This window comes from Nicotiana sylvestris, chromosome 3 (assembly GCF_000393655.2).
Source record: "Nicotiana sylvestris chromosome 3, ASM39365v2, whole genome shotgun sequence".
NCBI classification, from domain to species: domain Eukaryota; kingdom Viridiplantae; phylum Streptophyta; class Magnoliopsida; order Solanales; family Solanaceae; genus Nicotiana; species Nicotiana sylvestris.
The window spans coordinates 205169013-205241101 of record NC_091059.1 but is presented as its reverse complement, the minus strand read 5'-3'; the positions used below and the strand labels follow the sequence as shown (position 1 = coordinate 205241101).

The following is a 72089-nucleotide window of genomic DNA, read 5'->3' as shown; positions in this document are numbered from 1 at the left end:
ACACTGATTTCAGAGACTTTGCAAGCATGGTGACCAATGAAAGAAAACATGTAACACTTGTTATAACAGAAGCTGGATTAAGTTATATCCTATAGGTATGGCATCTATGTGTGAAACTGATTTTCAGACCTATAGGCATGATTTCTAACATGGTGAGGCAAACATAGTAAAACCCTATAGATATGATTTCTAACATGGTAAGGCAAACATAGCAAAATGTAAAGTCCTATAGGCATGGTTTCTACCCGCCTTACCCCAAAACATGTAAATACCTGCCATTTTCACTAGTTACCCCGATATTCGTTTACAAATTAATACAGACCATGTGAATGAATTACATGAGAAAAGTAAAAATTACACTATAGAGAGCCTGAAATAGGCCCAGACTTTTCAGCACCTGATTAGGACATCCTTCATGAGTTATGTAATAAACTACCTCAAGTGCCAAGATTGTTCCATAGCCTTTTTCATATATGTGTGTGTCAGAGTTCCCTAAGGACCTCAAGGGATCCCGGGCAGTGCTCACACCCAGATTGCATAACCAAGACAGAGTAAGTGCAGTGTGGAAAGGCCAGATTTCATGTGTCCAAGTTTAGAGGGAGCTCAAGGGTCCCAAGGCAAGCTCACGCGAAAGGGCAGAACCTAGTGGTCTAAGAGTATATGTGAGAGTTCTTGACATAGATTTAAAAAGGTTGAATTGGAAAGCAGTTTTGAAACAGCATGTTTGAAATAAGTTTGCAAAACAACAGAAGAGTTGCTTAGGGGAAAACCATTTTGAAAGGATGAGGGGATAGGGGAAACAACAACTTGGAACAAGCCAGCACACACAGAACAAACTCAAAGAATAGTATCATTGACAAGCAGGAAAGTAAGGGGTTAGGGACCTAGAGAGACCAAATCAGAAACACATAAACATGGATGAGAAGAGAAGCATATAGACCAGCAAGTACAAAGAACAAGTAGCAATTAATTGGCCTCCAAAATATAAACTACTTCAAAGTGTTAACACGGGAATCATGCTCGAAATTAGAATAGTAATAAGACATAGAAACAGGGTATGGGAGTAGTCATGTTGAGAACAGGGGTTTATTACACATAATTAGTCATGCCACTTAGTGTCAATCAAATACATTAAGAGTCTATGATACTAACATGGCATACTAGTTGAGGGAAATAAACAAGAACTCAAGTAGACATGTTGATTACACTTGAACAAGAGAGGGCAAAACTTAAGCATGCTGAATAAAGCAGTAGACAAGAAGGGCACTTAAACACATGAGCCATTAAGTCAGTGCAGAAGGAGACATGGATTAACAGACATGGAGCACATAGAGTTGAGTTTCAGAATTGATCTAGGAACATACCAGTTAAGTGCAAAAAAGTAAAGCAAGTAAAGTTCCACAGTCTAGCATTGGCTTTCAGCCGGCTAGACAAGCAGTTAGCACAAGTAGCAGAGAAAGAAGAGAGAGTTTGAGTGTGTGTGTGTGTTTATTCTGAACTGTGTTCGTTGTGTTAAGAGGTAAAATAAAAGTGTATATATAGCACTTTAGGAGTAGAACCAATAAGGTAAAGAATCAGAAGCTAGTCAATTAGGGACAATCACAGAATTACATAATCAAATCACCTAAAGGGGTTCGGAATAAACCCCCCTTAATTAGGGGTAATTGATTAACAGTAACAATCGGGTTTAATTAAGGCAATGAGTCCAAATCATGCCAAAATAAGGAGTCAGTAAGAATCCTAACATTATACAGGCAATCAATTAAGGCAGAGATGACCAATTAAATTCATAAACAAGGAAATAAATATAATCTATGCACACAAATCTTAATAGAGTAAAGTAATCAGCAAAACCTTCAAAAGAATAGTGATTTCCGGAAAGAATTACTCAAATCCCATAAAATAGAGATTAAAATAAGTAAGACCTTAAAGAAAATATAGTATTAAGCCAAAAAGCGGGTTCGAGCTCTAATAAAGATTAATTAGGGCAAAACCACACAAATACTGCATTTAACAAGGAAAATATTTAAGTCCAAAAGATGGAGTAAACTAATACAACTGGTACCACAAAGATACCCCAAATCGAAGCACAGATTGAAGGAACCACATAGAATCAACTAGGGTTTCATATTCTTGCACAAATCAGTCACGAAAACGAAAGGGTAATTAATCAAACACTTAGAAGTCAGAAAAACCCTTGAGAAACAACTTGGGATGAACCCTAGTTTAGGAGGAGTGATTAAAAATTTAAAATATTTAGTTAAAACAGGAGGTTTTTAAAGAAAAACGCTTAATAATACTTAAATCATCTCAAATCTAGAAAGATCTGAGAAGAATCGAACAATAGTGAATCCAGGGTTTTTAGAAAATAGTAGAGATGAAGAAAAACCGGTTAAAAACGCATGGATATAGCTAGATCTAAGATATATCTAAAGAAAAGTGGAAAATCTCAAGAGTTAGGGTTTCATAGAACCCAAAGAAGATGAGAGGACCTTAAAATGTCACCGATTTTAGCCGAAAAAGTCATAGATCTTACTCGAACAGCCGTGGATGGTCGGAAAATGGCATGAAAGACCATGAATAAGAGTTGAACCGCTCCAGGTTCGCCTGAGGACCTCAGAGTAGTGTAAAACCAGCGTGGGGTGAAACAGAGGCCAGGAGATGATGAGAGGCCATGGTTTTCGGCGAGAGAGGTGGCCGGAGAAGGTGGACAGTGATTAGGGTTTGAGGGTGTCTGAGAGAGAAGATAGGAGGAGAGGATTCAGAGGCAGCTCAAATGAAAGAATGGGGTAGGGTTTGAGGGGTTGTTTGATTAAAAAGGAAAGAAATGACGTGGACCGTTGATCTGAGAGATCAACGGTCGAGATTAATTAGGGTAGGTGGGTTCCGGGTTTGGGTATGGGTTAGTAGGGTGTGGGTCGGGTTTTTAATTATAAAATTGGGCTGGGAATTTGGCGTCCGATTTGGCTATAATTGAAAGCCAATTTGGCTATAATTTAAATAGCCAGTTTTTACCTATTTTATTTATAAAAAATAATAGATAGTTTCTGGAAAAAATTTAAAAATCTAAAATGATTTATAATACATAATTAGAAATTTAAAATACATGATTCAATTTTATGCATATAAAACATAATTAAATCTTAAAAAGAGCTAATATTACAATTATGTGCAATTAGGCTTTTAAAATACTAAATGTAATTGTAAAAATTACCTTAGCCATATTTTGGCATAAATATAGAAATCCAATAGATGACATATCAAAACAAAATTTTAGAAATAATTATTGGGGGATTTTATGGGTAAAAAGGGAGAAAATAAATCAACTAAAAACCATGCAATTATGGAAAAAATAATAAAACTTTGGACATGCTTATATATGCATATATATGCCATTTTGAAGGTAGTTTGCATATTGAAAATATATAGAAAAAAATTGGGTATCAACATGCACAAGAGCCGAGTTACATTGCGAAAAGATTTAATGTGTTCGATGTAAATAATGGGTATCGGTTTCGAACGAAGAAAAGTGAAGAATTTAAGGTGACACAAAATAGTGGTGTCATGGTCATTTTAAAGATTGAAAGTTATGCAAGTACAAGTGACAATGCTCCAAAGTCTGCAAATATCACATATTATGGCAGATTGAACGATATTATGGAGTTAAACTACTATGAAGAATTTAAGGTTGTCTTATTTAAGTGTGATTGATTTGATGTAACCAAATGCAAAGGAGTTAAGGAAGATGGCTTGGGTTTCACACTTGTGAATTTCTCACACCTAACCGACTCTGGCGATCGAGAACGTCATGAGCCCTTTATTTTTGCAGAACAAGCTCAACAAATAATATTTGTACAAGATCCTCAAGATCATGAATGATTTGTCCCTAGGTTAATTAAACCTCGAGATATTTTTAATATGGGAGAGGAAAATAGTTTGCAATTTGAGTCATCAATGCAGAGTGATGCCACTGACTTGGCACTCTTAGAAAATGCTCGTGTTCCAGAGGATGAGTATAATGATTGGGTAAGACGTGGTATCGATGGGATAGTAATTGATACAAACGTACATTCTCAAGCTTCTCTAAATGATGGCGAAGCTAATGTTGAGAGAGAAAATGACATTGAAAATGAATGTGATTCTGAATAAGAGAGGTAGAACTTATAGAGTATTTTACTTGCAAGTGTTATTTAAGAACTTCTAGGGATTTTTTTAATTCAGAAATTTGAATAAATATACATTTTGCTTTCAATTTGAGCCATTTAATAGAAGATGTGTGTCAATCAGCTATGGATTTTCCATGTTTGTTTTGGTTGATTTTTGGTTGAATTGAGTGAATATCTTCGTCTACCTTAACATTAATATGCTGCAAAAGATTTTTAATGTTATATTTGTTGTCTGTAAGAAAATTTAACTGTTCATGTTTAGTCTATAGTCTCAGAAAGTATTTAAACTCAGAGGAATCCACTGTATTTTTCATGTTTGATTGAGGTATATTACCTTTTCTCAAGATTTAAAGACTAGTCTTTTCATCAATGCAAAAGATAATTCAATTGATGGCTTAGTCATCTATGGCAGAATTTTGTAATGCTTGTGTTAACTATCTTGTATTAGTTGAAGTTGTTATCAAGGCGTCTGATATGATGCTTGATTCAGAAAGTCAACCTGGAATTGGGAATTTGTTTATGTGTATTTGGTGATCGGGGATTGTAATTACCGATGGTATTTGTATGTGGCACTTTTTCTTCATGATAAGACAATAACCTGGGTTGTATCTACTTCCTTCTTGAGCTTTGGAATTTACTTTCTGTTGTTACTTCATAAAATCCTTCATTTTGGCTATACACATTTCATTCTGGCTTATACAAACACGAAATTTTATGCAGTTGTGTGTTGATTGTGATACATACTTGATGGAACAATTAGTAGTAAACCTTTTCATTTATTTGTCTTATCTTTTGTTTCTGTGCTGTTATTAGGAGGATGGGCTTCTCATTAAGATATTCTGGAAAATAAACCAATACAAACATATACTAAGGTGCTATTACAATTGGACAATAGTTTTTGCTGGTGCATCAATTTCTTTTATCTCTTTAACTATCTTGTCGCAAGCCTTTGTTTGTATGCACGAATTACTATTCATTTATTTTTCACAACTTGAGATGAGGATGATGATTCCTCCTATTTTGTGTGTGAGTTGTTGATTGGTTGGAGTTAATCTGGTACTAGTATAACTTAATACAGCTAGATAGTTTCTTTATTTTGAAAAAAGAAGTATGTAAACTATAGGTCGCAATCGACTGGCAGTTGAACAAGATGAAGATGAAAATGTGAGACCTTATATTGAGCACTTGATGGATGGTCAAAACTACTCTAGAGCCCAGCCATATATTGAGCAGTTGATGGATAGTCAGAACTACTTTGATGCCCAAGCACGTGATGGTCAATCTAATGTGTTGAATAGTTCTGATGGTGGCACTGAGATTCAATATGATGAAGATTAAGGTAATGCTTCTATAATATTGCAATCTGATTATGTATAACATTAGATGATAGCTTTCATTTGCTAGTATGTGTGAATTATAATATTTCATTTTCTGTTAGTTAAGAGCTCTGTTAGTTGTGGACTACTTTGTTGGGTAAAAGGGCCAACTCTCATGCAAAGGATAGACTCACACACTACATGTAAAGGAGTAAGGTTTTGTTAGTTGTGTCTGCAACTTCTGGTTGTGTTGCAAATTGTCAACTTCATTATTAGGATCAGGTGCTTGCTTCCTTTTATGTGATGATTTTTGATTTCCAACGGCCTTAACTTCAGATCCAATATGAGAAATTTATTGTAATTCCTCGACATTGTTGTGATATTTATAGTAATACTCCTGCTTTAGTAGTCTCTTTCAACAGAGTAATGTTAAAGTATCTGGAGTTAGAATTCTTGAAGTTACCACATTATTCGAATTTTTTTCATTCTAGGTAATTCAGAAGCAAAAAAGGTTTGTAGGCCTACTTTACTAAAAGATATTTGGAAACTTTCACCGGGGAAGACAGTTGATGTGCCATTTAATAATCGTAACCAAGCTATTGGGAAAGAGGGTTGAAAGCTGGCTAGCTTTCTAGGAATTATTTCCAGAACTCCAAAGCTAACACCTCTACATGTAGATGATGGATCAATTTTGACAACGAGGAAAAGAAAAAGTTAGTGGATTTTGTGAGGGTATGTAATTATTATTATTATTATTATTATTATTATTATTATTATTATTATTATTATTATTATTATTATTATTATTATTATTATTTTGTGAACATGTTATTGATACATGATGTTATCTTCTAAATGTTGGCTTTTATTTTTTCAGAAGAAGTTCTCTTTCCCAAAACGTGGAGAAGCGTGGGTCTTAAAGTTACTAGGAAAGAAATGGAAAGATTACAAGTGCGATTTTGAAGGGTGAGTATACGCCAAAATATAAGACTAAAGACGCATTACTAAAAAATAGAGCAAGTCGCATACTGAGGGATTAATGGAGTGGTCTTGTTTCTTATTGGCTTTCTGATAAATCTAAGGTATGAACCTTGAAAATTCTCCTAGTCTGCTCATTTTCATAGCATTTTTATTTTAGTTGTGCTCAATTTTTATTTATGATTTATAAGATATAGTTTTATTATTTCAATGACAGAGACGTACCCAAGCAAATAAAAACAATAGGGCCAAGAAAACGATGCTTCACACAGGAGGATCTAAAAGTATTGCTACTTTGATGAATAAGCAGGTAAACTTGTGAAAATTACAAACTATAATATTTTAAACCTTTTTTGTCACGCATATCTGATACCATTTTTATTGTATTAGGCTGTAAATGGGATTGAGCCTACACGAGCAGAAATTTTCTTATTAACTCATAAAAAACGTAAGGATGGTAAGCCACTCGATGATGATTCTGTCAAGACAATCGTAAGATTTATTCTTTATTTTATTTTGTTGGTTTGATGACTCCGTCAAACAATGTGCATTTTTCCTGCTCATAAATTCCAAAATTGATTTATTGTGTATTATATGGTGAGGAAATGATAAATGAAAGGATGAGCAATAGTGAGAGATCTACTAAACAACCTCCTCGTAGTGTTGCTTGGGAAGGCGATGTGTATTCTCAGGTGTTGGAAAATGAAAAAAGTGGGTATGTTTGTGGTTTAGGACTTGGTCCAAATCCTTCTGTTCTATAGGGTAGTAGGTCTTCCTTAGGAAATATCATTGCAGATGATTCTTCTAATGAGGTTATACAAAGGTTAGAACAGAAGATAATCGAGTTAAAGGAGAAACAAAATAAAGAAATGAATACGATGAAACAAAATCAGGAGATGATGCAATCAGAATTACTCCAAATGAGACAACTCATGCGCAAATATGCTCCTGATGCATCTATACCTCAAAGTAGCAATGGCACCTCAGATGAACAGGTAACTTCATTTCATAAGCTTTAGACATTTTTAATGAAATTCTAATCATATAAAAGTATTGTTATCTAATATGTTAATATTTATTAGATCTCTGATGCCAATAGTGGACATGAACGAGTACCACAAACATCAAGGATGCCTAGTGTTGCTGAAAATGCTCAACCTTCTCATGGTACAACTCATCTTTCTCCTTTCGTCTCTATTATTTGAATTTTCCTCCTTCGATTTTTATTAATTTGTTGTTGGATTTAGGCTTACCTTGGATGCTTCTTGCTTTTTATATTTCCCTCACTGTTGTTGATGTCGCAAAGGTTGTGAGAAACTACCATTTTCCCAACTATACCTTCTGGTCTACTTAATCGTTTTTCACGTATTTTTCTTGCCAACTTGACTTACTACTTAATTTCTTCCTACTTGAACTATAGAGCATTATTTTGCGAATTTGTTTTGGTTATGATTTGATTTACATGTTTGATTTCAATAAATTAGATAATATTTTCGTAGGACAACTCCCAAGACAATTATTTTGAAGCTCTTTACAGTACTTTGATTTTTTCAATATGTGATGACGTGACAGTAAATCGGCTTATATAACATGTGTTCTGGTTCCGCTAGTTTGAACTAGATTGCCTTATGGAAATAATTACTACAATTATCAATTATAATATCTGGAATTAGAAAATCTTATTAGTACATTACTGGAATTAGGAATTTGCCCAACACCTTCAACACTTGATGTAATAACTACAACAACATCTAAATGAGCTGCTTGCACAGCTGATTCAAATACCTTGGTGTCAAATACCTAGTAGCAACCCCTTTATTCACTTTGCCAATAGGTTTAATTATGGAACCTTGAAATTGGGAATTTGAAATATTGTTCTTACCTGATAATTCCAGCACTTGTGCATTCATCTTTGATTCATCTAAGTATGCAATTTTATGCGGTGTTGGACTATCCAAAGCATCCAAAAGTTCCCTATCATGGTCTGAAATCATAGCCTTGCTTGAAGGCACAAAATCAGGCGCCAACGAGCTCAACTTCTTCTTAGGAGAAGTTGAAACATTGTTGTTGTTTAGATCCTTTGGTGAGATACTTGAAGGTAGGTTGTCTCCTTCATCCTCATGCTCTTCACTATCTTCTACATAATCGTCCTCATCTTTCTTTACTTGTCCAGTCCATGTTTTGGTTCTTAACAACACAACACGAACTAGATCATGGTCATGTTGTCCACGACCATCACTGTCCTCCATCATTGAAGCTTGACTTCTCATGACATAATTGTCATTCCCTATGGACAGTAGTAGCTGCCCAGATTCACCTCCATTATCACCAAATGACTCCACCGATTGAGACGGGATCTCATGCGTCGATGTGTTCAAGGTGACCAATGTGTGCTTGACCATATGATTGGCATTCAATATCATTTCAATCCGACATTCATTGATGATTTTCTCTACTTGTAGACTGGAAAATTGTTGCCTAGGAGTGCTGGAAATAGGTACATAATCACCCTTTAACACCTCTGCCAAGATGATTATTGATGCAACTTGTCGAACACCCAAATTTTTACTCGAAGCATCACTGTGTTGGGCATGCTCCTCACTGCTAGGATGAGGCAGAATAGCTACTGTATGTTATCATCTCCAAAGGTTGGTAAGTTAATTCCAACATCATCCTCATGTGTAAGCGCATAAAAACATTTTGAGTTATGATAGCTTTTGCGACATTCTGTCGCACAACTGGAAAAGTTAACTGTTGTTGCGTATTTTCCACAACTAGAGAGTTACCTTGCCTACTTGAAGATTGCACCACTTCTTTCCAGTCATCCCTAGTTGTGTTCTTTTTTTCCGAGCATCAGCAGTAATAGCATCAACAACAACAATTGTTTCTGCACCAACTTCAACAGTAACAATAGTTATTTTTGCACCCTTGGTCGCTTGGTTCTGGTTATTAGAGAATTGCTCAGCAGTAGTAGTACCAACCTCTATCAACCTCACCGCACCATCAAGTGAGCAAATACTAGGAGACTTAGTCTGCTCAAGTACAATTTTTTGAGAGTTCTTAGCTTCTGTAAATGTTGCCTTAAAACCTGCAATCTGCTTCTCAGTCACACGATCAGCTCCATTAGAATTATATGAAACTTCAACAGCGTTAATTAGAACGGTAGCATGCGTAGAAACAGTTGTTGTATTTTGTGGCTTAATGACTTCCAAGCCTTTTCCAAAAGCACGATCTGCAACTGCTCGATCCATCACAGAAACATTTGCATCCTTCAGCTCTTGAGAAACCTGAATAAGAGTTGCTTATTGACCTATATTCTGATCTTGCTTCCTTAATTTGATGAGAGACTACATAGTGGATAAAATCTGATAAATAACCTTGCTGACAGTTGCTTTAAGTTTACTTTATTTTTCCTTTTTCCCTGTCTGTTCTAATCAATTTGATTAAAATGCTCGTATTTTAGTTTAGTTGTTTTTGCTTATAGATGTTAGGTGAGGGAGTTGGTGTAATGACCCGACCGGTCGTTTTGAGCTCTAGCACGTCGTTCAATAGTTTGAGGCCATGAGCAGCTTGACTTCAGGTATTATTACTTGTGCGCACAGTCGGAATTGAATTTCGGGAAGTTCGGAGTTGTTTGGAAAGAGAATTCTTATTTCGGAAGCTTTAAGTTGAAAGAATTGACTAAGTTAGGATTTTTGAGTAAACGAACTCGAAATCAGGATTCGAATGTTCCAGCAGGTTCGTATGATGATTTCAGACTTGGGCATATGTCCGGATCGGGTTTTGGAAGACCCGGGAATATTTCGGCGCATATTGTGGAAGTTAGCATTTTGGAAAAAATTTCATAAGTTTGGGTTGAAGTGCATTTCAGTGCTATCGATGTTCGTTTGGGATTCCGAGTTTGGTAATAGCTCTATATGGTGATTCTGGTACTGGGAGTGCGATCGGAAGTAAATTCGGAGGTCCATAAGTTATTTTGGAGTCATTTGGCTAAAGATAGAAATTTGAAGGTTTTTGCGAAGTTTGACTGAGAGTTGACTTTTTGATATCAGGGTGAAATTTCGATTCTGAAAATTGGAGTAGGTCCATAATGGCAAATATGACTTGTGTGCAAAATTTGAGGTCAATCGGACGTGATTTGATATGTTTAAACACCGAAAGTAGAAGTTTGAAGTTCTAAAGTTCGTAAAGCTTGGATTGGAGGTCGATTCGTGATTTTAGCGTTGTTTGATATGATTTGAGGCCTCAAGCAAGTTTTTAATGTATTTTGGGACTAGTTGGTATGATTGGTTGGGGTCATGGGGGCCTTGGGTGGATTCTGGGTGGTTAACAGATCGAAAATAGAATTTTGGAGAAGGCTGAAGTTGTTGGTTGTTGGTGTAACCGCACCTGCGAGGCTAGGGCTATAGATGTGGAGTCGCAGGAGAGGTCATCGTGCTGCAGAAGCGGTTAGAAGTGAAGGGCTCAAAGGCCGCAGGTGCAAAGGAAATCCCGCACCTGCGAGATCGCAGATGCGGCCGGTACGGTGCGGAAAGGGCTAGAGGCAGTGAGTGTTTTAAAAATCGGGATTTGGCCATTTTCTCTCATATTTTCTTGGCTTGGGCGATTCTTGGAGGGTTTCAAGAGGGAATTTTCATCATCAACGATAAGGTAAGCTATCCCCACCTATCTTGAGTTAAATACATTGATTATGTATGGATTTGAGCATGAAATTGGTAGAAACTTGGGGTTTGAGGGAAAACATAGAAAATTGATATTCTTAGATTTTGGCAACAATTTTGGGTATGAAATTTAGAGAAAATCATATATTTGAGTTCGTGAGTTCATGGGTAAACTTTATCTTCGAAAAATTTCGGAATCCGGGCACGTGGGTCGAGGGCAATTTTGTCAACTTTTCGATTGGGGTTAGGAATTTTTATAAATTGGATTGTAATGAGTAATTGAAAATATATTAATGGATATGCATAATTATTGGTTAGTTTTAGAGCATTGTGCATCGATTTGAGTCCTCGGAAGAGCGTGGAATGCCGGTTATGGATCTTCGGAGCGAAGTGAATCTCCTTTCTAACCTTGTAAGAGGGAATTGTCCCCATAGGTGAAATAATTGGTTATGTGCTCCTATTTGTTGGGGATATGTACGCACGAGGTGACGAGAGTCCGTGCGTAGCTACTATTATGTGTAAGTCCGGGTAGTCTAAGACCCAAAAGCATGCTATACCTGGAATATCTGTAATCTTGTTGGTAGTTGAATTGCTTAAATTTTATCGAATTGGTAAATGAATTTCTAAAAGGGATTAAACTTCATTTCCTTAAATCGCTAAAGGAGAATTGGCTTTTATTTGGATGGACGTTCCCCGATAAATTCTTAATTTGCTGTTTGAGCATGTATTTCTATGTGTACCTGCGTCGCATGTATGATTCACAAGCAGGGTGTTTGTTTATTTATGTTGACCGCGTCGCATGTATGATTCACGAGCGGGGTAATAGATGCATCTATGGTTCACGTCGTTCGACCCTCGGCAGTGCACATTTTATATTTATGTTGGATTGGGCCGTACGACCTCGGCATGATATGCGCATGCTTGTATTGCTTGCTTGAGAATTTTAAATGTTGATAATTGCCCCTTCCTGGCCAGAGATAAATTGATAAAGATAATGAAAAGTAAATCTTTGAAAATCCTTTATTATTTGAGAAGTTGTTTACCTACTTTCCGGCGTTATGAATTAAATTTTGGCTTTATAAAATCCATGAATTTCTCACACTTTTACTATATCATCATTGGACCATCAGTAAGTGTCGAAGTCGACCTCTCGTCTCTACTTCTTCGAGATTAGACGAGATACTCATTGGGTACACATTGTCTTCGTACTCATACTACACTTGTTGTGCATTTTTGTTGCACAGGTTCATATGTGGCTAGTGACTTAGTGGCATAGCGGCATGATTGATATAGAGACTTAGGTGAGTCGCATTTATCGAGATGACCCGCAGCCATCAAAGTCCCCTTTAGAGTATTTTACTATGATTTTCATTTCTGTCCACTTTGTATTCCAGACAGTTACTGTATCTTATTTCATTCCCTAGTAAATGCTCATGCACTTGTGACATCGGGTTCTGGGATGATTATGGGGTATCTTGTATTTACTTCTTAAAATTCATATTTGATTCGAAACGATTATCTTTTCCTGGTAAAAATGAAGGAAAATCATAGTTTTTAAAATTATTAAAACGAGAATTTAATTGAGTATTTTGGTTGGATTGCCTGACAGTAGTGTCCGGCGTCATCACAGCCCTTAGTGGATTTTGGGTCGTGACAACATGGTATCAAGGCACTAGGTTCCCTTAGGTCTCACGAGTCATGAGCGAGTCTAGTAGAGTCTTGAGGATCGGTACGGAGACGTCTGTACTTATCTTCGAGAGGCTACAGGGCTGATAGGAGCACTTCCCTTCTTGATTCCTCATCGTGCAGTTTGATTCCTTGAGGCTTATGCCCTTGTTTCCATCCTACTTAATCTTACGCGACGCAACGCTTGCTATAAATCTAGAAGTGAAGAATTGTATTGGCACTACAGATGTGGTGCGGAATGTTTCTTCTGGTATTGTTGATTGGGCTATTGTTGTTGTCTTACGGGAAGATATCTTGTCATTTCAGCTCAGTAATAGTATTCTTGAGAGTTTTGAGACTATGCACAGATCACTATGATTGCTCATGATTGGTTATCGCACAGTATTGACTTGATGGTAGGATACTAGCCTACGTGTTGGGACGATGAATAATTTGAAAGTAAGTCTACTCAGTGCACATTTCAGAGATATAATATTTCATTTCCGGTGGAGGAAAAGCAATTGGCCTATGAATGTCCAGATTTGGGGTGATGGAGTAACGAGACTTGATATTTTTTAGCGTGGTGGAATTTTCATCTACGATGTAGTGTCGTTGTCATCGATTGTATGTGTTAAGTTCAACGATGTTATAGTCTTCTGCAATTCGCCTTTGGGGTAAGATATTATGAAATAATATTGGAGAAACGACCGTTAGATATTGCGGGGTGCGGTGGTTCAGGATTGAATCGGTGTTTCTAATGTTGACGGATCGAGAAAAATGATCTTCGGAAAGGTTTAAGGTTAGTAGCGATTTGTGGGTTCAAGTTCTACGAAGACAGATTTTATTAAGGCAACAACTGAGCAGCAAAGGATGAGGAAGGACATGTGGGGATTGTCAGGCGGTGTTTAGAGTTTCTAGAAGGCCAGGTATAAGAAGAAAAGGTCGAGTAGTCGATAAAGGGGGAGTTCCGCCAAAGTGGGAGAGTGGCGGAGTTGCATATGGGCTTTGTGGTAGGATGACTACGCTCTTTTAGGAGAGTTTGGAATGATTTGAGAATTTTAGGGATTACTGGTTGGGGTCTACGGATTTAATTTGAAGTTGGGCTATTACGTGGCAGGAGATTTGATATTACGGAAAAGGAGCTGCTTGAAATGAAGAAGAATACAACCTAACTTTGAATTGGAAAGATGTTGTCGCACATTTAATTGATGTCCACGAGGGGTGAATGGACTTGTGCAGCTAGAGAGTGAGCTCGGACTCAGGATGGGTTGTTATATCGTAGTGATTGTACCTTGTGCAGCAGTGTTGGAAGATGTCGGTACGTAAATTCCATAGGTGGGTTATCTCCAGTGAGCAGATCGGCGGTTGTGTGGTTGGCGAGGCTTCTGCGAAGAATTCTATTGGTTGTACACCAAAGAGATCGGTCGTGCGAATGTGGTTGATGATTCAGAGTATAAAAGGGGTTTTACAGGAAGATTCCGAGAATTTTGGCGGTTGATTGCACAAGGTTATGTCAATAAGTGATAAAGAATACTAGTGAATTCTAGAGTTGAGTAATAGTGGCTTCGAGCTAAGTGGGAGAGTCCCACCGCCTATGATTGGGTTGCATGGTTAACTACTTGCGAGTTTTCTGGTTATTAGCATATTGATGGGTTATTTCAGCTACGGGAAAAGAACATAAGTGGTAATTTGAGCAAAATAATTGTTAAAGGTATGCTATGGTTAGCCTTATTGGCTCATGCTCAAACTTGGGGAAGGATTCAGGATTTATGCCTTGTATAGATGCGGGTTTCAAGGGAAGTGATTCTGCCCGGTCCTTCGCTGAGAGGGTATTAATGTGCTAGAAGATTCGTGGAGTCAATTATATTCGGGGCCAAGTCAGAGTGGGTGGCTCTCAAAAACAGTCCTAGTGGATTCAAAGGTAAAGTGTGGTATCTAATGATTTTGAGCCTATAGGTACGATTAAGAATCAAGCTTTTGCAGCGGCTTATTAGAAGAGGCTCAGAATGTTCTATGATGTTTTGACTTGCAGTGTAGCATTTGGGAGGTATGAAATGGTTCGTGGGATTTGAGACAGCATGGTTTCGTGATTCAAGGTCACTCGGGATGAGTGCGGATGGAGTGTGTTATTTGTTGAATGGAGTTATTATTATTTCTAATGCAATCAAGGATAAATTGGAAGAAGATAGGTTGGTTAGACATAGTTGAGTTGGCGTATTGGTGGTAGTGATCAGTTACTTCAGCGTGATCAAGTTATGCAAGTGATTGTGACGGAATGTGTGAGGCTTGTCGGCCGCCGTAATTGATGTTATTCAGAAGTATTCTACTATTACGGAATGTGTGAGGCTTGGCATGATGGTTACAATGAGTGATATGGAATTTGAATTTAGGATCAAGGTTGCAGTTCGATGTTGATAAGGATGTCACGAGCTCGGATGAGCAGGAAAGGAGTTTCGATGTTTAAAGTAAGTGGGTATTGCCTTCAGCGTCACCTGAGATCGGTGTTTTCTAAAAAAAAGGCTTTGCATCCTGGTCAAGGATTCTTGATCGCTTTTCAGCTTTAGTGCGGCCGGTGGTTTGGATGTTCAGACCTGTTATCTGTCACGGAAGGTTGTGGGAGTGAGCCCCATGGGAAGGTTGTATAAGTGTGGCATGTAGTCACTTGATTGATTAAAGAGTTAAACCAAGTATGAAGATTGTGGTGATGATGTTAAATTGAGAATTCATGCCTGGAGGGCACTCGGTCTATTGGGTTGTGGACTGTGGAGGATTACTCCGGTTATAATGGTTGTTCTTGTGTGTTATGAGAAAATGGGAGTTATTATGGACCTTTGAAAGGTTATTAGACTAGTTCAGAGTGATCAGAATCAGCTTGAGGTATGTGGATGGATCTAAATGTGAATATGGGCTCTATATCAAGCTAGATGTGTTCATTTCAAATGTGCTCCTTATGGAAGAGTAGTCGGGGTACTATTTCGTCGGTAGCTATTTCATGTAATGATATATTGCGCCATATGAGTTGCGAGACGGCTTGGTGAATTTCTTATGTGTTGAGGCTCCGCGCAGAGATGATATTATACGAGCAAGATGGCTCTCGAGATTCAGATCGTATATCGCACCTCAGTTGTGCTTGAGTTTTGTAGCCTATGGCGCTATATGTCTTCCCGGGGATGGTATTATGCACTTAGTGTGCTTGTGACTGATATTTGGTATTTTGTTGTAATGAGCAATCTGGCTCGGTGTGTAACTCCTTTGTGAATTTTATGTATGGATCAGATGGCACGCCACCATGGGTATGTTGTTTGGATCGGGTTGCGCGTCGCAACAGTGTGATGTTGAGTACAGATTCCTATATCTGTTTTTATGTGTTTTGTTTCCTATCTTTATGAGGAAAACTCATATTAGCTATGTGCCCGTGTCGCATGTATGATTCGCGAGTGGGGTATTTGTTTAATTATGTTGACTGCGTCGCATGTGTGATTCGCGAGCGGGGCAACTGGATTTCCTTTTCAGAGTTCGTTTTCCTTTGTATCACATTCGAATTGGTAGCCTATTGGCACATTGTGGCATCATATGAGACTTTTGATCATGTCCGGGGTGGCTCATTTCCTGAGCAGTTCGTACTAGGTGAGACGAGATCACTGGATTTAGGATCAGTGCAATCTGATTATTATATTAAGGAGCTAAGACCATTATTTGGTTCAGAATGAGGTGATGGTTCTTGTCAGGAGTATAGACCCAATGAATTATTGATTCAGCAGTTGGTTATGAATTTCTACACATCTCTTCCATCGTGGAGGTATTGTAAGAGTTAGAGCAAGACCTTTGTATGTCATGAGGTGCAATGGGAGCATCAGATTCATGGAATTTAGACTAAATTGATCAGAGAATGTTATTGTGGTCCTATGAGTAAAGTGGTGCAAGGTGTGAATTCAGCTAAGGTGTGCAGTCATGTTTTGGTGTCACGTGTAGTTATCGATTCGGTGAGCGTATGTTGGAACAGGCCTGGCAGAAAATTCCGGATGTTGGAATTGGCCTCTAAGGTTTATTTGCCTAAGTGAAAAATGGTATCTTCAGATTGATCGAGCTAGGGTGCACAGCTTAGTTGTGGTAGCACGGGTAGGTGCTTGAGGTGTTAAACAGTGATTTCGGACAACTCCAGCGGAGTTCTTAGCACGTTCGAGGACGAACATATGTTTAAGTGGGAGAGAATGTAACGACCCGACCGGTAGTTTTGAGCTCTAGCACATCGTTCAGCAGTTTGAGGCCATGAGCAGCTTCACTTTAGGTATTATGACTTGTGCGCACGATCGGAATTGAATTCCGGGAAGTTCGGAGTTGATTTGGAAAGAGAATTCTCATTTCGGAAGCTTTAAGTTGAAAGAATTGACTAAGGTTGGATTTTTTAGTAAACGACCTCGAAATCGAGATTTGAAGGTTCCAACAGGTTTGTATGATGATTTCGGACTTGGGCGTATGGCCGGATCAGGTTTTGGAAAACTCGTGAATGTTTCGGCGCCTATTGTGGAAGTTAGCATTTTGGAAGAAATTTCATAAGTTTTGGTTGAAGTGCATTTAAGTGCTATCGATGTCTATTTGGGATTTCGAGTCAGGGAATAGCTCTGTATGGTGATTCTGGTACTAGGAGCGCGATCGGAAGTAAATTCGGAGGTCCGTAAGTCATTTTGGAGTCATTTAGCTAAAGATAGAAATTTGAAGGTTTTTGGAAAGTGTTGATACCCAATTTTTCCCTATATATTTTTTAATATGCAAAATAACTTCAAAATGGCATATATATATATATATATATGCATATGTGAGCATATCCAAGTGTTTTATTATTTTTTCATAATTTTTAAAGGTTTTTAAAATCAATTTATTTCCCTCTATTATTCATAAAAACCTAATAATTATTTTCAAAATTATTATTTTGGTAATTCATTTATTAGACTTTCATATTTATGTTAGAATATAGTTAAGGTAATTTTTGCATATTTTTACAAATTTATTTAGTATTTTTAAGCTAAATTGCACGTAATTGCAATATTAGCCTCTTTTAAGATTTAATTGTGTTTATATTCATAAAATCAAGTCCTATATTTTAAAATTGTTAATTATATGTTATAAATCATTTTATTTCTTTTAATTTGTTTTTAGAAATTAATTTACTATTTTTTTAAAAATAAATAGTGAAAATGGCTATTTAAAATCTAGCTAGATTGGCTTTCAATTTCAGCCTAAAATTGAGCCAGACCCAATTTTCCAGCCCAATTGCAACTCAAACCCGACCCCTAACCCATTTAAACGACCCAACCTGGATTCCCCACCTAACCCCTTTAATCCTAGTCGTTGATCATTTAGATCAACGGCCACCGTCATCCCTTTCCTTTTTTAACCCTGAACGACCCCTAAACCTAAATCATTTCTCTACACTCGCTGCCTTTGAATCCCCTTTCTCTATCAAATCTCTCTGAAACCTTTCAAGAACCCTAGCCGACGCCATCTAACGCCACCCTAATCTACCATAACCCCTGCCTAATCCATGGGCTCTCATGGTCATTTGAGATATGTATCAACCTCTTACGGCTCCTGGGTGCTTGTTTCTATGGTTTCATGGCCAAACCTCGAGGGAATCTAGTCCAACCCTTGCTCGACTTCTATTCATGGCTTTTCTCCTGCCAGCTATGACCTTTCTCCGGCCATTCATGGCCTTTCAAGGTAGATCCTTGACTTTCCTGGTTAGATCGGAAACTTTCAAGGTGTTTCTCACCTTTTCAGGGTTTTCCGAAACCGTAATCTTTAAGATCTTTTGATTTTTCTTTCAGATCTACTTTACATCTGTACTTGCTATGAATGTTTTAAGTGTTTTCTCGAAAGTTCTTCAACTTTTCTTTCAAACGACCCTTCATTTTCTCCGATTAGGGTTTCTCTTAACCTCTCTTTTAAAAGATCTCTTCTCTGATTCTTGATGTTGTTTTATGGTTTTACTATGTTCAAACTGCTTGTTATGATTTCCTTCTACTTGAGTCAGCATGTTAAAACCCTAGTTCCTTTTTGTCTCATCCGAGTTCTGAAACTGCATGTTTGAATGTGTACTTGCTCGATTAAGTTCTTCGTTCTTGTTTGACTTATTTGATTCTGAGTTTTACCATCTTTTCAACTCGATTATTGTGGAAAACCCCAGGCCTTTTGGTCTGAGACTGCTTGTTTGAAAGTATACTACTCGATTAAAGGTGCCTTGTTTCAGACTCTCTTTTCTTTTATGTGACCTATCTGATTCTGAGTTTCACTATATTTTTAACTCGACTATTGTTGAAATCCTAATTTCTTAAAAGGTTTTCCTCACTTGTTACTGTGAGATCTTTACTTGTTTTGACTCTCGTCTTCACTTTGTCTATACGTGTGAGCCATGACTATCTAACTTTGTTCACTACTGAATCCTATGCTTATTTTTGCTACTATTGTATGTTGTTTCTTTTGCCAATGTGATTGACCTCGCATGTCTGATGCTTCTGTTCACTCTGTTTATATACTGAAGTGCAGAATCATGTTTCTTCCTTGATTGATCTTGGTCTTGTGACTGATTGCAAAAGCTTTTCTTTTACAAGCCCTAATTTCTACTCATCTGTTTAAAGTTAATTGATCCCTTTCCTTTACTATGATATTTTACCATACTTAATCTTTTTCAAAATAAGCATGTTTTTGTACTTAGACTTGATTATTTACTTCATGCTTTTACTACGCCTTTTATTGCAATAATCAATCTGTTTCCAAACTGATTTTCCTTCCTTAATTAGACCTTTTACTACCTGTTAAACATGGATTCCTTAATTAAAGGGAATCACTTGGGTTAATTGATTCTGACTTGTGATTGTTTCCATGGTTGTGTTAAGACTTTAGTTATTACCTTATTCTTCACCTGTTTTCAAAACTATAAATACCCACCCTCTTTTCTTTCAAAGGGACGAACCATCTGAGTTCAGAACACACACTTCACTCAAAACTCTCTTTTTACTCTACGATTACTTGTGCTACTGCTTTGTCTAGCCGGCTGAAACCCAAGGCTAGGCTGTGGAAATTTTCTTACTTTTTCTTTCTGCACTTTGTTTCTTACTGGTATGTCCTAGTTAATCTTCAAGCATCAACAACAACATGTTTCTTTAGCTATTTTAGTTTCCTTCACTCTTGCCTGCTTCTGCTTATGTTTATGCAATCAAGTTCCATTACTAAGCATGCTGCAATCTGCTCCCTCCCCTTCTAAATTAATGTTTTCCCTTATGTATGTACTCTATCAGTCACTTGTTATGTGATTTGCTGACTCATGAATCCCAAACCCCCATATCCCCATATGTATTTGTGTTCTCTGGCTGGTTTGTGGGCATGTCAGCATCATCTATTATTGTGCATGTCCAAACCTGACCCTTCTTGGGGTCATATGCTTCATGCTATGTATTCCTAAAACCCCTGACCCCTTTGTGCAATTATTGATTCTGTGTAGTTCAAGTTTTACTACTACTGTTTTCAAATCACCCTTCCCTTACTATTCTCATCCAGTTTAAAATAATTCTCTGTTTCTGCACTTCCACTATACTCTTAGAACCTAGGTTTTGCCCCTCTTGTGTGAGCCTTGCCTTGGGACCCTTGAGCTCCCTCTGAACTTGGACACATAAGGGCTGGTCCTTCCACAATGCACTCATCTCTATCTGGTTATGCAAACTTGGGTGTAAGCACTGTCCAGGGTCCCTTGAGACCCTTAGGGAATTTTGACACACCTATGTCTGAGAAAGGTTTTGAAACAAGTGGCATTTGAGGTGGTTTATTCCATAACTCAGAGAGGAAGTCAGAATCAGGCTTCTTGTGGTTGTAACTTCTTATTTTTCACTTTTCTATTGTAATTCAGTACTTGGTCTGTAATAATTTAACAAATATTGGGGTTGGCTAGTGAAAGGGATGGGGTAACTATGCTTGTTTAGCTATTAGAAGGGTAGACACCATGCCTATAGGATCTGTTCTGTTTTAATTCAAGTTCTGCATGCTCCACTTTCACGCAGATAGAGAACATGCCTATAGGACTTGTTTAATGAACTCTGCATGTTATATTACCATGCTTAGACACCATGCCTATAGGATCTAAATGGCTATAATCAGACGTCATGTCTATAAGATTAAAATCAGTATTTTTCATAGAAATCATGCCTATAGGAATTTCAAGTAAGTCATGCCTGCTTCATTTCACGTTCAACTAGATATCATGTCTATTGGAATTAAAAATCAGCAATAATAGAGATCATGCTTATAGGATCTGAAACCAGTCTAGTTTAAAAATCAATTTGACTCGTACTATTCTGAATCAGTTTTAAACAACCTACTCCTTTTATTAATACGGTTTAGATAGCATGCCTATAGGATCCAAATCACTCGTTTAAAACTGTCACTGCTTTGCTGCATTCTTAATAAGTAATAGATATCATGCTTATAGGATATCACCAATACACACTTAGGCAAGCCTTAGGTAATAACAACAATACTGAATTCGCCTTTGTTTAATTAGCAACTACTACAACCAGCAGGCAGGCCTAATTCAGACTTCTTATCTGAGTTATGTAATAAATTGGTCTGCTTCAACAATTAAAACTCCCCTGCCTTAGTACTTTAAACTATGACCCTAAATGTGTTTAAGTCATGCTATTTATATGTTTTACTTAAGGAGGTATATATGAGTCTCTTAGTTGTTTATATGTTTCCCCTAATGTGCAGTCCTATGTGTTTTGAATGTCGCCTCAGTCTTTTACCTTTAAAAACTCAAGAGTCAGCCTAAAATCCTCCCTCTTATAGGAATAGTAGTCTTAAGTTCCTTCGGGACTGATAGGAATAGGACGGATAATAGCATGCAATAGAGGTCGAGACCAATTCGCGCTTTAATACCTTAATGGGGTGGGAATGGTAGATATGGATATGATGACCAGTGCGCTAATACCACGTGTATCCCCTCTTCTGAGGAGTGTCATACCGGATATCGCATTGATGTGATCCATATTATAAATAAACCTAGGACCCTCCCCCCCCCTTTTCTTTTATATTCTCAAGTATTTGTAGAACTGTGACTTCTTTTCAAAATTCGCCTTTTAATAATTGTTCTTTCAAACTCTTATGTGTTTAAACCTAAATCCCCTACTATTTGAGCCTACACTTGTCTATCTGCTAATTGTACAAAATTCACAAAACTATCTGGCCGAAAACCACACTAGTAGATCCTGAGGGGTGCCTAACACCTTCCCCTTAGGATAATTTCAAGCCCTTACCCTATCTCTAGGTATCAAACAAACTTAGAAATGAACCCTATAAGTGTCCTAATACACCTTAAATCATTAGGTGGCAACTCTTCAAATGCAAAACTCAATTCCCAAAAGGAATGAGTTGTCATATACCCAAAATGTTATAAACCCGATTTTTCAATGCGAAGAGGAAAAAAGGGGGCCCGGGGCCCGACAGGAAGTTTGACCGAGAGTTGACTTTTTGATATTGGGGTAAGATTTCGATTTTGGAAATTGGAGTAGGTCCGTAATGGCAAATATGACTTGTGTGCAAAATTTGAGGTCAATCAGACGTGATTTGATAGGTTTAAACACCGAAAGTAGAACTTTGAAGTTCTAAAGTTTATAAAGCTTGGATTGGAGGTCAATTCGTGATTTTAGCATTGTTTGATATGATTTGAGGCCTCGAGCAAGTCCGTAATGTGTTTTGGGATTGGTTGGTATGATTGGTTGGGGTCCCGGGGGCCTCGGGTGAATTCCGGGTGGTTAACGGATCGAAAATAGAATTTTGGAGAAGGCTGAAGTTGCTGGTTGCTGGTGTAACCACACCTGCAAGGCTAGGGCTGCAGGTGTAGAGCCGTAGGAGTGGTCGTCGTGCCGCAGAAGCGGTTAGAACTGAAGGGCTCATAGGCCGCATGTGCGAAGGAAATCTCGCACCTGCGAGATCGCAGATGTGGCTGGTACAGTGCGGAAAGGGCTGGAGGCAGTGAGTGTTTTACAAATCGGGATTTGGCCATTTTCTCTCATATTTTCTTGGTTTGGGCGATTCTTGAAGGGTTTCAAGAGAAGATTTTCATCATCAATGATAAGGTACGCTATCCCCACCTATCTTAAGTTAAATACATTGATTATGTACGGATTTGAGCATGAAATTGGTAGAAACTTGGGGTTTGAGGGAAAACCTAGAAAATTGATATTCTTGGATTTTGGTAACGATTTTGGGTATGAAATTAAGATAAAATCATATATTTGAATTTGTGAGTTCATGGGTAAACTTTATCTTCGAAAAATTTCGGAATCCAGGCATGTGGGCCGAGAGAAATTTTGTCAACTATTCGATCGGGGTTAGAAATTTTTATAAATTGGATTGTAATGAGTAATTGAACATATATTAGTGGATTTGCATAATTATTAGCTAGTTTTGGAGCATTGTGCATCGATTCGAGTCCTCGGAAGAGCGTGGAATGCTGGTTATGGATCTTCGGAGCGAGATGAGTCTCCTTTCTAACCTTGTAAAAGGGAATTGTCCCCATAGGTGAAATAATTGGTTATGTGCTCCTATTTTTGGGGGCTACGTATGTACGAGGTGACAAGAGTCTGTGCGTAGCTCTATTATGTGTAAGTTAGGGTAGTCTAGGACCCAAAAGCATGCTATACCTGGAATATCTGTAATCTTGTTGGTAGTTGAATTGCTTAAATCTTATCGAATTGGTAAATGAATTTCTAAAAGTTATTAAACTTCATTTTCTTAAATCGCTAAAGGAGAATTGGCTTTTATTTGGATGGACGTTCCCCGATAAATTCTTAATTTGCTGTTTGAGCATGTATTTCTATGTGTACTTGCGTCGCATGTATGATTCGCGAGCAGGGTGTTTGTTTATTTATGTTGACCGCGTCGCATGTTTGATTCACGAGCGGGGTAATAGATGCATCTATGGTTCACGTCGTTCGACCCTCGGCAGTGCACATTTTATATTTATGTTGGATCGGGCCGTACGACCTCGGCATGATATGCGCATGCTTGTATTGCTTGGTTGAGAATTTTAAATGTTGATAATTGCCCCTTCCTAGCCAGAGATAAATTGATAAATATAATGAAAAGTAAATCTTTGAAAATCCTTTATTATTTGAGAAGTTGTTTACCTGCTTTCCGGCGTTATGAATTAAATTTTGGCTTTATGAAATCCATGAATTTCTCACACTTTTACTATATCATCATTGGACCATCAGTAAGTGTCGAAGTCGACCTCTCGTCTCTACTTCTTCGAGATTAGACGGGATACTCATTGGGTACACATTGTCTTCGTACTCATACTACACTTGTTGTGCATTTTTGTTTCACAGGTTCATATGTGGCTAGTGGCTTAGTGGCATAGCGGCATGATTGATACAGAGACTTAGGTGAGCCGCATTTATCGAGATGACCCGCAGCCATCAGAGTCCCCTTCAGAGTATTTTACTGTGATTTTCATTTCTGTCCACTTTGTATTCCAGACAGTTACTGTATCTTATTTCATTCCCTAGTAAATGCTCATGCACTTGTGACATCGGGTTCTGGGATGATTATGGGGTATCTTGTATTTACTTCTTAACATTCATATTTGATTCGAAACGATTATCTTTTATTGGTAAAAATGAAGGAAAATCATAGTTTTCAAAATTATTAAAACGAGAATTTAATTGAGTATTTTGGTTGGCTTGCCTGACAGTAGTGTGCGGCGTCATCACAACCCTTAGTGGATTTTGGGTCGTGACAGTTGGCTACTTTCCTTTTTTTCTTCTTTTGTTGTACATCACCTTTTTGATATATGGACTAAACATATCATTTATTGATAGTGTAAAGTTGATTTACATTTGATTCACCTTCTCGGGGCTCCTGTCTCAGTCTCTTTACTCTTGTTGCATGTTTCTGTTCATCTCTTCCTTCATATTCTCTTGTATCTAATCCTGCATCTAGTTCTCAGTTTACATATTATGTGCTTACAGCTCTTTCTCGATTAAATGTTTTTGTTTAGTACTAAAGCAAGCTTCGTTTAAGCTGTCAACTTTTGCAAACAAGAATTTTTGCTTTTCTAATGAGGCTTTACCTAAATTCCTAAAGTTGCCTTTTTCTATCAATTTTAGATGAATGGTTGGTTTTGTTGCATATTTCTATATTTCACATTCTCCTTTTGGACATATGTTCCTGTTTAATATAATAAACAAATGGACTTCTCTGTCATTCTACTCTCTCTAATTGTGCCATTCTACAATGGAAAGGGGACTACTGTTACATGACCAATTTCGACAGTGATGAATCTTCAAGTTGTTTTTACATATTATATTTTATCTTTTGACACAATTATTTTATAATTTCAGGTCATACCATCTGATGTTGGATAATTTAGCGGGTGAAAGATTTCAAAAAGATGAAAAGTTGCGGAAATCTTTTAAAGACAGTCATTTGGATTAGTTATATAATGACATTAGCTATTTAGTCTAAATAATATATTTTTATATTTTAAGTTATTGTGATATTAATGTTTTTGATTAGTACTTATTTTTGTTTGTTAAGATTAATGAGATATATTATATTTTTTAATTATGTAACGACCAGATTGGTCGTTTTACTTTTTAGAACCATGTTCCCCTAAATAAGACTTTTCGCGCTTGCTTTAACTACTTTACGACCTGTGGGGATGGTTGGTTTGGGATTTGGAAGAGTTTGGGTTGAAATAGGCACACTTGATTTCCTAAAATTTTCTTAAAAGGCTAAGTTTGACTTTGGCCAACATTTTTAGTAAATGGACCCTGACTTGTGTTTTGAAGGTCCCGTAGGAAAATATGGGACCTGGGCGTATGCCCAGAATCGAATTCCAAGGTCACCAGCCCGAGTAATGAATTTTTTATTAGAAATTGTTAAACTGAAATTTTAAGGATTTAATGAAATTGAATAATGCTTGATCATGTTGGTATCAGACCCGTATATTGGTTCTGGAGCCCGGTACATGTCCAATATAACGTTAAGACTGGCACGCAAAATTCGGTGTCAATCCGAGTAGTATAAGTACATTTCGGCGTGTTAGAAGTGAATTTAAGAACTTGAAGTTAATAAGTTTGATTCAATTGGTTTTAGGGGGTGATCCTTAGATTTAGCATTGTTTCGGGCATTCCGAGGGTTCGAGCGAGTTCGTTTTATGATTTCAAACTTGTCGGTATATTCGGACGGGGCCCGGGGGCCCCAAGTGTCAATCGGACGAGGCTCGAGTGAAGTTGGAAAAATTGGCAAGGAGCTGAAGCTCCAGCTATCTGTCATAACCGCACCTGCGATTGGTCAGCCACAGGTGCGAGACCGCAAATGTGGTTGACTCATCGCAGAAGTGGCCGATGGGAGGAGCCCAGGAACCTTAGATGTGGCTCCTTCTCTGCAGAAGCAGCTTCACAAGAGCGGCTCCAATGCCGCAGAAGCGGTCTCAGCCCCCTGGACCAATTTCGTAGAGGCGGACCCCTTCTCGCAGAAGCAGGACCGCAGATACGGTCCCCTAACCACAGGTGCGGAAACCGCTGAAGGGAGTGCCTTCATTTAATACGGGAATGTGTCATTTTTGACACATTTCCACCATTATTTGGGAGCTTCAAAAAGATATTCCACCTAGCATCTTGAGGTAAGTTCATCCCACTTATTTCTAATTTTATACTTGAGTCTTTAGTAGATTAACATACAAAGATTAAGGAAAAATTATGGAGTTAGAGCAAAACCTAGGGTTTTGATAAAAGTTAGATTTAACTATGAAATTTGTTATGAAATGAAGTAGAAATCATATATTATTGATCCTTAGGTTATAAAGAACAACTTTCTTCGGAAAATGTCAAAATCCGGGCGCGTGGGCCCGGGGTCGAATTTTAGAAAACTTGTGATTGGGGTTGGAAAATTACTTTAATAGTTAGAATCGTTCGGCTCCAAATTGAGCTTGTATTGACTAGTTCCTACCTTGTTTAATTAGTTTTGAATCGTTCGGCTCCAAATTGAGGGTTTAAGCATGTTCTTGGTATTAGAAGTATGCTTTGGAGCGAGGTAGATCTCCTTTCTAACCTTGTAAGAGGGAATTGTCCCCAGAAGTATAATAATTGAATAAATTGCCACTAAATGCGGGGGCTACGTACGCACTAGGTGACGAGAGTTCGTACGTAGCTGCTACTATGTTAATTGTTTGGGTAGTTTAGGACCCGTATCATGCCATATTTGTGAATATTTATATCCTTTCATGTTAATGAGATCACTTAAGATATGCTAGAGACTTGAAAATGAACATATGTGAACGTATGCACTTGCTTGAACCCTTGTATGAATTCATTTGAATATAAATGCACCTTTGTATACTTTCTTGATGATAATTGATATTTGTGGATCGGGTCGATCGCCTCGATAGAAATAGATGCATCTATGGTTTGCGCTATTCGATCCTCTGGCAGTGCACCGTTTTTTTTCTGTTGGACCGGGCCGCACGACCTCGGAATAACGTGCGCATTATATTTATGTGAAATCTTATTCATGACTTTCTGTTAGAAGTGCATAATAAGTCTAAATGAAGACAAATGGTTGACTATTGTACGTGGGCATGCCAAAGATCAAAATAATAATAGTCATCATTATTGTAGACATGTAATTTTTGACCCTCCCTGAGTTTTTACTCATTTTAGCTTTTAAATATTTAGTTTAGGCCTAATATCGTTATTTTAACTATTTTTGACTCTTTTACTTTATTTTTATCATAAAATTGAAAAATACAAAAATAGTTTTATTTTTCTCTATTTAATTAAGGTATTAGGTATTTTTAGAAAAATATTATTTTAACCCATTTTTATTTTTAGTATAATCCTTGGAAATATCAAAAATAGTTTCATGTCATAATATAGTTGTTTTAGTTAATTAGGATTAATTTTATATTTTTATGGCATTATTTTAGAAAATAAATTAATATTTTTAGCCAAATTGCAAGAATTATGGAATTAAAAGCCAAATTTATAACCCAATTCACCAAGCCCAATCTTCTTCGGCCAATTAACCCTTACACCCTAACATTTCTTCTTCATATACACACAAGACCAAAAACCCTAGAGAACACCCCTCACACCCCCAGTCGTCACCCCTCACCCTTGGCATAACCGAAGGAACCATTTACTCTTCTTCAACCTGAGTAACACCCACTAGATCTCCCAACGACCCTTCTTCTCCAACACACAAAGAAGAAGTCGCAGCACACAAAGGATAAGAGAGGAGCAACCTTCGTTTTTCTTCTTGAACAACAACAACAATAGAAGAACTCCACTCTTCACCGAGCAGCTTCAACCATCTCCAACCAGCCAGCCAGCCCTCTAATTTTGAGCACCCAACAGCCACCGACCTTCAACAAATCTTGCCGGAATCCACCTTCGACAAAGCTCGCCGGAATCCAAATACCACCCTGCAACTCCACCCATCACCATCTCCCTACTGCCTTCGCCCGTCGACCTTAGCAAAGAAAGCCGGAAAAATGTTTTCCCCTTTCTTTTGCTCTAAGACTTACAGTGCTAAATTACAGAAAAAAGGAGGCAACAAGAAAAGATAGTTTTAGCTTCTTTCGTTCATTCTCACCTAGGGAAATCGAGTTCAGATTCCAGCAAAATCAAAAATACAAAAGAAAATATATTTTGGTCTTCATTTTGAATTTTAGATTTTGGTTTTAAAATGGATTTCGCTTAAGGTTGTTGAGGTTGGTTTCGAGTACTTCTGTTGTCGCTCGAGGTTTGCGGGTCTGTCGCAATATTATTTTGGAACTCTGTTCTTTTTCTTCAAGGTCCGTCTCTCGTTTCCTCTCTCGGATCTTTATTTTCCTATCTTTGTGTGGTTATCTGATTTGTTTAAACATGTAGATGATTTCACTTAATTTCTATTTGTTTGAGCTTTGATTGAAGAATACTTGAAAGTGTGTTTTGCCCTCTTTGTACTCAATTTTGTATGTTGTCTGTTGGTGTTCAATTTATATGAGCAGATGGTAAAAATAGAAAATCAAGAATAGAAAAGAAATAAGGTTTAAAATTTGGAGGAGATCTTTAAAATAATTGAACTGGGGAATCGGAATTTAAAAGCATCAACACCTTTAGGCTTCTTGAGATACTTTCTTTTGTTTTGTTTTTATTATTAATTAATTTGATCGCTAGTAAAATGCTTAGGCCGTCATCACTTGGGTAGGCAAGCCTTAGAATTTTTGTTAGTTTTAAGGCGAGAGGTAGTTCCCTTAGTTAAATTTATCCGGGGAATGCCCTGAAGGATTTGTATATATTTTATTCCAGGGAATGCCCCATAGTATTATGTAAATAGAGGTTGTGGCACCATCAATGGAGGCGTAGTATAGGCTAGGAGGATTTACTTTATTTTGTTTTATTTTTCTTTATTAGGAAGGGATGACCTCGAACCTTTTGGATGTTTATTTTTCTTTGTGTGTTTTTACCTCAATTCGAACATTCCAAAAGCCGACTATATCAAGTATGCAACCGTACTAGTTACAGGACTTGGGGAGTGCCTAACACCTTCTCCCCGAGTCAAATGAACCTCCTCACCCGAATCTCTGGTGTAGACTTAGTTTGGAGTCCAAAGTGTTTTGAAAGGAAAATCATTTTTTTTTAAAACGGTGACCTGGCACACCGAAACCAATGTCAGGTGGCGACTCTGAGTTATTTCCTTTTGAAGACAACTTTGTCACTTTTTTAATTAAAACCCCTTTTGAGCTTCATAAATCTTTCATTTATTTTAAGAGGGTTAAGTGAGGTTAGTTGGTAAAATGGGTGTGACAATTATGATAATTGTAAAAAGGAGAACAATAAGGGTTCTCAAAATATTACTTCAAAATGTAAAGGAGATGTTTGTCATCAATGTTGTATGAAAATAATAAAGCGTGTCCATATGATTATAGTCCATTTGAAGAGAATGTTACTTGTGATAATGCATATTACTGTGTGGTTACATGAATATGTTATTGGTCGTGTACACGTGGTACGCCAAAAATATTTTGTTATGCTTTATAAAAAGTTATTAAAGGCAAAAGTAAAGCAAGAACTGATTTTGTTTATGATGATTTTGATCATGACAATTATTATGATATAATTTCCTCCGTGAAGGAGATATTCACCATATGGATGGTGTGATAAAAGATCGTGTAGTACAAAATTAATTAAGAGCTCCGGAAAAGCTAATTTGTTATTACTTAGATAAATGAAATTGTCCGTGACATTGATATTGTAGTAAGTCTTAAAAGAAATTTTTGAGTTTCAAATATATTAGCCAAATTGACTGGCATATTGAGACTATAAATGAATGGAAGATTGAATATCTTCATATTACTATAATCATACCGGGTAAATATGAAAGGTTACCCGACTTTTCTTCTATTTATACTACAGATGTATAAGCATGATGATGGTGTCATGACCCTAACCCTGAACCCGGTCGTGATGACGCCTCTCATGAAGACAAGGCCAGCCAGTTCAACCCAACTCAACTTTTAAAGTAGTTAATCAACATAAAATAGTCTAAACATGATTTAAACAATACTAAATAGCGGAAATATCGTTAACAATATGGAAAGTCCAACCCAACACAGCCCTAACCGGGGTGTCACAAGTCACGAGCATCTACTAGGGTATAAATACAACTGAAAGTCTGAGTGTACAAATACAGACTAATGAATGACGAGAGAGAGAGAGAGAGAGAAGCAGTGCTGCGAACGCCGACAGCTACATTGCTAAACTCTAATGACTCTGCCTCCGATCAGCCAAAACCCGCTACCAGGTGTATAAATACCTGAATTTGCATACAAGGTGCAGGGAGTAAACTGAGTACTCCAACTCAGTGAGTGATAATCATAGCTAAAGTCTGAATGGTAAGAAATCACATAAAACATACCAAGATGTTGTATAGAAGCAGTTCAAAAACCAGTAAGAAAGCAGTGAAGCTGTAAAATCTCTTTAAGCATTTTAGCTCAGTTTAAGCTTCTTTGAAAATGGCTTTTTCAACAGTATGCAAATGAATGCAAAACAGTTAGTGCAAATAAGCACAGAAATCCGCCCCTCGGGCACAAATAAAATAGTTTAACAAGTAAATGACAAGTAAATATGAAAGATAAACACATAAAGGTTCGCCCCTCGGGCTCAATGTCAACATCTCTGCCCCTCGGGCAATATCTCAGAACAATACCAGCCACTCGGGCAATCACATAGAACGGTACCAGCCCCTCGGGCAATCACATAGAATAATACCAGCCCCTCGGGCTATCACATAGAACAATATCAGCCCCTCGGGTTGTATATCACATCACAATGGGTACCCGCGCTCACTGGGGTGTACAGACTCCGGTAGAGGCCCCTTACGTCCCAAGCGCAATATCAAGTCATCTCGTGGCATCAAATCTAGACCCTCAGCCTCATATCAGTCAAGCCAACTCGTGGCGTATATATCTCAGGCCCTCGGCCTCATAAACAATATCAACAAGCCACCTTGTAGCGTACATATCTCAGGCCCTCAGCCTCAAATCAGTATTAGTGTTTCCTCACAACTAGGCCCCCATCCTTACTCAGTCAAAAATACTCACAAGCCCCTCGAGCATTAGTAAAACAGTATTTCTCAGCTCAAAACATCATTTAAAATATTATTTAAGTCTCAAAACGGAGTAAAAATAACTGAGTAGTAAAACAGTAGAAAATAACATGACTGAGTTCAATTAATAAGTCAAAACATTGAGGAAATAGTAATAAAAATCCCCGAAGGGTTCAAATAGTTGGTACAAAGCCAAAATATGGCAATCATCCCAAATCATGATGATAACATATAAGTTTCAGTCAAATACGCGGTAAAATCATCAGTCAGGACGGACCAAGTCACAATTTCCAATAACACACAATCTCACGCTCGTCATCAAGCGTGTGCCTCACCTCAATATAGCACTATGATGTGCAATCCGGGGTTTCAAACCCTCAAAGCATCATTTACAATAATTACTTACCTCGAACTAGCTAAATCTCTAGCTCGCAATGCCTTTGCCCCTTAAATTGGCCTCCACGTGCGTCGAATCAATCCAAAATCTGAACGAATACGTCATAACATGCTAAGTGAACAAAGCACAACCGAAAACAATCAACAAAGGGAGCGATTCCCGAAATTACCAAAACCCGAGCCCCGAGCCCACGTCTCGGAATTTGACAAAATTCACAAAACTAGAATCCTTATACTCTCACGAGTCTAACCATACGCAAAATTATCCAATTCCGATACCATTTGGTCCTTCAAATCATCATTTTACATTTTTGAAAGATTTCATAATTTTCTTCCCAAATTCCATCCCAAATCACGAATTAAATTATGTATTCAATGATAGATTCATGTACTCTAGCCAAATCTGAGTTAAAATCACTTACCCCGATGGATTTCTTGAAAAACCTTCGAAAAATCGCCAAAATCCGAGATCTCTAGGTCAAAATATCAAATAAAATCCAAAACCTCATATTTATAGAGTACCCTACAGATTTCCACCTCCACATACCGTACAAAATTGACTGCGGTTCGCACAAAACCAGTGCGGTCCGCACAAAAATGACCGCGGTCGCACAACTTTCCTGCAGTGACAGGCTTTAATTTTTTGCCATAACTTTTGCTGCAGATGTCCAAATTTCAATATCTTTACCTTTCTGGAAACTAGACATGAAGGGCTACAACTTTCGTTTTTGAATCATCTCAGAATTCCTTGTAGATCAAAAGACATGAGCTTCCAAATTAGGACCAGTGAAAAGTTCCCACCGCAGCCACACAGCATTTTGTGCGGTCCGCACCGCACCTACCGCGGCTGCACTTCATTTTGTGCGGTCCGCACAGCATATACCGCGGCCGCACTTCTTTTTATGCGGACCGCGCGGGTGGGTTTCAAGGCCTGCAACCCTTCTGGACCTGCTACAGCTATGATTTTTGGCCTAAAACATCCTGGAACCTACCCGGAACACCCGGAACTTCAAACCAATTGTACCAACACATCCCATGACATCGTTCAAACTTGTTCAAAACATCAGAACGCTAACAACAACATCAAATCACCAATTTAATATAGGATTCAAGCCTAAGAACTCCAAGAACTCTTAAATTATGCTTTCGATCAAAAAGTCTATCAAATCTCGTTCGAATAATTTGAAATTTTGCACACACATCCCAAATGACACAACGAAGCTACTGTCACTCTCGGAATTCCATTCCGACCTCTATATCAAAATCTCGCCTATCAACTGGAAAACTTTGAAATCTTAATTTCGCCAATTCAAGCCTAAACCTTCCACGGACTTCCAAAATGCATTCCGATCATGCTCTTAAGTCCCAAATCACCCAACAGAGCTAACCAAATCATAAAATTTCCGATTCAAGATCATATACAACAAGTCAAATCTTGGTCAAACCTTTCAAAATTTCAAGCTACAAACTGAGAATTGTTCTTCTAGATTCATTCCGATTTCCCTGAAAACTCAAACCAATGATTTGTATAAGTCATATTACACCACACGGGGCAAGTCATACCCGAGAACTGGCGATCGAAGTGCAAAAGCTCAAAACGACCGGTCGGATCGTTACAGATGGAATCACATGCCATAGTAAACTAAATATTTACTAAAATAAATATTAGTTGGCATGACCGGTTGGCCATCCCGGTTCAATTATGATGCGAAAATTAATTAAGAATTCACATTGGCATATATTGAAGAAATAGAAGATTCTTCAAGAATTCTCTTGTGTTGTTTTTTTCTCATGATATACCAGTTAAGGTTGGGATTGAATCCCTTGATATCTGGAATGAATAAAAGGTAATATATATGTATGAGCCCAATCACCTGCCATGTGGACCGTTTATTATTATATGATTTTGATGGATGCATCATTGTATGGTCACATGTGCGTTTGTTATCAACTTGCAATTTGGTTTTTACAAGATTACTTGCTCAAATTGTTAGAGCACAGTTCCAGAATATATATTATGATAATTTATCTTGATAATGCTGGTTTAAATCCAAGTTGGTTTAGCAGAAATTGTATGCCTCCAATTAAGCTAATCTATTGATTATGAGAATAAAACTCCCAAATAAAAATTTGGTATGAGGTATATTATTTAATATCCAACAGTACTTGTACGCATCTAGCCAACAAGTTATGATAAATTCTCCCTATCTTAATTGGTTTAGGATCAGGAACCAAATAATTTCCATCTAGAAATATGGGTATGCTATATGATTTAATTATCCCATCACATTGCATAAAGATGGGTTCCCAAAGAAAGTTGGGAAATATGTTGGTGATCCCAGCATTAGGGGGAGAAAATGGGCAGCTGAAAAAGTAAAACATGGAATGAATTATTATGAATGCACCTAGATCCTCTTACAAGAAAATGTGAACTTGAAGTTCATGTCATAATTCATTTGCAAAATATTGTCCGACGCATTTGCTGACCCAAAGCTAATATTATATTCTAGCTGCTAATGCTCCAAATAGAATAAAGTCCATGATGGACATAGTCTATGGAACGCATGAAGCATAATAGACTAATCGGTTCCAAAGATAAAACTCCTTGAAGAATGAGAGCAGCAAATGATAAAGATGGTCATACTAAGAAGGCAAGTGCTCTATAAGAGCACCACGACATAACACTTTATAGGTACTCATGGGAGAGGCTCAGGTACCTGAAAATAATGAAATAAAGAGATCTCAATAAGTTATGTCTTTACTGGGTAACGACGTAACCGATATAAAATGATTATCAACGATATTGTTGATATAATGTAGCACTCAATATTATTAATATTGACGAGGATCTTGAGCTCAAATATGTCATGGAATTTGGACAGATAAATGATTGGCCAAATGAAAAATATACAATGAAAATTGACTTCACCTGAAAATGTTAAGTTGGACGGATAGTCCTAACACCGAAAGTGAAATGAAAAACCAAGTCGATAGACATAAAGACGACTTGTGGCACATAATTTTTCGTAAATATCCTGGCATTATTTATATAGAGACAGGTTCTCTTGTGGTGGATGAAATTGTTTTCAGGTTTTAATATGGCAATACATGAAAAACTTGATATGCGTATAATGAAAAATCCTTGAAGGATTTAAACTGTTCTGAAGCATATAGAGGTTCCCAAAAATTTTGTTAAATAAAGCTTCAGCAATCCATGTATGACATATATGATTTATTTTTGTGTCTTAGTGCACTGGGTGCACTTATGTTTCTTGCTAGAACCTTGAGTATAACGTTATACTAGCAAGATTTAACTTTAATTCGATATGGAGACACTGGAATGCAATTAGTAATATATTACAAGAGAATCATTGATAGATTTATTTATTCTAATAAATATTGCCAAGATTTTGTTGGTTATGCAAATGCAGGCATTTTCATGAAGTTCGTTCTTCAAACAATTTATTTGCATGTGAGAGTACTGCCATATTATCATTTTACAAGACAGTTAATTGTTTATAGATAAGCAACTGATAAAGCAAGGGACTCAACACACAATAGACGTGTGACTTTTCGTTGAAGAGAAGATTTCAATAATACTGAAGATAATGTTGTTTGCTTATCTCAATTGGAAGAAGGATATATTGAAGGAAACAGAATAAAGCACATTTCGCCAAAGTTCTTTTCAGACATGATCTTCGATATATTAGTGATATAGACGTTCAACAAATTTATTTGATTGATAATTTGGTGGATCTATTCAATGAATTATTACCAACCCCAACATGTGAGAAGTTGGTATACAGGATTGGAATACGTCATTTCCGAAAAGTAAAGTAATGTTTTCATCAGGGGGAGGCACATAAGTGTTGCACTCTTTTTTCTTTAGCTGAGGTTTTATTCCACTGGATTTTCCTAACAAGGTTTTTAATGAGGCAACAAACAATGCGTATTATAAGATATGTGTACTCTTTTTCCTTCACTAAGATTTTTTTCCCACATGATTTTTTCTAATTAAGGTATTAACGAGACACATTATCAATGGACATCCAAGGGGGGGTATTATAAAATATAATTATGGTGGATGTCCATAACCACCAAATGAGTAATACCCACTACTCTTCTCCATCATCTCCATAACTTCCACTACTCTAATGATTATGGAGTTATAGTTGTAACTCTCATACCTCCCTCATGATCTTCCATCATGATCTCAAATGCTTAATGACATATTTATGTAATTTTTTTGGTATACCTCTATGTATGTAGTACTATAAATAGAGGATGAGAAGTCATTTTGTAATAGACTTGAACACTTGAATATATGGAAGAAATACGAATCTCTCCTCTCTTGCTCTTTATATTCTTGTCTATTTTCTTGTTTTATCTTATTACGTTGAGCTAAGTTTCTTAATAGGTAGAAAAAATAACGTACGGTTTTAGTCCATTAGTTTTTGACTTATGTTGGTTTTAGATTTTCTATTATTTGCATGAGTATCTTAACTAAATAAAGTGTGCGATTTTGATCCCTTAAACTAATAAATGCTAGTTTTTGACCTTTTTCTTTCATCCATTCTTTTTGTTTTTTGGCTTGCAAAATGAAATTGCACAGCCATATTAAATTGTAACTATGAAACTGTACGAAATATTGATCAAGTATATCGATCCAGTTTACTCGTCACAACTCAACAACAACAATAATCCAGTGAAATTCCACAAATGGAGTATGGGGAGGGTAGTGAGTACGCAGGCCTTACCCCTATCCCGAAGGAATAGAGAGGTTGTTTCCGAAAGACTCCCGGCTCAAGAAGACGAAAAGAGAAAAATACATCAGTACTATCAACAGAAAATATAGAAATAATAACAGCGACATAAGATTCAGACAATAGATGAAAATCAATAACAATAACAAGTACTAGTAAATAAGGCCTTATGTTATGAAAAATGAAAAAATAGTGTGAACATTAACCACTAGCAATCTAGACGGAACCCTATCAGACTTGCTCACACCCCGTACGGAATAGATCCAGTTTACTAGTCACAACAACATGTAAAATTTCTATTTCTAGTTTCATTAACTTGTCCCCGTTTCAACCAAAAAAAAAAAAAAAAAAAAAAAAAAAACTTATCCCCGTTAACAACAATAACCTATTCAGTTGTAACACAAACAAAGAATAGAAATCAACATGACATTGTCAGTCCCAAGGAAGGAACGAGAAATGATTAACAAAATTTAAAAAAAAAAACGTAAAAGAACTAAGTAATATACAAGATTACAAATATCAAATCAACCAAATTTCATGATTTTAGGAGCAAACCTCAAAAGCCTATCTAAAGTACTAGGTAAAAACTTCCTAGCAAACAAGTAACACATGTTAGTGGGGTCCCCATTATACTCACACTGGGTCCCATTCCTCATCCGATTCAGCAAATCTGCTGTCACATCTGTCCTAATAAACCTTGTCGGATGGGGCCCACCTTTGGTCCAGTCAACCCAAGTCAACGTCCTATTCCCATTTTTCCACCAATATCTCATAGTCACAAAAGTTGGCAAATAATGCTCGTCGGAATAACATGCCGGCTTGCAATATCTCTTGAATAATTGGAAATATTTCTGATCGGTAATTATGTCAATCGCGATTTCGCGATCGACTTCAAACCATTGGGACCCTTTTCGCCATTGGTCGAGGGTGATCCAGGGTTGCATTTTCTTGTTGTAACGACCTCGGCCCACGGGACTCGGCAGATCATAAGACTCCATGAAAGTTTTCGTCGAGTTCATGATGTAGTTGTAGATGGTGGTGAAGTTGTATAAAGGAATGCACGACTCTGAAAGAAGTACAAAACGTTCGTTTGATAAGTCTAGCAATGCATTGGCTAGTAATCGACGTTCTGCTTCCACCATGTTGAATTTTCCCCACTCTACTCTCTGCATATATAGTGGAACAAACCATGTCAAAATGTTAAATTTGTCATCTATTATACAATACAATACGAGATATAATTAAAAAGTTTTAAAAAAAAAAATCAAGCCACAAGTTTGCAAATTGAATTTTATTGTATCTTCAAATGTGATAACTGAATGAGAGAGGCCCATTTTGGATAGGGCCCAAAAAACCTTGGATTAATGGTTTAAACGGACAAAGTTAGATTCAAATGGACTCAACCTTTCCTAACCGTAAAAATAGTACGGTATAGCCAGTTTTCGGACTGGTCATTCAAAAATAGCCAGCGTTTACCAAGACAATGAAAATTAGCCACTATTTTGCTGCAACAGAGGCCGGTCCAGCATACCGGAGTTCGGTGCACCTGTGTATGAACTCCAGCATATTATGCTGGACCGGTATACTTTGCTGGCTCCAGTATAATATACTGGAGACTGGAGCACCGGTGCTCCAAACTCCAATATATTATGCTGGACCGGTATACTTGCTGGAACTCCGGTATATTATACTAGAGTTTTAGTGTACTTATGCTGGAACTCCATCATATTATGCTGGAGTTCCAGCATACTTATCCTAGAACTCCAGTATAATATGTTGGAGTTCAAGTATACTTATGCTGGAACTCCAGCATAATATACTGGCGTATTTTTCGGGTTTTGAACAGTGTTTTCGCTCAGATTTATCTTTACATGAAAAGTGACTAAATTTCGATTACTTTTAAAACTGAGCTATTTTTGAACGACCAGTTATAAATCTGGCTATTTTTTAATTTCTCCCTTCCTAACCTAAAGGACCAGACCGTTATCCTTACAAATGGTTGACTGGTTGGGCCGATGCTAATATATGGGCTCTGCTTCAACCACAGACAAAAATTTGAGAAAAGTATAATTTTTCGTCGGTCCCAGAAATAATAATCGACAAAATATATACAAAAAATATATAATATTTTTATATATTTTTCAGCTAATGAATAGTAGTAATTTCACCTGACGGGCCAATTTTGTATTTTGGCCAAGAAATTTTTCTGGAGCTCAACATGGTCTTTTAGTCTTTGCGTGACTATGAGAGAGAGAATATAAGGCACAGAAGAAAGGAATTTGGTAGTGTGAGTGTGTGACAACAGAGTAGAAAGGAAAAAGAGATTTTTCTCTAGTTGGCAAAACGAGTAGAATAAAAGAAATATACAACAAAAAGTACATTAGCAAAACCTTGATTAGAAAGGCATCATGTATGCTTTAGTTCCTCCAACAAAAAAGGGGAAATAACACGTTCTTTTTGTATCTCTTTTAGACTTGATCCAAATTAAAGAGCAATATTGCAATTACACTTTAAACAAAACAAAAAAAGAACAGGGTGAATATAGTGATAATTAATTGTAATTAAAGCAAAACTTTAATTAATAGAATCCAAACTAGAATTTTTCTGTTTCCCTGAAAATTTAATCATAACTAGTTCCTTGGCCCTTAAAAGCTATGTTTTAAAACGCGGGGCATGAGACGAGACGTTTTACCTCTGAAGCGGTGAGGCGTAAACCCTGAGACATGGAACGTAAGACCCATTGATCTTTAAATTTTACTAATTTCAAGAATTTTAAGATAGTATAAAATAAAAAAATAATTATAAAAATTACATTAAAATCGCAAAATTATAACAAATAATCTATTTAAAATATTTATAAATTATAATTCAACTATGAATAATACAAAAGGTATGAAATATATCATAATATGCAAATTAGTTGCAATACAACTCAAACATCAAAAGTAATGTATTCGATGCGAAATCTTATATGTATCTCTTAAGGAGTAATGAATCTTGAAAGAATTTCGATATTATAATTTAATTTTTTTTAAAATACTCCTTTTATTTAATATACTTTCTATTTGAAAGAGATTTTATATAAAAACATAATTCACAATTTAAATATGATTCTCTAGAGATATTTATTTTAAGTTTCAACAAGTTAATAAAGTGACACATAATTCACCAAACTATACCATGATAATTAATTATTCGTAAATAGTTACTAGCTAATACTGAGCTATTAAATTAATAAGTATTGTATCTCGTAAACGCAAAAAAAAATAATATTTAGGGAAATAATTACAAAAATAATTATAGACTATTACATAATAAAGACATAACAAAAGTTAATAAATAAATAATTTTAAATGAAAGATTTATTTAAATTTATTATTATAGCAGTCTTAGTGGATAATGTGCAATAATTTTTATTTTAATTATGACATAAAATACGCTCAACTTAATGATTTATGATTAAGAAAAAAGTAATTCTAAATAGTCAACAATTTATTAAGAAAACTTGAGAATTTACAATGTTAGTTACACACAATTGCATAAAGTTCTATTAGGTGAGCCTAGTACGCTGGGCGTTGGGTGTCTCCGAGGCGTAAGCCCCGACGGCCGAGACATAAGTCTCACGAAACTAAGCCCCACACATAAGTCCAGTAGTATTTTACGAGTGCTCCGCTCTAGGGCGAGTCCCAATTCTGCCTTTTAAAACAGAGATTAAGGGTGTGTTTGGTATGAAGGAAAATATTTTCCAATTTTTTCATGTTTGGTTGGCTAAAATATTTTGAAAAACATTTTCCTTATGAACTCATTTTCCTCCAAATGGAGGAAAATGTTTTCCTTATCAAGAGAAGGAAAAACATTTTCCAAAACTCCTTCTCAACCTTTCTCACCCTTACCAACCCACCCCACTCCCTCTCTTCAAAAAAGGCTTCTTCTTCTTTTTTTTTTCAAATTTCAGTTTTTCCGTTACCACCCACCCTACTATCCCTCCACCCCACCCTCGCAAAAAAAATTATTTTTTTTACCTTATTTTTTTTTGCAATTTCAAATTTCTATTTTTTCGTTTTTCTGCACCACCCAGCTCAGGGAATGGAGCCTACTTTCGTAGGGAGCGCTTTAAGACCCCCCACCCCCTCAAAAAATATTTTTTAAATATATTTTTCAATTTTAATTTTTTTATTTATTGGTTTAAAGATTCAAAATTTTACAAGTTCCAAAATTATGAGTTCGGAGGTTTATGTGTTTAGAAGTTTACGAGTTCAAAATTCTACGGTTTTGAAAGTTTAGCGGTTCGAAAGTTTATAAAATTTATGGGTTCGGAAGGTTGTTGGTTTGAAAGTTTATGGCTTCATGTTTATTATATCTAAATTATTTATGAATACTCTTGAGAAGTCATTTTCCTTAATTTGCATACCAAACACCGAAAAATGAATAAAATTACTACTTGTTTTCGTGGAAAACATTTTCTGTTATACCACACACACCCTAAAAGGTTTTCCATTTTCCTAATGCAATTGTCCGATCTTAGATTCTAGCTAGCCAACAGGATTCAATAGAATAAAGAAAGTCAATTGTGGCAATATTCATCAAAATTGTGCCATTACTATAGTCTATATATAATGCATCAACAATAAAATTCTATAGTTAGAGCCTTTAATAATGAATCTGGTCTACATTTGGAAACCGCTTCAGCTCAATCTTAGACCACGTCTCTCTGCTTCCGTGCTGTCTAGTAAAACCCGGACCATATAATACGGTACGCTACGTCGCTACCAGTTAATATTTTATATTTTTGTCTTTTTCGCCCTAAACAGTCATTGTATTTATTTTACACTATACTAGGTTTGTGCGTAAATAATTAAAAAATAAACATCTTGACATTTATAATCCTTTTATGCCTTCTTTGTAGATCTCTATGTAATGAAAACAAAAAACTCTTTTTAGAAAAGAAAAAGATATGGATCATTGCATGAGTCTTTAGCAATCTGTGTCTAGAACCTACTGAACCCGACTAATTAGGATTAGTACATAGAAAATCTCACGATGGATTTTTTAGCTGCATACTGAAAGGACTTTATTCTTAATGGTTGAGACTTCTGGTTAAGAGAAAAGGGTCGTTGCATGAGTCTTTAGTATTCCGTATCAAGAACCTACGTACTGATCCCGACTAATTCAGATTAGTGCATAAGAAATTCACACCTAGGCTTTTAGCTCCATATTGAAAAGGAATTTATTCTTGATGGTCGAGACTTCTGGTAAACGAAGAAGGAACATTTACCATTTCCATATACCATGAAAAGAATTTAACTTACTATAATGATTTTTCATACCAATATTAGTGCACTTTAACTCTTTATTTTTTAAATTAACAATAATCTTACTATAGAACGTTATATATCGTTGCAAGTTGCTTTAACCTGACACGTTACATTGTCAGCATATAAAAATTAAACTACATTTAAAATGGAAGAATTACGAGTTGCAAATAATTATAGTAAACTTTACCTTACTTGGTATTCTTCGGCCATGAAAGATGGGTCCTTCTTCGGGAGCATTTCCATTAAAGGAAGGTTGAGAATGAATGTAAATGGAATAAAGCCCTTCATATCCTCTGAAAAATCTTTCCCAAAGTGGAGCCAATGGCAAACTTCCTCTTGTAAGAAACATAAAAGCAATCTTTGGCGTTCTTTTAAACGGCAAAACTCGAACACGTGGCACCATTGAAGCCCTCCAAATCAACTCTTCATCTTTCATATCATGTTTACATGATTTTGGTGGCTTAAGATAATCTCTTAACCCTATTCTTCCTAAACTTTTGGTTTCACTATTTATCGAATTATCATTTAAAACCAAAGGTATTTGTGGTGATGATGTAATAATTGGTGTGTAGGTTGGTTGTTGTGGGGGTGATTGAGGATAGAATAATTTGTTTTGTAAAGTGTTAGGAAGATCTTTGAGATAGAAACTTAGTGATATACCAATAATTAAACCAGACCCGAATAAGATAAAATAGGCAACGAGATTATGGAGGTACCTTTGAGAACAAAATAATTTTGTAGTGGAAAATAGTTGGTTATTTTGTTCATTCTTCATTTTCTTGAAAATCCAAGGAAAAAAAATTAAAATACTATCAGAAGGAAGAGAGAAGAAGAAGAGGAATTAGTTATTCCCCTTTGAGGTAAGGAAGTGAGAAGAGGTTGAGATCGAAGCAAAGAACTACATGCTTTCTTTGTCTATATATGTGCGTGATAGATTCTAATATTTTAACCTACAAGAAGTTTGGGCCTCTTAAATTGGTATTAATTAATACATCAACACTTAATAATTTCTGATCTAGGACTTGATGTAAGGATTGTGCGTATTGTTATATAAAATACAGTATAATACTCCTATTTATTTTAATTAACCTCTCTTATGTTCCTTCATTCAGCTACAACAATAACGTAGTGTTAATATTATCAGATACAACACAGATTTATTTTCTACAAGTTATGTTCTAATAAGAAAGAAAAAAGAAGACCTGATTTTTACAGGAATAATGTACAAGAAGATACAGGAAATCTGATGAGCTAATTAATCATTGTTGGAAAAATGTAAAAGAGGAAGAAGGAATTGAGTAATTGTGAAAATTACCGGAAAAAGAATATTCTTGGAGTTGATGTAGAGACATGTTGAGGGCTTGAGTTATTTACAGAGTGGAAGGAATATTTATTCATTTTGGATATAAGAAAATTGGATTAGTTTTTGCAGCTAATTTGGAAGTTTGAGAAGAAAGGTGGAGGAAGACGAAGAATTGGAACAGAGAGAAGCAACAAGAGTTATGCCAAGTGGATCCTAATTAGTCCAAAAATATTTCAATTATTACCTTCTTTGTAGGAAACAGCCTAGGCATTGGCCAGTATTCCACGTACCTGCCTCATTTTCTTCCTAGTATACGCACTGTCTCTTTCTTTTTTTTAGAGTAAAAAACTCCAAATTATAAGGATACCGGTTTTTCAATAACAATTAGAGGACATCCTTGTGTAATTAAAGCTCTTATTATGCATAAAGTTTTTCGGAAGAGTTTCAATAAAATACTAAATTATGAACCCATAATTTAATAGTGTAATGGATTCGTCGCCAATAATCTAAAAGTTGAAGCCAATAATCTAAAAGTTGAACCCATCAAATTAAAATCATAGATCGGCATCTGCTAAGACCCCCTTCAGGTCTTGCAGTCAACCATTAGAGAAAGTCAAATGCTAATTCTTTTTCAGATTTTTTTAAGAAATACATTAACCTCTGCATACTATAAAGAACTTATAAAAAATTGGAGACTTCAAAAGAATTAGTGGATGAAGAAAACAGATTGGAGAACAGCACATCGTCTCCTCTATAGATGATCTGAATAAACGTTGAACAATGTGGAAGGTAATTCCTTAGTGGTGAGGTAGATATAAGAAATATTAGAATGCATGTAGCGAAGTTAAAATTTATACCATTTCATGCCATACGAACTTCAAAAAAAAATCCTGAAGTTTGAACTGTTTCGGAAAACTTCCTAAAGTTCAAAGAACTTACATACCCAGAAGATATGTTGTAGGGGGCCGGGTGTTGGCCAATTAAGAACTCACATACCCATAAGATGAGAGTAGCAGAAATGAGGATGTCAAGGTGGATGTGTGAGCACACTAAAATGGATAAGATTAGGGATGAAGATATTGGGGAGAAGTTGGGCGTGGCCCCTATGGATGACAAGATGCTGGAAGCAAGACTCAGATGGTTCGGACACATTCAGAGGAGGATCTTGGATGCCCCTGTAAGGAGGTGCGAGCGGTTGGCGTTGGTGGGTATGAGGAGAGGTAGAAGGCGGCCTAAGAAGTATTGGGGTGAGGTGATCAGGCGGGATATTGCGAGGCTTCAGATCTCCGAGGACATGGCACTCGATAGGCAGCTGTGGAGGTCGAGCATTAAGGTTGTAGGTTAGGAGGTAATTAGGTTCATTTAGTCTACTAGTGTGAGGCTAGGCTGATAGGATTTAGTCTTAGACTGCTAGTGGTCAATGTTGTGATTACACTACTCTTCCGCTTTCATAGTGTGGGGCCTTATTTAATGGTTATTATTTCTACTTTCCATTTATTCACTGGTTCTTGTGATATTATTTTCATGGTTTTTATTAATGGTACTGATATCGTGTCTCTTTTCGTCTTTTCGTCTTCTTGAGCCGAGGGTCTATCGGAAACAACCTCTCTACCCCGATTGGGTAGAGGTAAGGTCTGCGTACACACTACCTTCCCCAGACAATACCTGTGAGACTATACTGGGTCGTTGTTGTTGTTCCTAAAGTTCAAAGAAAGTGCCTAAACTTCAGGAAATTTGCCTGAACTCAATGAAACTTGCCTGAATAAATTGGAAACAAAAGGTGAGGATTCTAGTAAAGAACAATGTTTCACGTCTCGTTGTTTCCTCGAACATATACTAGGGGGCCAACAATGATGATTTTGGGGGTTTGGGGGGGGGGGGAGGGGGAGGGGTTCTCTACCTTCACAAGTTCTACTGTGTGCCAACTGCCACCCACCAAGATATTTCCTTTTAGCTTTAAGATATCTACTGCATCTTTCTGCAGTAACATAGATTCACACTCATGGCTAGAAAACAACAGAAGAAGTTCTTCATACCAGCAAAATACAAGTAAATAGCAATGAATTGAGTCGGTATAACCTCCCTCAATGTGGGTAAAAACTTACCCGCACCGGGTGTTTAACCATAGTGAGTTGATATAGTTTGGTGTAAACACCCGGTGTGGGTAAGTATTTACCCTCGACTCAATGTGCTCAACCAGTTCGCTGGAGTTCACAGCTGTTACACAACAGAAACTCCTAAACTAAGGTGGAAATCTAATATAGACAGCAAATCAACGCATATAATTTCCATAATTTATTAGTTATGGCAGTACTAAATCCATATGTGGTAGTTTTTTAGAAGGTTACAATGCAAGAGACTAACCAGCTACGTCGCTCCAGAAAGTAATACAAAAATAAGACGACAAATAATGGTTTCAGTTATTTAGAGGGGACTGCTTGTGTATTGGTTTCTTTCTCTTTTTTTTAGGTGCCCCCGCTCCCCATCTTCCACAAGGATCACAGTGTTCCCACTTACCCTCCACATGAGCAGAATCTACTTGTTGGTGGTGGAGATACTCTATAACCAAAGCAAGTGTTGCTCGTGATGGTTTTTTCTTAATTAAAGGGCATAACTCATTTGCTGAAGGAACTTCTTTTTAATTGGTGCAGTTGCTCAAGGAACTGGTTTTGTCAGTTTTAGTACCAATTTACAGCACTCCCTACAAGCAGCTAGTTCTTAGGTTCCACAATGTCAAAAGAATATTTCACCCAAATCCTTCAACTTGTGCATAAATTTTCCCATTGTCATGAACTCTCACCAAGCGTGTATTGGCATCATGATGAAAATTTCACAAGCATCATATCTTATCCACCAACTATAGGAGATTCCCTATGTGTTTATTGAACAAATCCTTTAGCTTTTTCTATAGTGTATTAGCCCTTTTATATTCTCATCAGTCCTTATATCATTTTTGGGGGCAGTTATACAGCAACTATGAGTACACTAAGTCTTAATTTTGGAAAGGTCTTAGTTGCCTGTCTTTTTACCTTCATCAAATTAGCAAAAAAAGTGCCTCCCCATGCATGTGTACATAGATGAGATCGAATACAAAAACAAATAGAACCAGAGGATCATAACCAGTCAAGGCCTTATAAGGGTTTTCTTGTACAAGTGTTAAGAACAAAAGAATATAGCCTTTCCAAATGAAATTTCACACGGTAAAAATCAGAACAGATGGAGAAAAACCACTTCACCAATTGCAAGTGTAATGAGTAACTAAAACAGCGAAAAAATGAAGTGTAATGTACAGAAGAACTCACCTAAGCCGTATTGATCAAATATATCATATTCATAATCAAGATCCCAGCTTCCATTGCTACAAAAGAAAATCAGGAATAACAGGTGATTGTGCTGCTAATGTTAGAGCCCCTTCTGCCCTTTGTCGGGATTTATGCTTGCCATGATGATGGCTAACCTTCTGCTTATCTCCCTCTTCATGTTCATCTCTATCTTTTGCATTACTTCTATGTTTCTTCTCTTTACCACGAGAATGGCGTTTGCTTCTTCTCAAATTTGCATTTTCTAGTTCAGAATTCTCCATGAATTTAGAATCCTCTTTTGGTCCGGAAGACTTGTCTATGTCTAACTTGTCCTTCTGTCTTCTCTTACTAGATGACTTATCAGACTTCTTAGTTCGTGATGATGATGCTGTGGCTTCATCACCGAAAAGAACATCTCTCACAGCACCAGAGATTAAGTCATCTTTGGAATCTACCTTCTTTATGGGGATAAAAGGTCCATCTCCATCATCCAGTTTCACTACTACAGGCCTAGGCTTTGCCTGGTTTGTCTTTTTCTTAGGGAAGAGAGATTGTTCTGTCAGCTTAATAAGATCATCAGCCTTGTCATCAGCATTCTCTCCAGTCTTGAGGTCATTAGCAGGTGGGTATTCATCATTTATCGATTCCTTTTTCTGTGACTGTAAATAGTATAGCCCATGGCGTTTGCGATGCTCTGCAAGAAGAGATGTTGATTCAGTTGGTTCAAATTCTTCCTTACCTTGCCGATCAGACATGGTAACATCATCCTTTTCGGAGGAAATTGATCTTCCAAGGGAGAAAGAAGTAGGTATATGCAACTCGAAGTCACCACATATGGCATCCAGATCATTCAGACTTTGATTAAGCACCATTCCTTCAGGTATTGGTACCCTTTCCTGAGAACTTGCTGAAACTGGACCGAGCTCTTCCGAAAAGGCTTCAGCAATTAATTTGATCATTTCATGAGTCTTCCTTTGTCCCTTGTCATTATCTTCTTCCCTTTTCACCAAGTAACCAGGTAATTCTTCTCTTACCAATTCAACCAAACCAAGGACATTTCTTGACCTCTCCAGTATCTCCACCTCATGGCTTCCTGCTAGTGGTCCCAGCGTGGTTTCTACAAGATTTAATATGTTAACAATAGATTCTTCAGTGATTGGCTCCCCCTTGAAGGAAGTTGAGGACAACCAGTCATGAGCAACAGCCATATCCTCAAAACTCTCTACTGAAACATCCCTAACAGGTCGATGTAACATCCTGTGATTCAAACCCCCGTCATCCGAGTCATTTTCAGCAACCAATCCAGCTCTTACAAACTGAGAATTCTCTTGTACTGCTCCATGCATTATATCTGCCACTCCTTGGGAAGCTGAAGAAATAACTTCCTCGGTAGATATAGCATAATGCAGATAAAAGGTAAGTACTTTAAATGCAGACTGGATATATACGGCTTTTATTGATGGCGGCAATAAACTGGTTCTTGGTTGCAACAGTGCTTCCATAATTTCCAATGGGTTTTTGGAAAATCGAACATACTCCCCTGACACCCAAGCAGCTGCTGATAAAATCGGGTGTATGAAAGGATTGCCAAGCAACGCAGGATCAATTAGCAAATCACGGCCAACTCGAACAAGTTCTGGTCTTGCATCTTTGACTCTCATACCTATATCCACAAGCTGGTTCTCTATCTCCTCCCCCTTCTGACAGTGCAGAATTCTCGACATTTCCCCAAGAAGTGATACATACCAATCAAAATCCACAATTATCTCATACACATTCCTGGAACAAGTCAACAAGATGCACTCCAGAATTTCATTACAAAACTCTGGGTCTGACTTAAGAGCATAATTGATCAAAACCCTGCAAATTTCCGCCATATTATCCTCGGAAACCATGGCCATGACAAGCTGCAAGGCCTCAAGTTTAATATTTGCATCCGCATCACTTAACGATTTAATCACAAAATCCTTATTCTCCATAACTGCCCACAAATGCTTGGGCGCAACAATAGTAAGTGCTTGCAAACCGAGATACTTGAGATTCGGATCATCATCATTCAAAAACTCCCTAATCTTCTCAACAGAAAGCTTCACGGCAGAGTCATACTCGCTGAAACTACTAAGAATAGTCCTCACACATTCAAAAGACAATGACTTTGCACCCGTTCTCCTCAAATGATCGCAGATTGGCTCCACCAGCTTTTTCCCCAACCTCGGCTCCAATGGAGCCAACTTCACAAAAATCTTCAGAACTTTAATCAACAGCCAATTATTCCGCGAATCTACCAATATCTTATAAAATTCGGGCGCTAACGGGAGATAAGATTTTGGTTCTCTGCTAGCAAGTTCACAAAAAACACCAACAACAGCGGATACAATAGCCGGATCAGAATTCTCCAAATTTTCAACTAATCTCTTAAAACAAACCCTAACCGCATCTGGATACAACTCGAATAGTCTCAAAATAATAGCAATAGCTTTTTTCCTAGTAGAACCTTTGTTACTATTCAGTAAAGTGAATACCTCAGGAGTTAAATCACGAGCTAAATCAGGAGTCGAAATGAAATAAAGAGTGTGAAGAGCGAGGCTTACTTCGTGTGGATTAGGAGACGATAGGTCCTTGCGAAGCTGATGAGTCAGCAGGAGGATGACGTCAGTAGTGGAAGGATCGAAGGAAAGAGAAGCGGCGAGATAAGCAATGCGTTTGAAATTGAAAGACTGAGAGGAAGAGAGTTCTATAGCGTGAAAAGCAGCCCACGACATGTCGACGCCATGAATTGAGTGCAAGTAAGTGAGTTTCTGAAGGGCGGTTGCTTTTGTCTGCTGATCGGTGGACTTGATTTCGCGGCGGATCTCGTCGACGGCTTTGGAGATGAAAGTTGATTCGTCGCCGACGTAGAGACGGAGACCTTTAATTAAGTCTTCTAAAGATCGCTGGAAGAGAGAATCGAGAAGAGACGGGCCACCGGCCATTACATCAAACGGAAAATGATGTATTTTGCAGCTCTCTTGTTGAGGTTCTTTAGAATGACACCATGGCTGCAGAAGAGGATTTGGATGCGAAATTGGGCAGAATTTAGAAACCGGTGATTGGGTTTATGCTACTATCAAATTGGTGCATCGCTGGACGGAAATCGGCCCTAGGCGTGTGAATTGCAGTGTACTACTTCGTCACTAAAATGGAGATTTATTCCCACGTATTAAAAATAAGGTAAAACTCCCTTGATATCTTCACTAACATCAAACTTCGATATGTATATGATACTTTTTTGTAATGAAATTCACTCTTCAAAGATTTATAGCCAAGGAGCTAATGGTTAATAAAGTTTGAATGATGCAAATATTGTTGTTCGAACGATTTGTTTGTATTTTAAATTATTAATTATTGTAAAATATAATATTTTTTATATAGTTTTCAAATAAGTAAATTTTATTTAAAAAAATTTCTATATCCGGAATTATGATAAATTAAGAATTTTGAGCGAATTACGATACAAAACTTCGGGCAAAGGGAGTAATTAGAATTTCCACCTACATTTGTTTCTCTAAAAAATGCGCTATTTTCTGTAAAATTGATATGGTTTATGATCACAATTGGACCAGAAATGCACCACAGGTAGGAAATACTAATATGCATGTGGTGAATTATTTTTTCCCACGTTAAAATGTCAATCTAGTTAATGCAAATATATACATTTGAATATATCCGTGTATATACTTCTATTATAAACGTAGTTTTGCATCCCACTTTGCCTTGGAAGTTATTCAATTTCGCCCCTAGTTTTTCACGCCTTCCCCCTCTTCTAATGGCAATTAATTTATTATTGTGTTTAGAAACTTAGAACGTTCAATTATGTTATGTGTACCCTGTAGATAACTTCTAAATTAGAAAATCACCAACTTGCCTTAAATTATTTAGTAATGGAATGAAATGTATCCTAAGCAGAGCCGCAAGTCGAAAAAACACAGAGGATTAGAGGAATTATATATCGAATTCAGTTAGTATTAGGTTGACGCCTGGTTATTTTCATTGCTATGATACAGAATAATTTTTCAACCTTAAAATTGGATAAATGGGTTTTCTTTCACTAAGATAAGAAAAATAACAACAAAATTTAATACTTCATCACTTCACCATTACCAAAAAAACAGTACAGCTAAATAGGCAACTTGCATCATTGCAAAAGAATGGAAAAAAAGATATTTCATACACCAAGGCTCCGTTACTCCAGTTCATCGATTTTTATCTCCACTTGCTCACCTGTTGAAAGAGTCTTAACATTAACCATACCTTTCTGCCATTCAGCATTTCCAACCAAAATCAATCTGCGTGCATTTATCCGTGCTGCTCGCTTGAACACCCTTCACAACAAGAAATGGAAAATTTGGAAGTATGAGCTTCAAAGTGAAACAGCAAAGACATACTGAAGCTGCAAGCAGCGACATCAACAAAGAAATAGAGAATCTATAGATCGTAAAGAATAGAGTATCTGTACCACTTAAGTGGCTTGTTCTCCAAAACCAAATCAACGCTTTGCCCCTTTTCCCTGAGAATAGTGGCAACTGCTGATGCTGCACCTTGAAGTTCCTGATCCAGGGAGCAGACAATGTTCTCTACTTGGAGGTTAAGTTGTGGTAGAAGTCCCCTCTCCTTGAGCAGCTGAGTATTCCCCAACAGAGAAAGCACAAACAAATACCTGTTAGACCTACATCTTCTAACATGAAACATACAGATGAGACAAACAAGCTAAAACAGGTCTTTCCTGTAACCTGTGGTGGTTCTCAAGTTGAAACTATGCAATATAGTATAAAATATTAGTGCAGCACTTTCATTTCGCTGAATCCAAAATGAAAGGAGGAAACTTGTTCAGAAAATTCTAAAGAAGTACACAAAACACTGACTAGTGGCAGCTATCAACAAGCCACACAACCCCCACCCCCTTTACTCCTGGAAGTAAAACGGATCAAAACAAAATCTTATAAATGACAATCTCAAAGATATAGTAGGCTTAACTAGCAGGTTGAATACAGCATATCAGAAAAGAGTTACCGTGAAGCAACAGGTTATGAGAATAGCTGTATGTGGTAAACAGACAATGTTAGAGGGAAAACCTTTTCCTAAGTAGTGAATAAGACAGATGCAATTATGTTTGAACCTGAAAAAGTTAGAAGTTTGTAGTTAGAAAAAATTTTCTTCTCTATTTCCTTCTCCCAAGAAGTGAAAAATGTTATTGCTAGCCCCTCTATCCTTTTCCAGACTACTTTCTGTTCTTTCCGGCCAAAGTGAAAGTAAACTAGGTGTTCTCCTTATCTTTAAAGGAGAGCCTTGGAGCAAAGGTAAAGTTGTCTCCGTATGACCTATAGTTCACGGGTTCGAGCCGTGGAAACATCCACTAATGCTTGCATTAGGGTAGCTGTCTACATCATACCCCTTGAGGTGCGGCCCTTCCCCGGACCATACGTGAACGCGGATGCCTTATGCACCGGGCTGCCTTTTTTTTTTCTCTTATATCTTTACTCTAGTGATGACCCATAGTCAAACAGTGTTATCAAAGGCGAAAAGTGTTAAAAAGCAGTCCAAGTCTATCAGGGCTTTAAGCGCAAAGCACAATTAAAGTGAGGGCTCTAGTTAAAAAATGTGCAACGAAGAAAAAAATAAAAATATATATGTAATGCAAGAAAAAAAATGATAATTTCATTTATAATGATTTCCTCAACTATTAATATATCTTTTTGCAAATCATATTTATTGTTTTGTACCGCTTTATTCAAGATAGAACTTATAGCCAATGAGGCGCACGCCTTAGTATACTGAAACGCAGCCTAAGTGAGGCGAAGAGCATAACCTGAGATTTTTTTAGCTTCAGGGAAAGCGCGCCTCAAATGAGCCTTCGACAACACTGTTGTCAAAATCTATCATGAACGTATGGTGATATTTTTTAAACCTTACATAAAGGGAACTTGTTCCCTTTGCTGATACTTTCAGTAACAGACTTGTTTTTCCTCCGCTCACATACACATACTCCATCTTTATCAGCAAGACTTACACCAGGTTAAACCCATCTTACTGAAAGTCAACTATTCCGTAGACCAAAAGGTTATAGACCTCAGGAAAACAAGCAAAATGTAGAAAGCAGGCTATAATTGACGTATGACTGGCAAAGGTACGGAAAGTTGAGAAGACTGTCTGGGTTGTAGCCCTTAGTGCAATCACAGAATGTCAGATAAGGTGGTGTTGATTGTCATTTGCTGCATGTTTGTGTGCCTATTGGGATTTATTTCATGGCCAATGCCTACAAGTGTTGCTATATGCAGGTTAGATACAGTCATGGAGAAAACAGTGTCTGATGTTCAGAGATTAACCAATTTTACAAAAACCAAAAACTTGAATTGGATGGAAAACTGAGAATAGTATTGTTTGAAAGCAAAACAGGCAAAATAGTCCATCTTGACAACGTCCATAAAGCAAATGTGAACTTCCATCTAAGTTCAGAGTAGAAGCAGTTCATGCTCCACTGATTAAAACATCAATTGAAAAACAGATTAACTTTTTATCTCTAGCATCCAGCAAAAGAAAAAAGGATGAAGTTCTACTCACTTCTACTATTACAGCATCACCAAATCCAAATCCACAAGCTGGAAGATCATCGCCTCCAAAGGTAGACAATAGCCGATCATATCGTCCACCACCACAGATAGCCCGGAGCTTTCCTTCACGATCAAATCCCTGCAGAAAACTGTAATTACTCAATGAAGTGGAAGAGATAACCTATTTGCGAGCAAAATGTTTACCAGTAAGACAACTCCAACAAGTAGTTAACCAATTCCAAGTCTTCTTGAAGTACACTTTCATGCACAAAGTTCAGAATATTAACAGAAAATATCTTGAGTCTAACCTCAAAGACAATCCCAGTGTAATATGCCAAACCACGGACAATTGATGCATCAAACTGAAGCCACTCTGAATAGCCATACTTTTCAGCAAGCGAGAATAGTTGCTTCAAATCAGATAGTGCTTCTCCTGAGGCCCCAAGTTTTTCTGCACAAACAAAAATGTATAAAAACCAAGATCATAAACCTCCGAGCTATAATATTTGCAAATACATCAGTAGGGGATTACAACTATTCCGTCTCTAAAACAGGTAGAAATACAATCTTCATCTGGCAAAATCACATAACTTCAAGAATAGGACATCTTTGTAGAAGTTCTATCACTTTGTATTCTCGTAAACAGTCTACAGCCAGACAAGACAAACTCTGCTGCAAACTTTCATGGATCTACGTCCTGTGTGTTTAACAGGTTCTAGTTCTACTAAACAAGAAACTCACATGAAATAAAACTTTTTTTACATGATATAGAACTTCAGAACTGAATAAATTATGGTACATACTAAGGGGTATTTACTATTTAGGTAACCTTAGTCAACTAAATGCTGTAACGGCCGACCTTCTAACTTTGCCAAAGACTTCAGTGACAGGACTTGCAATAGCTCTTCAATAGCTACCTCTGACATATCAGCCGACTGCAGATCTTTCCTGATATCATCCATTGGAATCTTTCCAATCTATTTCAGCCAAAAAAGTAACAGAAGTTGATCAGAAGAAGCAGACTGGAAAGTACAGTAGGAGATACGTAAATCAACTGTATTATAAACAATTGGCTGTTCGTTAATTGCCGCTCACCACGGTCACCAAAAAATAAAATAAAAAGATTGAGCTCGCAACAGAAAAAATAATTCTAAGATCTTTTAGAAGATAAGTGCACTAGGCGTCTCTAAGATGTAATGCTATAAGGAGCAGCTTTCATAGAGTGGGATAGCCTAGGGGAAATGACTCCACCTCCAACCTTAAGGCTGGTATTATGTGTCACCAAGAGAGAAAAGGGGGGAAACAGGGCACTTCCGACTCCAGGTCGAGGGATTTGTGCTTGGCTTTACCATGTGAGAAAAATGCAATAAGGACTACTTTTAATGGACCTTTGGAGTTTCTTTTTCTATCTCCTTTACCGTAAGCTTTTCTTTTTAATTGATAATTATTTTTCTCGTGGGGTGGGGGGGGGGGGGATAAGAACCAAGAAAAGCAGTTCAGAACCAGTAGCAACCGAGAAACATAGCTGTTATATCACCGGAGGTGATCAATTTCAACTGTTAGTGTAATTTTTTGGGGGCAAAGTAGGAGCTAAACTCACAGACACTAAAGCATGGGTTGAGAGCCTAAATTCTCAACAAAGCTTCAGCTAGACCATTGAATCTATAGAAACAACATTGGCAAACTAATAATGAATCATCTAAGCACAACTAAATTATCTTAATTGAAGATCCTGCCAAGAAAACTCCTGAAAAATTCTTTCAATTATTTACAGCATTTTTTCTAAGCAAGTTCTTTAGAATGATCATAAATCCAGCAATGTTATATGGGACTGAATGTTAAGCTTTCATAATATGGAAGTTGTAAAAATGCAGATATTAAGATGGATATGTTGTAATACAAAATTACACAAGATTAGAAATGATCATCCGAAGGTGCAAGTAGTACACATAGCTGATAAGAAGATAAGAGAATATTGTTTAAGATGGTTTTGCGATATCCTACATACACCTCCATATATGAATCGGTCCATACTGCACTGTGGTAATTAAAGGATACAGAATAGGATGAGATGGACATAAAATCACATGACCAGAAGTCTCAAAAGACATGCAATTGCTCGCAATCAATGCGAACTTAACTTATAATAAACTACCGTAAAAGCAAACAATACGCATAGGAAACGCTAACCAGTTGATATTAAAGCTTAGCGGGAAGTCTTCTTATTCTAGTTCAAGACTTGCATGTCCATGTAGGAACAAGTATGAAAGAACTTAGCTAAAACCATACTCCCTCTTTCCCAAGTATTTGCTTTTTAGTCTGTACCAAACGAAATGAATTTAACTTTAAACTTTTCATTTACTCTTAATAAGATGATTTATAGCAACACAAATATCTAAAGCTTTTTTAGACCAGAATTATCGGAAGTCTTTCTTTCTTACTTAAACTTTGTGCCCAATCAAACACCATCACATAATTTGGGACGAAAGCAGTAATACAACAAAATCAAAGTATCCACATAGTGACACCAACCAGTTGGAATTAAAGTTAAGCTTCCACATAAGAGGTACCAACTAGCTGGGATCAAAGCTTATTTGTCATCACACTTACATCATATCCGTATATGCTAAGGTTTTTTTTTTTGTTAGAGACTTGTATGTCGGATAGAGATAAATGTCACTGCCCATTGATTTATTTAGCCCACACCTGCGTTCGAACTCCTTCTTAAACAACATCGAATTAAACTGATAGAACCCTTGATTTGCCTTTTTTTTTAAATTACTATTGGAATGAAATGGGTCTGAATAAAGTGGAAGATAGAGGATTAGTATAATCGGCCTCAACTAAATTGGGATTAAGGTACAGTTAATTGGTAAAATACGGCTATATCTTTATCATATCACAATAAAACAGAAGTAGACAAGGAGAATAGAATTTCAAGCTAGATCTTGACATCAAGTTGCTAAACATATTCCCCTGCCTCAGAAGTACAAAATTATTAATTCTAATATCCTCAAAATATGCATAGTTATCTACCTATAAGAAAGTAGCCTTTTTTATAAGGAAGTAGCTTTTTATACAAGTAAGAGTAAGGCATAATATGATTAGAAAATGCATAACCTTCTCCCACTTAATGCAAAAGAAACAGTCTTCCAATGGAAAATAAACAGATGCAATCACAGTAACCATATATTCTACTTTTAGGAATACTATAGATCAAACAAGAGGAACTGAGTTACATTATCAAACTGACCTTGTCTATAATGATGCAAACTCTACCAAACATGTTTTCTGGGACGGAATAGCACCTCAACACTTCTTGCAAGACCTATCATATAGCACATGATATTTTAAATTTAAATAAACAGATCAAAATCCCATCAAGTTGTTTAAGTTCAAATAGCACCATAAATGGCATCTTGAAGAAGAAGAAATTGTATCACAGACATTATTCTCAAAATTATTTCCAAATAGATTTGCTTAACTTCTGTCATACAAGCAAATTCGTTAACTCACTGAATTCTCTAATGATAGTCCAAGGACTGACCTCATCATATTGGTAATTAGGGCTCATGTAATGCTTTTCAAAAGGGAAAAGAAGGAGCCACCTGAATTCCTTAGACATTTACAAGCCTCAGCCACCCACCTACTTTGTAACTCCCATTTGTCAGGCTGATGATCAGCCAAACAAGACCAAGTTATTTGTAAACAGGAACTTATTATCTAACTTGATAATAATCCATTAAGAATTAGGCTTCTTTTCAAATTTTTAATAGATTTCTCAAAATTTACACAAGATAATAGCTACTATCTCATTTCAATTTATGGGTGTTGAAGACACAGTTAAGTAAATAAAAATGTGCTCTCTCTAACAGCTTAAACTTTTGGATGAGATGACCACACACTTCAACATTATATCAATCTGACTCACTTCAATTCTTGGTTTACCGAATGTTGGGCCCCATGTTACATTGTCCAGAGTCCAAATAACCAGTCCTTGGTGTGGGGGATATGAAGTGTCCCATATTGGTTGAGCGGTGGGTTATTTGTCTCCATAAATGATTTTGGGTAATCCTTTGGAGCTGAATTGAGTTAAGGCCAAAGATCCATTTCTTCACAATGGGCATTACAAGTAGCCATTTTTCTTAACAAGCTACCAACTCTATGTCTCTATTCTTGAGTTTTGATTTGAAATGTATATTATGGAGGTAGCAAGGATGTGACTGAAGTAATGGTTTACAAGATGGTCGATCGAGTAAACATGTCCTATTTGAACTTAAGTTTCCAAACGATTTAACCTTATAATAAAATTGTGGCAGCAGTATAATATATTGCAACAACAATAACAACAACAACAACCCAGTATAATCCCACTTAGTGGGGTCTGGGGAGGGTAGTGTGTACGCAGACCTTACCCCTACCCTAGGGTAGAGAGACTGTTTTCAAATAGACCCCCGGCATCCTTCCCTCCAAGAACTTCCCACCTTGCTATTGGGGAGACTCGAACTCACAACCTCTCAGTATAATATATTGCATTAGTGGAAAAAATTTCAGGATGTCACCACGTAGAAAGTGGGTCACCCAGATTGAGAAGAAATGACAATAACATATGATAGATATTGACACGAAACGGTATTTAAATATTGTGTTCTTTCGCCACATATCATTTCTTGGGAACTGAAATGCAATCAATAGCAGGAACGCGAATAGAGATTGTTCTAGCAATAGGAAAAAAATGTATTTTCAAGCACACACCTTTCTACTGGAGATCTTAAACCCAACATCTGATGCTGTGAGGCCTATGCGCTTGAAGAAGGTAATAATTGAAGATATCAGCTCTGCTTCAGCCTAAATAAGAGAGGAAATAGAAATAAATTTGGTGAGTGAAAATGTGAAATTAGCATCTAAGCAATTGCATTATATATTTAAAGCTTCACCAGCAAGAAAATATCTTTCTCTAGAAAAGCTCGGAACTTACATGCAAAACATGGAAGAGGGAAAAGAATACCTCAAATAGGTGAACTGAATTTGATGTTGATTGAAAGATTCATTCCTTGAAGTTATCTAGTTATCTCTCTCCAAGTCTATTTCTGTCTTAGGTCATTATGTTGCTAGGAAAATTTATATTATTTGATGTTTTAGGGTTTTATCCTGTCAACTTTGGGTTTCTGTATGCTGTTCCACAACGATCAGACTTGGTCAACCAGTGTTCAGGCAATCTTGGCCATGTAAGTAAACCACTTCATTATCTGTTTTATCTACATTCAACTTGGTTTGAGTCGTACTTCTACTAATTTATTTTTTTGAATTGAAAAAAAAAATTAGTACTTCTACTAATTTATTTGTTTACCAGAAAAGGTGAAGTGCGGCAAATCAAGAAAAGACACCATCACTGAGTAAAATGACCTATTCAGAAATCAAGCCCTGTCCACATCTAATAACTCAAAACTCCAATTTCATCCAACAGAAGATTTTGATTCAAGAAAAATACACTAGTCAGTCCTTTTGCCAAGAAACATCATCATGTCTAACGCAAAATTTTCCCAAGCATTTTTCACTTAGAACATCTAATCCTACCATATCTGAGATTGAGGCGTAGTTGACTAATTACTGATTGATATCAACATTAGATAGACTAAGTGGGCGTTTGGACATAAGAATTGTAAAATTCCAAAAAAAAAGAGTGAAAATGGTATTTGAAAATTAGAGTTGTGTTTGGACATGAATATAATTTTGGGTTGTTTTTGAATTTTTGTGAGTGATCTGAGTGAAAATTTTGAAAAACAGGTTTTTGGAGTTTTTCAAATTTTCGAAAAATTCCAAAATCCATCATCAAGTTAAAATTGAAAATTTTATGGCCAAATACTGATTTCGAAAAAAAGTGAAAAAATTCTTATGTCCAAACGGGCTCTAATTCTCAAAGATCAGCAGCATTCAACTAGGTCGAAAAGGAGGATTTATAAAGCAGTTGCCTACATGTAAACAGATAGTATAAAGTTGCAGCAGTTGGCAATAATTAAATTTTTTAATGCTTTATTTTTTTATAATTGTGGTGTCCGGGGTAGCTTGTACGCACCTCACCTAATTTCGCAGAGTACATGGTACCTCCCACCAATAGAGGTAAAAGTAACTCTGTCCAGCAAGACTTGGACCGATCGAAAAATCACAAAGTGGTTTAGCCTCTGCTGGAATTCGAACCTTAAAACCTCAGGGTTCTCAACCCACTTCATTGACCACTAGGTCATACGCTTGGGTGCTTTTTAATGCTTTATTACAGTAGCAAAATCAACTAAGCAGATAGAGGTTAACCTACCATTACATCTGGTACACCAATTATATCCATATTCCATTGGTAATGTTCACGGCGTCTTCCCCTGGTCATTCTCTCGTAACGCCAGCACTGTCCAATAGCAAACCATTTTAATGGAAGAGATACAGATTTTCTGGACAGAAAAAAACACGCAGATCAAAATCTGGCATCCCCACCTGGATACAAAATTGTAGTAACATAAATGAATGGTGAACATTGAAAAGTTGCAATAATTCTTGCTTCAGAAGTCAATGAAGAATCATGACTTTCTATGCACAAGTAAAACTAATTAGGCATTTACCCTTTCTGTATCACAAGTCTTGCCAATGAAGGAGTCAGCTCAGGCCTCAATGCAACTCGACGGTTTCCACGGTCCTCAAAACAGTAAAGCTGCAAGATAGAAAGAGAAACAAATGATATCATGGTTCATCACATTTCAGTTTCTTTCTTTGCCATGCATGAGATAACATAATAAGTCCAGCCTACTTAGCTCATGATAGCAGAGTAGCCAAAAGAGAAAAAGGCCAAAGTCTGCTACGACTTTAAGCGTGAAGCAGCATCAAGGGGAGGCTTTAACAAAGTATAGCGCTAATAAAACAACAACAACAACAACAACAAACCCAGTAGTTTCCCACAAGTGGGGTATGGGGAAGGTAAGATGTATGCAACCTTACCCCTTTACCCCTACCCCTGAAAGGGCAGAGAGGCTATTTCCTATAGACCCTCGGCTAGAGAACGACTAAAAAAGAAAAGGTAACTGCAACAAGAAAAGGTATAGCGCTAATAAAAGAAAAATAAAAATATATGAGTTTAACTTATATATAATGACAATGTAAAAAAAAATTACATCATACTACCCAAAAGATATCTACAGGTAACCCTTCATAAAAAGTGAAATCTGTAAAGTTGGAAATGAGGAGGTTACCTGCTAAAACGGTGAAGGTGACCTGATAGTGGGAAAAACTCTTCACATTGTCCGTGTGTACACGTTAAACTCAATATATGAACACACACACACACACACACACACACACACATATATATATATATATATATATATATATATATATATATATATATATAATGCAAGGAAAAATAATTACAAAAACAAAAAATACTATGATTCAGCAGAACATGTGAAGTAAATATCATGTCAATCAAGTTTCAATAACCATCTTAAATTCTTTATCTAAATGAAAAGATGTAGCTAGGTCTTCTAAAGCTAGTTTTCTTATACTACTAAGCATCTGCAGTAAAATCATGTCAATCACGTTTTATAAACCATTTAAATATTTCGATTTAGATGAAAAGATGTAATTTAATGTTTTCTGAAGCTAGGTTTCTTATACTAGATTTTTAATTTCTTGTCGCAAATCATAAGAAATTCATTCATGTCATTTTTCAACATTCTTTTTATCAGTTTACCAACCATGTTTTGTGTCTAATATTGCTTTTTAAAGACAGAGTCCATGGGTGACGAGAAACATGCCTTAGCACCAACTAAGTGACGCAAAGTGCACAACTTGGCGTTAACTAAGCTTCAGGGCTTAAGCGCCTCAGACGAGCCTTTAGCAACACTACAGGTACCTATACTTTTATAGTGGCAGAGAATTCCACTATTCCACGAGGTACCTATACTAAATTTGACAAATTATTTTTTCTTCCTTTTCTTTAATGTCCGATGCAATTTCTCATTTGCCATTTTTCCATTATAGCACGTTCACCGAGAAGTTCCAGACATAGTTTAAACCACTTCCATTAACATAGAGAAAAAACTCCATACTATTATAGGATTAATGATGTTGAAATGTTAATGTGAGAAGGCACGGGAGAAAATATGATATATATTGATATTGTAGTATGAGATGCAATACAAGAGGTGTTATTTATAGCTACTCTATACAAAGGGGATACTACTCTTATTCCAATGTGGGACAATTACATAGCTATCTCTAAACACTCCCCCTCAAGCCGGAGCATATAAATCATATGTACCGAGCTTGTTACATATATAATCAATGCGAGGACTAGTGAGGGACTTGGTGAAAATATCTGCAAGTTGATCATTCGATCTCACAAACTTCGTAGTAATATCTCCTGAGAGTATCTTTTCTCTGACGAAGTGACAATCAATCTCAATGTGTTTAGTTCTCTCATGAAACACCGGATTTGATGCAATATGAAGTGCAGCTTGATTATCGCACACAAGTTCCATCCGACTGATTTCACCAAATTTCAACTCCTTGAGCAATTGTTTGGTCCAGACTAGTTCACATGTTGCCATAGCCATTGCTCGGTATTCTGCTTCTGCACTAGACCGAGCAACTACATTCTGTTTCTTACTTTTCCAGGACACCAAATTTCCTCCTACTAAAACACAATATCCAGACGTAGAACGTCTATCAGAAGGTGATCCTGCCCAATCAGCATCCGAGTACCCAACGATCTGCTCATGACCTCGATCCTCAAACAGTAATCCTTTACCTGGAGCCGATTTTATATACCGGATAATGCGGACAACTGCATCCCAATGACTATCACAGGGAGAATTCATAAACTGACTTACAACACTCACAGGATAAGAAATGTCGGGCCTAGTCACTGTGAGATAATTTAATTTACCAACCAGCCGCCTATAGCTTGCAGGATCGCTAAGCGGCTCCCCCTGTCCAGGCAGAAGTTTAGAATTCGGATCCATCGGCGTGTCAACAGGTCTGCAACCTGTCATCCCTGTTTCCTCAAGAATGTCTAACACATATTTCCTTTGAGAAATAACAATACCTGAGCTAGATTGAGCAACCTCAATACCTAGAAAGTACTTCAATCTGCCTAGATCCTTAGTTTGAAAGTGCTGGAAGAGATGCTGCTTCAGATTAGTAATACCATCCTGATCATTGCCCGTAATAACAATATCATCAACATAGACTACCAGATAAATACATAGACTTGAAGCAGAGTGGCAATAAAACACAGAGTGATCAGCTTCACTACGAGTCATGCCAAACTCCTGGATAACCGTGCTGAACTTACCAAACCAGGCTCGAGGAGACTGCTTTAGACCATAAAGTGACCGACGCAAGCGACATACAAGGCCACGAGACTCCCCCTGAGCAATAAAACCAGGTGGTTGCTCCATATAAACCTCATCCTCAAGATCACCATGAAGAAAGGCATTCTTAATGTCCAACTGATAGAGGGGCCAATGACGAACTGCAGCCATGGATAGAAAAAGGCGAACTGATGCCACTTTAGCCACTGGAGAGAAGGTATCACTGTAATCTAGCCCAAATATTTGAATGTATCCTTTGGCAACAAGACGTGCCTTAAGTCGATCAATCTGGCCATCGGGACCAACTTTGACTGCATAAACCCAACGACAATCAACGGTAGATTTACCTGAAGGAAGAGGAACAAGCTCCCATGTACCACTTGTATGTAAAGCAGACATCTCGTCACTCATAGCTTGTCGCCATCCTGGATGAGACAATGCTTCACCTGTAGACTTAGGGATGGAAACCGAGGACAATGAAGATATAAAAGCATCATGGGGAGATGACAGACGATGATAACTCAAACCAACATAATGAGGATTAGGGTTTAGTGTGGTTCGTATACCTTTTCGAAGTGCAATCGGTATACTAGGAGCAGGATCCGCAGTAGGAGCCGTGTCAGGTGCAGGACGAGAACCAGATGGGCCTAATGTAGGGCGCGAACGACGATGATAAGTCAAGAGTGGTGTTCCTGTGGCTGGGGAACTAGGAGGAATAACACTGGACTCCTCAAAAGTTGGTATGGGTGAAACCTCTGTGGTTGAAGGTGGAGGAGGATTACTAAACTCCTCAAAAGTCGGTATAGGTAAGACCTCAGATATGTCATGGTGGTCAGCAGAAGTGACATCAGTTGTGAAGAAAGGTTTAGACTCGAAAAATGTGACGTCAGCTGACATAAGGTACCTATGAAGATCAGGTGAATAACAACGATATCCCTTCTGAACACGAGAATAACCAAGGAAGACACACTTGAGAGCACGAGGAGCTAACTTATCTTTCCCCGGGACTAAGTTATGAACAAAACATGTGCTCCCAAAAACCCGAGGTGGAAGAGGGTATAAGGCTGACTGGGGAAACAATATTGAATGTGGAATCTGACCCTTGATGGGAGATGAAGGCATCCTATTAATCAAATAACAAGCTGTGAGAACTGCATCGCCCCAAAAACGCAGCGGAACACGAGACTCAATTAGAAGTGTGCGAGCAGTCTCAATAAGGTGCCTATTCTTTCTTTCTGCAACCCCATTTTGCTGAGGGGTATAAGGACAAGATGTCTGATGAATAATTCCATGAGAAGACATAAACTGCTGAAACTGAGAAGATACATATTCTAAGGCATTATCACTGCGAAAAATGCGGATAGAGACACCAAATTGGTTTTTGATTTCAGCACAAAAACTCTGGAATATAGAGAATAACTCAGAACGATCTTTCATTAAGAAAAGCCAAGTACATCTTGAGTAATCATCAATAAAGCTAACAAAATAACGAAATCCCAAGGTTGAACTGACTCTACTAGGACCCCATATATCAGAATGAACCAAGGAGAAAACAGACTCTGCATGACTCTCAACACTACGCGTAAAGGAAGCTCGGGTATGTTTCCCAAGCTGACACGACTCACAATCTAATCTAGACAAACTGGATAAACTAGGCACCATCTTTTGAAGTTTGGATAAACTCGGATGTCCTAAACGTCTGTGGATTAGATCTGGAGGATCTGTAACTAGACATGTTGTGGAAGGACTGAGCGAGTTAAGGTAGTAAAGACCTTCTGATTCACGACCTGTACCAATTGTCCGTCCCGTACTGCGGTCCTGCATAATAAAAGAATCATCAATAAAATATATACCACAATTGAGGGCACGAGTCAAACGACTAACAGATGCAAGACTAAAAGGACAACCAGGAACATAAAGAACGGAATCTAGGGTGATAGAAGACAATGGGTTGGCTTGTCCAACTCCTTGTGCCTTAGTTTGACATCCATTGGCTAAAGTAACAGTAGGAAGAGACTGTGAATATACAATATTCGACAAAAGTGATTTATTACCAGAGATATGATCAGAAGCGCCTGAGTCCATGACCCATGGTCCAAGAGTACTAGACTGGGAAACACAAGCAAAAGAATTACCAGCAATAGGAGTGTCAGTCTGGGCAACTGAGGCTACTTGTGGAGATGTTTGCTTACTTGCTCGATACTGAAGGAGCTCATTATATTCTTCTTTAGATACAGAAAAGCCCTGGTTACCTGTAGTCTCGCTCTGAGCAACGTAGGCATTTTTGGGTGGACGGCCATTTAAGGAATAACACATTTCGCGAGTGTGTCCAAGTTTGTGACAATAAGAACACTTGGGTCTAGATCCCCCAAAACGACCGCCCCCTCGTCTATTCTCCATAGCTTGAGATGCCCGAACATCCACTGTCTGGGATGCAAGAACAGAGGAATCAAGTATCTGTGATGAAATCACTGGGTGACTTGGTGCTGCAGCAAGGCGAAGTAATCGAGAGAATAATTCATCAACTGTAGGGACAGTCGGACTCGCCAAAATCTGGTCTCGTACTGAATCAAGATCATGAGGAAGTCCAGCGAGTGTAAGAACTAGAAACATTTTCTGTCGCTGCTCTTGTTGTTTTGACACACTAGCAGAAACTGGCATCAATGTCTCAAATTCCTCCATGACTGCCTGTACCTGACCCAAGTAAGTAGACATATCTAATTCTTGCTTCTTTAAGTTTGTCATCCGTGATATCACATCATAGAAGCGAGATATATCATTAGTGTATAACGTACGAGCCTTTGCCCAAACCAAATAACATGTCTGGAATGGCCGAAACAAAGGCATCAACTTAGAATCAATAGAACGCCACAAGATGCTACATAATTGAGCATCAATTTTTGCCCAAAGCGCTATCGCCTTTTCATCTCCTTCGCTAGACTGTTTAATCAGATGATCTTGCACACCTTGACCTTTACACCACAACTCGACAGATGAAGCCCAAGCTAAGTAGTTTGAACCTCCCATTAAAGGTTCCGAGGTAATCATAACATTAGAGTTTCCAGAACTCATGCTTTTAGACCCAAAAACATCAATTCCCAAAGACATCTTGTAAATTATTACCAAATAAGAGAAATAATCAACTGTAATCCACTGAAAATAGAGTAAGGAACACTGAACCAGAATAGGAAACTACTGTAGCAGTTGGAAAGTTACTGTTGCAGCCGGAAAATATTCAAAGTGGACGGAATGAAATAAAAACAGTAGGGGTAGGATCGGAATTACCAGAAGACCCAACTGTTCTGAAGGAACTTTTTCAAAAAATGGCCGGAAGTCCACTTTTTTTTAAATCACTATTCACGCCGGAAAAATAAAAAAGTGGTCGGAATTTGGTGTAACCTGGATGGGTAGGCTCGGAATTGCAAGGGAAACAATCTGTCCTGAAGAGTCGTCGCCAAAAAATGGCCGGAAGGTGGCCCACGCAACGTTGGAACTTCGCCGGAAAATTTTCTTTGGACAGCTACAGTACCGCCGGAGATTTTTACTGGGATTTGGTCGCCGGACAGTGACTACTCTTGTGGTAGTGTTGGATTTTGTGCACAACACTGACCGAGACAAAGCAAACGCAAAACAACTTTGAAAGTCGCCGGAAAAAAAGGGTTCCGGTGACTGATTTTACTTCCCGGAATCGCTGGAATTTATGCACAGCGATAAATCTCTCACGATAGCTCTGATACCATGTGAGAAGGCACGGGAGAAAATATGATATATATTGATATTGTAGTATGTGATGCAATACAAGAGGTGTTATTTATAGCTACTCTATACAAAGGGGATACTACTCTTATTCCAATGTAGGACAATTACATAGCTATCTCTAAACAGTTAACATAGAACATCATACAAGTACAGACTGCATCCAAAAGCATTCTTTTTTAACTTATCAAATAACAAAATCTGACGCAATATGTACCTATGCTTGATATTCACACTTCAGCATCATTAATAACAGTTATAGTATGGAGTTGTTTTCTTCTCATGTAGTGAATGTGATTTGCGAATAAAAGTAAAAACTGCACCCAAAATTTACTCATAGGAAAGGAAAATACAAATAGAGAATGATGTCTATAAGCAATTCCACAACAAATTATGTGATTTTCTGTCTCCGTAATTGATTTTCTGTCTCCATAATATCTACTAGGAATGAACACGGCAAATATTTGGCATACCCTCTTACAATAGGCAATCAATGTTGGCATTTTAAGAGTGAGAATGGGGCTACCATTTCGATAATATTCCCTCTATTCCAGATTATGGGGTCCACTCTGACTAAGAAGAAATAGGGAAAAAGAGTACAACCCATCCTGCAATATAATCCAAACTTTCACAATCGAAGAGTGATTATTGGGGTTAGCACAGAAAATACTTCTTCAATACACCTAGATGATCATCCTTGACCAGAGACTGATCATTCAAATGATTTGTCGTTGATAAGTTAAGTCATGATCACAGAAGTAGTTGAAATGTGTAAAGTAGTAATATCTGCAATACTTCAAATATTTGTAGACGGGAAACTTATCCATCTATAAATGGGATTGTTAGAGTGGATAAAAGGGAAAGAGAATCAAGTAAACTCAACTAGGAGGTGTAATCGGGTGTTAAGATTTCAATTACTCTCTCACTCACTCACTCTTTTAGGTATTCACACCCATACCCTCGAGGAATGGTTGATAAAAGAAAACTGGAACGTACATCTTCTACACTGATGCCCATTACTTCCGGCACTTCAGAGAAGAAATACCAGCCGGGACCCAAATCACATAATGTATTTATTTTTATTTTTGAGAAGGTAACAATTTTGTATATCAATCACATAATGTATTTTCTCCTAAGCTTCTTTATCTAACATGACTTAATCAATATCAAAGATCCAGACATAAAATCTACTTAGCAAGTGATTTGGGGTAACTCGAGAGGAAGTTTGTAGAAGATTGTTATAGCTTAGTATTTAAAAAATTGAGTTTAAATTGATAGTTTTCTCCTTATTTGGATAGAATGAAGTAACGAAGGTAAAAGAGGATGCAAGTCTCAGGTTCCCAACTACAAAGGTTGCTTACAAGATTACCAAATTAGAACTAAAATCAATTTGTAAATATTATCATGCCAAACCATAATGCGATAAACCAACTGACATTTTTCCTGATAAACAAAAGAAAAATAAAGTAGAGCAAAATAAATATGTAACCTAAGAGTGAGCTTAAAAAACCTCTAATATACAGTTAAACGTTAGCTATTATGATCCAGCATAGTCAAATGTCCCTCATCATAATTGAGCTCTCAATCCGAGGTCTCCAAGTATTTAAGCATACATGTACCAAACATATGCATGTAGCGTGTCAAAATTCACAAGAAAACAAAAGAATCAGCCATAAACCTGGTCTCTAATCTCCTCCCCGGCCTTCCTAATATAAAGAGCCTCTGACTCTAGCACAGGAAAATCAACCTCTTCAAACCCGAATTGCTTCGATACCTGAAATATATAAAAACAACTTAGCAAATATACAAGGTCAGCAGCAGCAACAACAACAAAAACAGACAATATAATCAATTTATATATATACACCTCTCTGAAGTTATGGAAGAGCCAATTGCGGAGGCGCATGTCTTCGGGGGGGAAATCTCGGGTACCTTTAGGAGGATTGACGTCGATTTTCTCAGCATTATCGTGTTCAACTGGAGGCGAACTAACTGATCCGGACCGTCCGGTGCGAACATTCTGGTTCGCCGATGATTCTATGGACAATGAGGAGGAAGAAGTAGAGTAAGCTCTAAAACTAGTGCGTGAAGGTGAAAAGAGAGAGAAGTTAAGGTGGTGGCGGAGTGAAAGAACCGCCGTCGACAACCGTGGGTGGTGGTGGTGGTGGAGGATAAGGAGGGAAGGGTTTAAAATTGCCGGCATGGTTCACTTATTCGCCGGGACAGGGGAAAATGTTTATCTGTGTTAACTTTTGGTAGCGAAAAAAAAAATAAAAAATCACGTGCTTTACAGATTACCCAAATTCGCATTTTTACTTATTTAAATTTTTTGGTCAATATAACTTATCAATTAAAGTCAAACATGCATACAATTGTTATAAAATAAAGACCGTAAAGTAAAGATAAGTATGGAGAGAAATTGATATACTATTCGAATTCAAACTGATGTACATAATGAACTGAAATCTATTTTATTTATAGAAGAAAGTAAGTTGTTGTGTAAGTTGCTACTGCAAGCTGCTGTGTAAGTTGCTACTGCAAGCTGCTGTGTAAGCTGCTACTGTACCAGATATGGATAATCTTCTACTGAGAGTAATATTTATTCATAACGGAGTACTGAAAGGATAAGCTCATTGTACCAGGTATAGATAATCTTCTACTGGGGGTAATGTTTATCCATAACGGAGTACTGAAAGAATAAGCTCATTGTACCCGATATGGATAATCTTCTACCGGGGTAATATTTATCCATAATGGAGTATCGAAAGAATAAGCTTATTATACTCGGTATGGATAATCTTTTATCGGGAGTAATGTTTATCCATAACGGAGTATCGAAAGGATAAGCTTATTATACCCGATATGGATAATCTTCTATTAAGGATAATCTTTATCCATAACCGGGTACCGAAGTGATAAGCTTCTTCAGGAGGCTTATTTCCAATAGAGTACTAAATAGATAAACATATTTACGGCGGAGTCTCGTATGGATAAGCTTCTTTAGGAAGCTTATTTACAACGGGGTACTAAATAAACATCCATAATATATATATATATATAACGCTCCCCCTTAGATGTTCATTAAAAGATAATGTGCCTCATTAAAACCTTACTAGGAAAAAACATGTGGGAAAAAAATCCTAGTGAAGGAAAAAGAGTACACATATTTAGTAATACGCATTGCTAGGTGCCTCATTAAAATCCTTGTAAGGAAAACTCTATGGGAAAAACCTTAGTAAGGAAAAAAGAGTGCATCGCGTATTTTACTCCCCCTAATGAAAACCTTGTTTCAAATATTTGAGTCTCTACATTCTAATCTTGTATCTGCATAACCAATACGATCTACACCACATTTGTTAGCATTAGCAAGATACAATGCATAACAATTGCACTAAGATAGAGTATTTCAGGACCAAGGAGTTCATCATCCTCTTCTGAAGGTCGGAACGAATCGTTATTCACTTCAAGTGATCGAACACGTATTGGTGTACTTAATGGGTGCGCTTTGTCCATGTAAAACCGTTTAATGACCCTTTCTGCATAGGCAAGTTGATGGATAAAGATCTTGACTGCTAAATATTCAATTTGTAGACCAAAGATAATTTTTTATTTTTCCAAGATCTTTCATCTCAAATTCTTTCTTAAGATATTCAATTGCCTTTTTGGAGCTCTTCTGGAGTTCCAACAAGATTTATGTCATCAACATAAACATCAAGTATAACAAATTATGATGATATTTTTCTTTATAAAAACACATGGACAAATAACATCATTTATGTAATCTTCTTTCAGCAAATATTTACTGAGGCGATTATATCACACGTGCCCAAGTTGCGTTAAACCGTACAAAGATCTTTATAATTTGATCGAGTACATTTTTTCAAGACTTTGAATTATGTGCTTCAGGAATTTTAAATCCATCAAGGATCTTCATATAGATTTAATCAAATAAGTCATATAGGTTATGACTTGTATCTAAATGGTATGAGATCTTCAAGTGTCTAGACTGTTGGTCTGATCTTCACAATATTTTGCAATATTGTGCACTATATCGTATCAAATATATCATCGACGATCATTTTGTATCAGTTTTTAAGCGACATAACTTGTTGAGATCTCATCACTTTCTTTATTTTCAGGTACCTGAACTTCTTCTGGAGTTTCATGAAATATTATGTCGTGGGCTCTTCTATAGCTCATTTCCTCCTCATTATGATCATTAGCTCCTATCATTTTTCAAGGATTGTAACATTTGGAACCAATTGATTTACCACGCTTCATGCGTACAATACACTCTATCCTTCAGGGATTTTAATTTTAATAGGAGCATATGCAGCTGAAATATGATATTTAATTTTGGATCAGCAAATGTTTCTGGCATTGACTTGAATTATCTTCTGAGTGAGGATCATACTAATGATAATTTGATTCATATAACATATTTTTCAACTGCTTATTCCATCCCCCAAATGTTAGAAAAACTAACATATATCCCCAATGTTCTTTGAGAAACATATCTTTGTGTATTGTGGTAGAGAAATTAATCATATACCACACATCAAAAGATAGTAAAAATATTTGATTTATGATCCTAAACTAATTGTTAGGGGAGGACTTTATCATATATTGTTGGTTTGATGCATACAAGTGTTGTTGTATGCAATTTAGAATATCTTAGACCAACACATGAAGTTGTGTTCTCATAAGCAATAGTTTAGCCATTAGTAGGAGGTATTCAGTGCTAAACCAGCTTGGATATAAACCGGCATTATCGAGATGAACTGTCTTGATTTTTTATAATCTGAAAGTTATGCTCTTAATTGAGAAAAACAATCTCAAATGCCAAACTGAAGGTTGGCAATAAATATACATGTATCCATCTTATATATGCATCTATAAGTGGTTCATGTGATAGGTGAATGGGCCCATATTCACCTTTTATATATTCCACATTTTAGGGGTATTAGTCCCAACTTTAGCCGGTATAATATTATGAGAACAAGCAGCACAAGAGAATTCTTGAAGAATCTTCTGGTTCTTCAGTATATGCTTATCAGAATTCTCAAATAGCTCATTTAAAAATGGCAAATGAAAACTTCAATTTTATCATGGCATGTGCTATCTCTTAGTAAACTTCTAGTTTACTATGGCATAAACTTTTGCATTAGTAAACTTCTGATTTACTAACACGATGTAATACATATTGAAGAATAAAGCGGTAACTTCTCACATACATATTATTTTACCCCCTATGATTGTGAAAACATAAAAAATTTCAATCTTACAATCATTTGTAGTATCAATATGATAGCCACTTATATTAGTAAACTTCAGGTTTACTACAACATATGTTTTGACCATAATCATATAATATGAATAACATATTTTTATATAAACTCTTCAAGAGCCTTCATTTATTATCCACAATCTAATATTTATCGGACACTACTGGTTTCATGTGTCTTCTAGGCAAACAATTAGCTCTTCAGGAGTTGTTGATACATTTTGTACTATCAAATATTTCTCATACACTTCTGATATCATGAGAGAAAATAACAATCAAATAAACAATGTAAAACAATTGTTTAGGCACGAGAAAACTCTTCTTCATAATATTTTTCTACTCCAGGAGGTAATTTCAATTGTATTACTTCTTCAAGAGCAAATTTAAAATACGAAATATTGAGTATATATTCTCTCAATTATATTACCTCTTCTAGAGGTGAATTGTAATATATATACATCAAGAGCGCGTTCATATTTACCAAATTTATTAATATGTTCATATTCACTTCAGGGAATTGATTAATATTATCAAAAAATCTCATCCTTCAGGAAATCGAACATAATTATCTGAATGCGCATTAATCACATCAA

At 37.0% G+C, this 72089-nt stretch overlaps 3 protein-coding genes across 3 annotated transcripts; all 3 read right to left on the bottom strand.

The window, feature by feature from the left end:
- Window positions 1–37066: 37066 nt before the first annotated feature.
- Window positions 37067–43457, bottom strand: LOC104214963 (glycosyltransferase BC10-like). The gene is made up of 2 exons (XM_009764701.2): window positions 42093–43457; window positions 37067–37756 (listed from the first exon to the last, which is right to left on the bottom strand). The coding sequence occupies exons 1-2, from the start codon at window positions 42678–42680 to the stop codon at window positions 37115–37117; spliced, it is 1230 nt and encodes a 409-aa protein (XP_009763003.1). The 5' UTR covers window positions 42681–43457; the 3' UTR covers window positions 37067–37114.
- Window positions 43458–46308: 2851 nt separating this feature from the next.
- On the bottom strand, window positions 46309–49662 carry LOC104214964 (AP-3 complex subunit delta). The gene has a single exon (XM_009764703.2). It carries the CDS (start codon window positions 49480–49482, stop codon window positions 46567–46569), a length of 2916 nt encoding a protein of 971 aa, XP_009763005.1. The 5' UTR covers window positions 49483–49662; the 3' UTR covers window positions 46309–46566.
- Window positions 49663–50574: 912 nt separating this feature from the next.
- Window positions 50575–68465, bottom strand: LOC104214965 (histidine--tRNA ligase, chloroplastic/mitochondrial). Its single transcript, XM_070171407.1, has 11 exons — window positions 68080–68465; window positions 67891–67986; window positions 59709–59797; window positions 59411–59540; window positions 57853–57945; window positions 56351–56425; window positions 53957–54074; window positions 53406–53548; window positions 53108–53236; window positions 51006–51169; window positions 50575–50871 (listed from the first exon to the last, which is right to left on the bottom strand). The coding sequence occupies exons 1-11, from the start codon at window positions 68413–68415 to the stop codon at window positions 50733–50735; spliced, it is 1512 nt and encodes a 503-aa protein (XP_070027508.1). The 5' UTR covers window positions 68416–68465; the 3' UTR covers window positions 50575–50732.
- Between the last annotated feature and the right edge of the window lie 3624 nt (window positions 68466–72089).

Coding starts and splice junctions, on each gene's coding strand:
- LOC104214963 (XM_009764701.2), bottom strand. CDS start 42,680: ATGAAGAATGAACAAAATAACCAACTATTTTCCACTACAAAATTATTT. Junction 37,757..42,092: donor GCCGAAGAATACCAAGTAAG/GTAAAGTTTACT, acceptor CTATATATGCAG/AGAGTAGAGTGGGGAAAATT.
- LOC104214964 (XM_009764703.2), bottom strand. CDS start 49,482: ATGGCCGGTGGCCCGTCTCTTCTCGATTCTCTCTTCCAGCGATCTTTA.
- LOC104214965 (XM_070171407.1), bottom strand. CDS start 68,415: ATGCCGGCAATTTTAAACCCTTCCCTCCTTATCCTCCACCACCACCAC. Junction 59,798..67,890: donor GGGAGGAGATTAGAGACCAG/GTTTATGGCTGA, acceptor TCTATCTTGCAG/CTTTACTGTTTTGAGGACCG. Junction 59,541..59,708: donor AGACTTGTGATACAGAAAGG/GTAAATGCCTAA, acceptor TTTTCTGTCCAG/AAAATCTGTATCTCTTCCAT.